General features: G+C 45.2%; 1 protein-coding gene across 1 annotated transcript; it reads left to right on the top strand.

The window, feature by feature from the left end:
- The first annotated feature begins 16129 nt into the window (after positions 1-16129).
- LOC309553219 (vitelline membrane outer layer protein 1-like) lies at positions 16130-57175 on the top strand. Its single transcript, XM_082254173.1, has 3 exons — positions 16130-16351; positions 52829-52941; positions 56872-57175. Exons 1-3 carry the CDS (start codon positions 16187-16189, stop codon positions 57158-57160), a joined length of 567 nt encoding a protein of 188 aa, XP_082110299.1. The 5' UTR covers positions 16130-16186; the 3' UTR covers positions 57161-57175.
- The last annotated feature ends 14914 nt before the right edge of the window (positions 57176-72089 follow it).

Here is a 72089-nt window from a genome sequence, read left to right as displayed (position 1 = left end):
GAAAACAAATAACCACAGGGATAACAACATGTATCCCAAACAGCCAAGGAGCCCATACAAGAGGCTCTAAGGAACTTCCGCACTAAGAACCTTGCGGCCAAAGGAAGCATCTGCCGATGCCTGAACATCCACTCTGTAGAATTTTGTGAAGGTGTGAACGGATGACGCCTTACACACCTGGGCCACAGAAGCCCCATGACGACAGGCCCAAGACGTACTCAGAGATCTTGTAGAGTGCGCCTTCACAGGCATAGGGGGAACTTTCCCCTTCAAAGCATAGGCCTGTTCTACAGTCTGTCTGATCCATTTGGCAATGGTAGAGGCCGACGCAGCCAAGCCCTTCCGAGGTCCCTCAGGAAGGACAAACAAGGAATCCGACTTGCGGAAAGATTCAGTCGATTTCAGGTAAACCCTAATCGCCCGAACAACATCAAAGGAATGCAGCTCCACCTCCTTCGGATGTTTCGGCTTCGCGCAGAGCGAAGGCAGGACAATATCCTCATTGATGTGAAAATCCGAAACTCTCTTCGGAAGAAAAGAAGGGTTAGGTCGCAAGACCACCTTATCTAAATGAAGGACCAGATACGGAGACTTGCAGGACAAAGCTGCCAGCTCCGAAACACTGCGAGCCGAAGTGATCGCCACCAAAAAAGCGACTTTTTTGGACAACATGGACAACGAGATTTTCCTGATCTGTTCAAAGGGAGCATGTTGCAGCACGGACAGAACAAGATTCAAGTCCCAAGGAGGTAAAGGTTCCCTCCTAGGAGGGACCAGATGTCGCACCCCTTGAACAAAGGTACTAACCAAAGAGTTAGACGCCACAGGATGTTGAAAAAGAACGGCCAGCGCAAACACCTGACCCTTGACCGTAGCCAGCGCCAAACGCTGGTCGACACCCGTCTGAAGGAAGGACAACACCCTAGACACCGAGTAAGTGCGAGGTGAAAACCCCCTGGACTCACACCAGGCAAAATAGGCCTTCCAAGTACGGTGATAGACCTTCCCCGAGGAAGACTTCCTCGCGTTAATCAAAGTGTGAATGACCTCCGGAGAGAGACCCCTATCCTTCAGGACCTCGGTTTCAACAGCCAGGCCGTCAAAGCCAGCGACTGTAAAGCAGGATGGAATATCGGCCCTTGAGACAGGAGATCTTCTCGAAGAGGTAGACGCCAAGGAGCGTCGACCGCCAGATTCACGAGGTCCGCGTACCAGGACCGGCGAGGCCAGTCCGGTGCCACAAGAATCACCATGTGTGGTTCCGAGATCAACCTGCGAAGGAACCTGGACAGCAATTGGATCGGCGGAAACGCATACAGCAGCCGACACTGATGCCACGGGGCTACCAACGCGTCTGATGCGTCTGCCCGAGGATCGCGCGTCCTTGCCACGAACCTTGTTACCTTGTTGTTCAGACGAGACGCGAACAGGTCCACCTCCGGAAGACCCCACTTCGCGCACAACATCTGGAAGACATCCGGATGGAGAGACCATTCCCCCTGTTCCAGGGTCTGGCAGCTCAGATAATCCGCCTGCCAGTTCTCCACGCCCGGAATGTGTACCGCCGATATCGCCGGGACATGAGTCTCGGCCCAGGAAAGAATGTCGGCCACTTCCCGAGCCGCGCGGGCACTCCTGGTGCCCCCTTGGTGATTGACGTAAGCCACCGCCGTGGCATTGTCCGTCTGAACCCGAACCGGACAGCCGCGCAGTCTGTCCGTCCAAACTTGAAGGCAGAGATTTATCGCACGCAACTCCAGAATATTGATCGGAAGGGAGGATTCCTCCTCCGACCAAGTTCCCTGGGCGGACAGAACGCCCAGAACACCACCCCAGCCCGACAGGCTGGCATCCGTGGTGATCACCGTCCATGAAAGAGGACGAAAAGACTTTCCCCCTGACACCGCCGGGGACTGGAGCCACCACAGAAGGTCCCTTCTGGTGCGATGGCTCAACGAAATCTGGATATCCAGAGATTGCGGACGCCCGTCCCACCTGGACAGGATCTCCGCCTGGAGACCCCTCGTGTGAAACTAGGCAAAGGGAATCGCCTCGAAGGCCGAGACCATCAGACCCAGACACCGCATGCACTTCCGCAGGGATGAGCACGGAACGTCCCTGAGGGACTGGACTTCTCCCTGAAGAGTCCTGAGTTTGTCGTCCGGTAGGAAGACCTTCGCCTGGACCGAGTCCAGGATCATCCCCAAATAGGGAAGACGAACCGACGGACACAGCGTCGACTTTGGATAATTTATCGTCCAACCAAACTCCCATAGAGTCTGCACCGTGACGGACAGATCCGACTCCAGACCCTGGCTAGTCGCAGACCGAACCAGAATATTGTCCAGGTACCCCAGGACAGAGATGCCCTGGGCCCTCAACAAGGCCAGCAGCGGTGCAAGCACCTTGGTGAAAACCCACGGAGCCGAAGCGAGGCCAAAAGGTAACGCCACGAATTGGTAGTGATCCTCCGCAATGGCGAATCGAAGGTACCTCTGGTGACCCTCGAAAATGGGGATGTGTAGGTACGCATCCTTCAAGTCGATGGAGGCCATGAATTCCCCCGGAACCAGGGCAGCCACCACCGACCGCAGAGATTCCATGCGGAACTTGCGGACCCGCACAAAGCGGTTCAGAGCTTTTAAGTCCAGAATCGGACGTACCTTGCCCTCCTTCCTGGGCACGGTGAACAGATTGGAATAGAACCCCCGAAATCTGTCCCGATGAGGCACCGGAACCACCACTCCCTGAGCCCTCAGGTCCCGCACCGCTAGGTGCAGATCCCGCAAACGCTCCGGAGACAGTTGAAGATTTGAGGGGAAAAATCTGCTCTCCGGCCGAGAGAGAAACTCGATCTTGTAACCAGATCGAACGATTTCCTGAACCCACCTGTCCCGAACCCGGGACAGCCATGGTTGTGGAAAACCGAGCAAGTGTCCCCCCACCCCAGAACCGGGTGAGGGCGCCCCTTCAGGCCGCACTGTTGATCCGGACTGGCCGGACTTCTGCTTACCTGTCCACGGCTTCTTCTGGGAGCCCTGACCTTTGAACGGCTTGCCCTTGTAGTGCGACCGAAAGGCACGAAAGGACCCCTGAGAGGGCCGAAAGGAAGCATGCTTCTTACCGGGAGTCGCCTTAGCCTTGTGGGATTGGGGCAAGAGCGTGCTCTTACCCCCCGTGATCCCCTTTATCAGTGTATCCAAGGATTCGCCAAAAAGGCGAGAACCGTCATAGGGCAGATTGGCTAAGGTCTTGCGCGAAGATTGGTCCACCGACCAACACTTCAACCAAACCAAGCGGCGGGACAACACCGCCACACCGTGTACACGTGCGGCCAACGGGACCATATCCAAGTCCGCATGGCACAAATACATGACACCCTGATGGATTTGATCCACCATATCCAATGTCGCCGATGGGGCAGAATCAGCCACCAAAACGCACCTAAGCACCTGCGTCCAGCTCGCGACTGCCTGGGCCGCCATAAGGGAGGCAAACAGAGCTTTCAGCATAGAACCCATAATAGAATAGGTATGACGGGCAAGAGACTCCAGCCTCTTGTCCGTGGCATCCCGGAACACCGGGGTATCCTCAGCAGGAATCGCAGTAGACTTATTCAAAACCGCTATCGCGTGATACACCGGAGGCGGCACGCACCAACGCTCATCAGTAGCGGGCGTGAAAGGATAACGCAGTTTGAACCTACTGGGTACCGCAAAAGGCTTGCGGATATTACGCCATTGTTCCTTAACAGTGCTCTGGAAATCATCCGTGCAGGGAAAAACCTGCGATGTTTTGCGTCTTCTCTTTGTCCCATAAGCCGCCAAGGCAGTAGGAGGACATGGCTCATCCTGCAAGCGCAGCGTCTGCTTAATAGAAGCAACCAATTCATCCATGAGTGCAAGCTCTTCAGATGAGCCAGGGGGAGAATTATCCACCCCTTCAACCTCAGCCTCCACCTCGGACCCCACAAGATCCAGGGAGGAACGGGACCCCGATAGGGAGACCCCAGCCACAGCAGCCCCGTCACCATCACCCTCTGAATCAGAGGAAATTGAAACTCTGGGTCTTTTTGAGGATTGAGCAGCCACCAGCATTTGCACCTGAGCCGCAAGGCTAGCCACAATCGCAGCCAAATCCCCCCCTGGGGGGGGAAACAGCAGTCCCCTGGCTTCCCACCAATGTGGCAGGAAATTTGCTTTCCTGAGAATCCATGCCCCAAAGTATGTGGAAGAATAAAGGGTTAACTGTCCCTTTAAAAAGCGCAGCGAGCGCAGCCCACCGCACACACACACAAGTACAATGAGACCCCCACAGGGAGAAAGTACAACTTGGGCAAGGATACAGGGATAGGGAGGTAAAAACCTGGAGAGACCGCTGCTGCTTCTGCCTCGATCGGTGGCTCAGGAGAAAAGGAAATGCTGACATGCAGGGTGCTCTATGAAAGCCTATGGAAGGCTACAAGAAAATGGCCGCCATCAGTGTAAACATGCGGCCGGAGCGAGTGCAGCCAAAATGGCGCCGAAACCGCCGCTCCTCCACCTCAGTGAGGTGATTAAAAAAACACCATAATGTTGTAAAAACATGGCGGACCGCCGCAGCGGTCGCTGTAATGTGCCCCAAACACGATATGATCATGCCCCACAGCACACAACCAGTCACACATACACAGGCTGACACAGGCAGTGCAGCACAGCCCCCCCTCCTTGCAGCCCACAGCATGCAGTCAGAGAGATAGGGAATTTAACAGTGTGAACACAGGCAGGGTTACACAGTCCCAGACTGACACCCCCCAAACAGACAGGTCCCCACATAAATACACTTACCTCCTAGATGGCGTGGGGAACCCGCACAGGTGAACAAGCCGCTGCACATGAGGCAGGGAGAGTCGCATCCAGGACGCACAAAGTCGGGGTTAAGAAACCGCACAGCGTCCAGTGAGGTAGCCACCTCACCAATCATCCCTGCACCGAACAGGGATGGGTCGTTCACTGTGCCAGGAGCGTTACCTGGCTGAACGCTCGATGGCAGGCCGGGAAGCCACTGACCCACAACCTGCGACCAGGGGGATCAGCTCGAGACCCGGCCCGCACAAATCCTTTTCATCAGAAGAACTAACTAACGCTGACAAAAACAACAGCTAAGTAAAGAGAGAGAAAAAAACTCAAACAAAAATCCAAGAAGAGAAAGGCTGAGACAAAATGCCCCAGCATAGAAACATCCAGCTACTCCTGACAAGCTAGACATTGAAACTGAGGTATGGATACAGGAAGTAGGAGGGTATTGACTGAGGGGACCACCCCCTGGGGGTGGGATGTGTTAAAGCTTTTATATTAACATATTCTGTTGCCTAGCTACTCCTTCGGAGCAAAGTCTAATACCCCATTGTGACGAATATGGAGATGGCGGCGACTGTCGGAGGACGTAAGAGAAATATAATTTATTGAACACAGCTAAAAATATACATAGAACAGTGGTACATCTAACAAAGTCTTGTTAAAAAACACATAGCATAATGATGCGCTATGAATGGTTGTGCTCAGGTCTGGCACATATTGTCAGTGTCATGGAGGAATGACTGATTAATACCGGATATCCGGTTGAGCGATGCATAAGAGGTGGCGCCAGCACGCCGTCCGCACCTTTGAAAACGTCTTCTAGGACGAAACGTCGTTAGGTCACGGCGTGCTGACGTCATCCCTGGAAGCGTTCTGAGTGAGCGGATGTGCCTTGCCGTCCGGCCGGCGGCTTTTACATTCTCTACATGCTTTGTTCTTCTTTTTTGAATGTAAGTGCATTTCTTTTAAATATTAAACCAGTCGTTACGATTTTACACTATTGGCGTTTTTCCTTTTGTTGGGATTGGCCTGTTTGATCTGCTGGGAATATCCTTTACCTTATTATGGTTCCTGAGACTGCCTGCTATTGGTGCCATATGCTGGAGGAGCGTATTGGGCGAGATTTCATCCTGAGCAATATATTATCTTGGTCTGGTAAGGGGCTCAGTGTTTCACTGTTGGCGTTCTGGTGTACTTAGGATCCTTCCTATTTCTGCCATTTTTATTCCTAAATTTGGTAAGAGGCTATTTAATCGGTGGTGGTTCTCCTTCCTTCTCCAACACTGGGATTGTCATTCATGTCCTTTATAAATATTTTTTCTGGTAAGCAGTTTCACAACTGGTGACGGATACTCACACCTCTATGTGGTGTAATTTTTTAGGGTTATCATATAACACTCATTGTTACGGTATTATGCTATGGAGTTTTTCTTTCTTCCATGTTTATGACACTTTAATTTGAGTGTCCAACACACGATTTCTCACAATCAAGTCAGCCCTGCATGTGATTTCTGCAATTTTTGATTGCCTGTCTGGTAAGCACATTACCTAAGAGACTCTGGATTGCTAGTGCGCTGATCAAGATTCATATCATTTTTCAACATATTCACGTTTAAACATTGGGATTTTACGTTCTTTGGACATTTTACTTGTTCTATATCATTTAGCGCGACTTATTTTTTACATATTGATTTGAGGGTGTGGTCACACTTGAAGTTGCTGCTTCACATATTTCATTTCACCTTTAGCGCAGTTATTTTTCCTTTTTCACATATTTCAGAATCTATAAGTGATTCCTTCCTCAGGGAAAATTCAGAGCATAGACCAGTTAGACAGCTCGTAGGCTGGTTTAGTTGCACAGACCTATCTGCTCCTTACATATGTGTATGTGTGTGTGGGTGTATATATGTATATATATATATATATATATACACACATCAACACACACACAGTATCTCACAAACGTGAGTACACCCCTCACATTTTTTTTAAAAATGTTAAATATACCTTTTCATGTGACAACACTGAAGAAATGACACTTTGGGCCTAATTCATAGTACCGCTATTTGGCTAACGCCAGGATTTTTGCGAACCGGCGAAAGTTTAGGTCTGAAATCGGTATTCAAAGTACGGTGGGCGGCCAATAACGCCTAGTGTTAGATTCATGAAGATGCTACAAGGTCAGAGCGCGACTTAAAAACAGGTCAGCTAGAAGCTCGACTAATGTTTAGCCAAATTTTTCCCTGTACCCCCAAAAATCCCAAATCACTCTGGAAGGTGTGGAGATGAATTTGGAGATGACTAGCTTTTAAAAAATGTCAAAAACTGACCTAGAAAGAGAGATATCTGCAAAAGTGTAGAAAGTAAAAACATCTCCTCAAGTCCTGAGCTGCTAGAGCGCGAATGTGCGCATGCGCAACGCCAACTAGGCTCCAAAAGTTCCACTAGCGCGAATTTGGGCAATCTCTTTTTTGAATGCAAACTAAAAATTCGCTGTCTCGCCCATATAAAATGGAAAAAACCAGCGGATTAGAAAAACATGCACACTTCTAACAAGGGATCCCTTAGTAAACACCATCACGTTCCATACACCTTTCCTGCTAACTCTGAAATAATAACAGTGAAATCTACAGTGTTTATATAGAACCTCCACATTATCTAAGTTATCCCACAAAATATTATATTGGGGAACGGGTACTCAGATAGAAGAAAAATAGATGTAAAACATATTTCAAATAAAGATTATTAACATTTCACAAATATATAGGAAATGTCACAATTTTGCCAATATTCTATTTTCAAAAGAATGTTTCTCTAAATATATTGCAAATACAGTTTCTTCTATATAGGTATGGCCAAGTGTTAGCATTTGACTACACATTTAACTGCAGGTATATATATATATATCCCCATACTTGGCTAATTAGCAAAGTATGCCAAACAAACAAATATAGCTTTAGCTCTCAATATTGCTACATATTGACTTTATGTGGCATCTTTTGTATTTAGTTAATGTCTTTATATTAAAAGTTTGGTGATACACATGCCTTTTTTAAACATGAGCAAAATTATTGATATTAACATTTGGAGGGTTGGAGACCTCCAATTGTTGCCCATACAGAGGGCTCTTTCTGGATTCAAACTTACAAACATATAGCAGGAAGGCAGACTCCCTAATTATTGTGCTATTTCTCAGTCCTTACTGGCATTAAAGAAGCTCATGTCCTCTTGTGAGCGTTGGGCGTTTTCCTCATGCCGTCAAAATGCTCACATGTGAACAAGGGCCATTGAACTGAATAGGATTTGACTTTTTGGCTGTTTTGTGAGTTGATCCTCGAGCTGTACAAATCCCCCCAAATGCCCCCAAACGGGCTACGTTCACATGTAGGTGTTGTGGTCTGTTTTTGGGGCTTTTTTAGGTCATTTCATATAAAAATGCCTGCACAAAAAACGCATGTCAAAACGCCTGGGAAAACGCCAGCAAAAACGCCCATAAGAACGCTTGATATAATTGCCAGGCCAAGATTATGGATGTTCATGAGTGATGAGTCAGATTGTTGGCTTACATATCTGTTCAATCTTCACAATCTCAACTCCCAATTTCAAAAAGGTGTGTTTCAATTGTTTCCCTAAATATATATTTCTCTCTCTCTCGCTCTCTCATGTAATTGTATATATATGTATGTATTCCTGTATCTAAACATTATAAATAATGACTAGCAAACTTGAAGAGAAAAATTTCTCAATTCACATATATACACACATACATACATACATACATACATACATACATACATGTATTTGGGTTGTTTAGGTCTCTCTCGCTCTCTCTCCTCTCTCTATATTTCTATTTCCCTTTTTTTTGGAACTGAGCATGCTCAAAAACACACAGGACACACACAGTTAAATTTTTGCCTGGGAGTTACCATTACTGGGTGTGTGTTTTCCTTGATTATATATAGACCACTCAGACAGGAGCAAAGATTTGGCCTGGCAAGAGGTCCAATATATTGTGTGTCACATGCTTTATGGTTAACATTTGGGGGCCTTTGTTATTTATGGAGGTGGGATTTGGCTGTGTTGTCTGTTATGTCCAAAGACACATAACCCACTTGACTCTCTGTAAGTATTTATTGGTGTTAACATAATTGTGTATTGTTCTGTCAATCTGCACATGTATCCGAAGATTATTGGCTTTTTGTCGATGTATATGGTATAAATGTTGTACAAAGTTTGTTTTGGTTTAAAAAAAAAATTTTCTGTGGCTTCAGTGGGATACTGTGGAGACTGTGCCAAAAATATGTCATGTGAAATGTTTGAGCTGTGTATCCTGTTTGTAATAAACAGCATGTTTCAAATGTCTTCTCAAAATGTCTTCATGTGTATAAATAAAGTTTTCTGGTGTCCACAAATGTATGTAATGTTTTTTTTTTTTATGTAATGTAATTTTTGTTATGTTCGATATGCTGAATGGTTGTGTAAGGTGACTATTTTTTGCGAATTCGCTAACATAAAAAACAGCGTTCTCACATTTGTAAATGCAACCGGAAACGAAACTATTTGTGGGTGCACACGTTTCCGGAAACTGTACAGGTCCTCCCGCAATTCCGAGCAGTATGGCGCCAGCTCTTTTTACAGCCGAAATTGTGGCATTTATCTGCAAGGTGAGGAGGGGGGTTGAATGTGCGAGATGTTAGTTAGCCAGTGGGGTGGTGGGGTTGTCGCTTATCTAGCGGGTGTGCAAGTAACTTTTTGTCTACTGATATGCGCATGCACTTTCTGCCTATTAGACTTGAGATAGAAGCTTCCTGTTATAGAAACTTCCTAGATGTGAACCTGTTCCCTACTCTATATATAGATATATAGATATAGATATATATATAGAGATATATATAGAGAGATATATAGAGATATATATATATATAGATAGATATAGATATATATATAGATAGATATATAGATATAGATATATATATAGATATATATAGAGATATATATATAGATATATATATATATAGAGAGATATATATATAGAGATATATATAGAGATATATATATAGAGATATATATATATATATATATATATATATATATATATATATATATATATATATATATATATATATAGATCTAGATCTATATATATATATAGATCTAGATATATATATAGATCTAGATATAGATAGATATATACATATACATATAGATATAGATATATAGGCATACCCCGCTTTAAGTACACTCACTTTACATACACTCGTGAGTAAGGACACAGCTTGTTCAGCTTGGCATGACACTACTCCCGGTTTTAACATTGGCGTCTATAGGAAATCTTGGTCAGCTTCACATGGCGCTGCTCCCAAACCATAAGTGACAGGGATAACAAACTTAGGGAGCACCGAGAGGGGACCCAGGACTACAACATATCCTTTTTGTGGCCGGCAAGCTTGCCTAGGTAATCTACCATGTCATAGTCCTGGATCCCCTTAACATGCTCCCCAAGCTTGGTGTCCTTATTACATGGTTTGGGAGCAATGCCATGTCAAGCTGACCAAGATTTCCTATGGAGCTGGTGTATTTGCATGCATTGAGAACTGAAAAAAGGTATTGCTTCACTTTAAATACATTTTCGTTTTACATACATGCCCTGGTCCCATTGTGTACTTAAAAGTGGGGTATGCCTGTATATAGATATAGATAGATTTTATTAGTTTCTACTTTTGGACAAAATGAAACACAATTATCTGTGACAGATTGCCATGACGCTTTGGAATCTGTCTAGATAAAGACAAATGTATTGCCCCTTTTCATATATGCAAGATTAGAAACATTATATTCCCTAAATACATTGAGAAAATAATTATTGGCTTAAATACATACATACACACTGCAAGCTCTGCAACGTTTGTCTGAGAGTCACCATCATCAGCTGGATCTGCAGACAGCAGCTAATTTGTTCACCTGAGATGGAATGAGTGATCACAAAAATCTGGACTGGTCATGTCTTTAAAGGATTGCATTGGACAAATCACCTCTAAAGGCAACACATGAGTGTATAATCACTTGATACAGAGACTGATGTCATAACACTGTGATTTGCCAGCGTCTTAATGCATCGCATTCCTAGCACACGCATCTCACACTGCCATATGTGAATCAATGGGGGTGTCCATTGCAAGTTAAATACACCCCCAGATCCCATTGCTTTGTTAATTTACAGATCTAACTGGAATATGATGGCACTGCTGTGAACCACTATGTTAATTCTACAAATTCTGCTGGGGACCTTTAAAAAGGATTATGTGTGATTGGACTGTGATTGTGTGGATAATTCTGCCACATTAAATTCTCATCTCCCCGATCCCATGTCCTTCTCCTCCTCCTCCAGTCCCATCTCCTCCATCCCATGTCATTTTCCTCCTCCTCCACCCCATGTGCTCTATCCCATGTCCTTCTCCTCCAGTCACTCCTCCAGTCACATGTCCTCCTCCTCCAGTCCCATCCCCCCATCCCATGTCCTCCTCTTGCAGGAATTCAGAATCCAGGATAATTCAGCACAGCACAATGAACAGACACATTCTGCAGTGTTTGAGCACAGCGTCATATCCCCGGATCACACTATGGGGTTTTAACTCCTCCATAATTTTGCCACTTTGGAAACAAAGTGCTTACTTTACGTATACTTTTTAGACGGAACTAGAATTTCTAATAGGGTTATATCATTGCATGAGATTTCCCCTCACTTCCTGTCTTAGTGTCACCAGAACAGGAAGTGGGGGAATATCACTGTGGGGAAATAGCTTGCAATTGTTGCCGTATAATGTCCATATTATATATATAAAAGGAAACAATTGCTGGCTATATCCCCACCGGGAGATTCCCTCACTTCCTGTCCTGGTGACACCAAGACAGGAAGTGAGGGGAAATCTCCTGCAATGATATAACCCTGTTAGATGTTCTAGTTATGTATAAAACTTAAGAATATACAAAGCAAACATCTTTTTTTCCCATTTTGGCTAAATTATGGAATAATTAAACATTATTTGTTTGTCCCATGGCTTGCAGGAAAAACATTTTTGCTTGATTCCCCCATCAACAAAGACAGAGGAAACCCTCCTGCAGAGCCATTGTGTTCTCCGGGTGCTGCCCCTGCCAGGAAAACACAGTGATTATTGCTAGCGGCTACAAGAGCTGCTAGCGATAAGCGTGTGTAAAATCTGACAGACAGATTGTACGTTGTACTCAAGTTGATCGATCAATCAACTTGGGTACCTTCAGCCTGCCCATACATAGTTTAAATCTGCATTTCAAATGAAGCAATCCCATTTACATCTAACACTCCATAAAGGAGAATGGAGGGTCTGATCAGGTCTGCATGAAAAATTAACAGCCAGACCCAATCAGACGGCTCATGTTAAAAGGGACCTGAAAAGCAATCTGCATGGCTTGCTTTTCCGAGCATTGGCTAGTTTAGTGAACCTGGACTAATAACAGTCACTGTAATGCTACCCATACTGCTGTCCTTTTAACATGGTGACAAAAGCTGATACCTATGCTACACGTGTGTAAAGTTACTTTCACCCTGCTAAATGGACAGCAATAAGGTTGTAAATACAGTGACTGTAATTAACAGGGCAAGGGCTATGAACTGTACATGTCTTCTAGCTAAATCTAGCAGCTTCAGTAGGAAACATTTCTTTTTAATCTCTCTTACCTCGATCTCTGCAACAGGTTTTTTTTGCAGAAGAATTCAATCCCATCAGCAGAGGAAGCACCAGGCTGTGCAGTGATGGACAGTGCACCCTGTGTACCCATTGGCTAAGGAGGCAGCAGGGAGCGGATCAGCCTGCCTCCTGTTACCTCCTCAGCCAATGAGTAGCTGAAAGGCTCTTAAGTTCCTCCCTCATAACATCTCCCGAGTCCCAGCCCTGCCAGCTAGTTTACTGTGCTTACTATGCATTTATCCTTTGGCGCTTCTCCTGCCTTATGTGTCCCCTGGCTACTGTCTCCTGCACACTTCATGGATGCCGGGTCCGGGGCCCCTACAGGCACTCGGGCCCCCTACATGTGTATCGGCTGCCCCCCCCCTGATGGCGGCCCTGCACATATCTATACATTTTAAAAGTGGGATATGCCTGTACACTACACTGACTGCACTAAACTAACTCAACACACTATCCGCTAACTACCTGCCTAATCTCTATTATCACCAGTGTTGCTCATCTTACTTTAAAAAAGTAATTAGTTACAGTTACAAATTACTTCTCCCAAAAAGTAATTGAGTTACTGACTCAGTTACCACATATAAAAAGTAATTAGTTACTCAGAAAAGTAACTGCAACTTTTTTTTACTATTCTATAATGCAATTACGTTCTATTGCGTTCTATTACGTTCTATAATGCAATTACTGGGACACTAGAGCAGGGTCCCCATGGATCCCACTTTATAGCAGGCCAGGGTCATCATAAATCCCCCTTTAGAGCAGGGTCCCCATAGATCCCCCTTTAGAGCAGGGTCCCCATACATCCCACTTTAGAGCAGGGTCCCCATAGATCCCACTTTATAGCAGGCCAGGGTCATCATCAATCCCCCTTTAGAACAGGCCAGGGTCCCCATAGATCCCCCTTTAGAGCAGGGTCCCCATAAATCCCCCTTTAGAGCAGGGTCCCCCAAAGATCCCCTTTACAGCAGGCCATGCTCCCCATAGATCCCCCTTTAGGGAGGGGTCCCCATAGATCCCCTTTAGAGCAGGGTCCCCATAGATCTATGGGGACCCTGCTCTAAAGGGGGATTTATGAGGACTCTTTTCTAAGGGTGGATCTATGGGGACCCTTCTCTAAAGGGGGATCTATGGGGACCTTGCTCTAAAGGGGGATTTATGAGGACCCTGCTCTCAAGGGGGATCTATGAGGAACCCTTTCTAAGGGGGATCTATGGGAACCCTTCTCTAAAGGGGATCTATGGGGACCCTGCTCTAAAGGGGGATTTATGAGGACCCTGCTCTAAAGGGGGATCTTTGGGGATCCTGCTCTAAAGGGGGATTCATGAGGACCCTGCTCTCAAGGGGGATCTATGGGAACCCTTCTCTAAAGGGGATCTATGGGGACCCTGCTCTAAAGGGGGATTTATGAGGACCCTGCTCTAAAGGGGGATCTATGGGGATCCTGCTCTAAAGGGGGATTTATAAGGACCCTGCTCTAAAGGGGGATCTATAAGGACCCTGCTCCAAAGGGGGATCTATAAGGACCCTGCTCCAAAGGGGGATTTATAGGGCCCCAGGGCCTGTTCTAAAAGGGATCTAGGGGGACCGAGTTCTAAAGGGGATCTATAAGGGACCCTGCTCTAAAGGGGGATCTATGGCACAGATCCCTCTTTAGAACAGGGTCGCCATAGATCCATCTTTAGAGCAGGCCAGCGTCCCCAAAGCTCCCCCATAGATTCCCCTTTAGAACAGGCCAGGCAGGGTCCCCCATATATCCCACTTTAGAGCAGTCTCTGACTGCAGTGCAGAACATACATGACATGGGGGGAGGGCACTGTCTCTGACTGCAGTGCAGAACATACATGGCATGGGGGGAGGGCACTGTCTCTAAATGCAGCACATACATGATGTATGTGCTGCAGCCAGAGACAGAGCCCTCCCCCCCCCAAGCACACACCTGTTGTAAAGCACGTGTTGCACGTCCTCCTCCTCCATTGTGGTAAGTAGATACCCAAAGGGGGACACCCCAAAGCAGTACGGAACGAGCACCAAGTATCTGTTTTCCACTGAAGGACTGTTATATGGACTTTTTGAGTATGCACTGAGTTTGCACTTTATTACATGATTTTTATATTGTATTATTTGCACATTTCCATTGCTTTTTTGCACAGATATTGCACAGTATAATTTTCACAGTATTGATTATTTATATTAGTAGCAACTAAACAGATGAGCTTATATGGATATTTTGAATTCAGATAATTTTTAGCAGCGCTGCAAACACTGACCTAAATGTCCTCCTCCTGTCTGGACTGCTGAACTGTCTGGAACACTTCAAAATGCAGCTGCCTCCTCTACTCTGACGCTGTAGCTGGTAAGCTGAGCTGATCCTTGTCTGAGTCTCCTCCTCTTCTCTTTTCTGTACCGCAGACAGCGGTCATAGAGGAGAGGGGGAATTACAATTACAACTACTGCCATCTAGTGGCGGTAGATGTAATTGCGGTAACGCAGCCAAAGTAATTTGAACGGCATTACCTTGAGGGGACGAGTAGTCAGTTAGATTACTCGTTACCCTCAAAAGTAACTGCGTTAAGTAACGCCGTTTACTTAAACGCAGTTACTTCCATCACTGATTATCACACACTATACACGGCAGCAGCCTTATATAGTGTGGGGCATGGACTTAGCCCTTAAACCATAATTGGCTAAAGGCACCCTGCCTTTAGACAATCATGGCTCTGACAGGACATTGTGCTGTGATTGGCAAAAGCATACAGATCAGGTGCATGCTTTGGCCAATCATAAGCACTTAATGCACTGCAATCACACAGTGCATTATGGGGCGCTCATCAGTGGGTGAACGTGCTGCCCAGCGCCCCGGGTGTTTGTGTGTTCGGCGAACACACAAACACCCAATGTTTGAGTCGAACTTACGTTCGGCTCCATCATCCAGCCCATCTCTACTGAACACTGCACTCTGTATGCTGGTTTTCCCATTACATACTCCTTAGCACTGCACTCTGTATGCTGGACTGCTCAATACATATTCCTGACCACTGCACTCTGTATGCTGGACTGCACAATACATACTCCTTACCACTGCACTCTGTATGCTGGTTTTCACATTACATACTCCTTACCACTGCACTCTGTATGCTGGACTGCACATTACATATTCCTGACCACTGCACTCTGTATGCTGGACTGCACATTACATATTCCTGACCACTGCACTCTGTATGCTGGACTTCACATTACATCACACTCCTGACCATTGCACTGTGTATGCTGCACAAACTACAAAAAAAAAAAAAAAAGTTTTACCTGTACCTATACTTTAAATGGATAAGACTTGGGGAAAGGTGCAGGTTTAACCAAGATGTGCTGCAATTTGTTTTTTAATTTTTTAAGTACATATACTTTAAATTCCAGACAGTTAATCTTCTGCTGTCAGTCCCTATAGAACTTGTGTCACAGGAAACGCCAATATCCGTGTTTACATTTGCTCTTGGGAAATTTTTAGTAAGCCTTTAATAAATTCAAGGGATGTCCCAACCAATGACCTTTTGCTGACATTGGATCGGTGCTATAAATATGGTAAGTCCATAGATTAGTCCCAGAATATCTGGTCTACTCTGAAGAACCATGGTGATGAAGATACTGCTGAGCTGGATTGTCACCTTGACCCTCCTCCAAACCACACTGACCCACTGCAAAGACATTTCTGTAAACAACGGTGGTCCTTGGGGCGTGTGGGGAAACTTAGAAAGCTGCCCACTTGGAACAGTAGCAACAGGCTTTGATTTGAAGGTAAGTGATCCCAAAATTTTAGATTTGACTGAAAGAGAACCCAGTGCCAGAATCTGAAGGCCCAGTCTTAAAGTAGAACTGAAGATTAAACCCTTTTTTATGTTTCATTTTGGATAGAGTAAGGGAGGGTTTTTGTCATCTGTGGGGAGATTTACCTTCACTTCCTGTCCTAAATTCAAAACTGGAAGTGAGAGGAAATTTCTTCAAAGTGAATAGTCACCAGAATTAGTTTCCCCATGGTCTATTCCTCTTCTGGTGACAACCTATCATTTGGAATTTTTTTCACTTTCACTTAAGGTAAAAAAGACAAATGGAGGAAAAATTTCACTGACAGCAATAAAAACCTAACAGCATGGCCGAATCTAGGGGGGTGCTGGGGTGGTCTGAGCCTCCCCCCCCCCCCAGGTTTGGTAGTGGTGGTGGGGAGAAGGAGGATTTAGCCTAGGTTCACACATATGAGGTGCAGGAAATGCCGCAATCCATAAGTGTTTCCCATAGCGCATTGCAATCGCACTGCCTGAAAAACGCTGTGGGTGTCAGTAAAAAGTTACTGACACTCCAAACAGATCACAAATGCAGTGCAGTTTACCTGTGCTAGATTGGGTGGTACAAAATTACCATGCGATCCGGTTGTAGTGCGCCTCCAAAAAAGCCTCCACCGCTTGTAAAAGCAATTTAACGTTTTTTATCCACAAGGATTGCATTGACAAAAAAGTGCTCCACCGGCTCTAAAAAACAATACTGGGAGGATGCATATAACTCCAGGCATCATCCCGGTATATATGAAAACAAGGGGAAAAATTTGGGACTTTAATTGAGGCAAGATGACATTTGAAAAAATAGGTCATGGTTAAAAACCATATGTTTAATGAATAATAACAGGTACCTATTTTTTCAAACGCCATCTTGCCTCAATTAAAGTCCCAATTTTTTCCCCTTGTTTTCATATTGACCCAGGGATGGAGACTTCCTACTATATGTCTCATATAAAGTCCCAAATTTGTTTTTATTTTTCATCATCCCGGTATAGCCACTGAAAGTCCAGTGATATACCGGTAATTCGCAGTGCGGGAAGTGGTTAAGCTGACAAGCTGATTTTGGATGGTTTTACGTAAAAGCTTTTCTGATGAATCTTCAGCCTTACATAAAGTGCAATGATAAAATGTATTCTTTCATAACTCTATCATACATTTATGGTTTCCTTATCCTTTCCTCTCTTCAGTTTCTCTTAGATAGAGAGAAAGATAGAGAATAGAGAAAGATTTCCTCTCTTATTTAATTTAGAGATTAGTAGAGTCATTTGGCAGAAGTGGTGCACTGGCCTTTAAAGTGTGAGGATTCCATGCAAAGGGCATTTTCTGGATAACAAAGCATTTATTGTTTGCTGATGCAATCATTACATGGCTCTTTGGAGTAGCACATCTTTGAACCACATACATACAAATCCTAAATAAAAAATATATCATGAGTATTATAGACATGAGTAAACTTAACCTTTCAGTGCCTTATAAAAGTATTCATACTCCTTGAAATTTTTCACACTTTATCATGTTACAACCAAAACCGTAAATGTATTTTATTGAAATTTTATGTGATAGACCAACACAAAGTGGTGAATAATTGTGAAGTGGAAGGAAAATTATGAACGGTTTTAAAATTTTCTAACAAATAAATATCTGAAAAGTGTAGCGTGCATTTGTATTCAGCCCCCTTTACTCTGATACACCTAACTAAAATCTAGGGGAACCAATTGCCTTCAGAAGTCACCTAATTAGTAAATAGAGTCCATCTGTTTGTAATTAAATCTCAGTATTAATACAGCTGTTCTGTGAAGCCCTCAGAGGTTTGTAAGAGTACCTTGGTGAACAAACACCATCACGAAAGCCAAGGAACACGAGACAGGTCAAGGATAAAGTTGTGGAGAAGTGTAAAGCAGGGTTAGGTTATAAAAAATACCCCAGGCTTTGAACATCTCATGGAGCACTGTCAAATCCATTATCTGAAAATGCAAAGAGTATGGCACAACTGCAAACCTACCAAGACATGGCCGTCCACCTAAACTGACAGGCAAGGCAAGGAGAGCATTAATCAGAGAAGCAGCCAAGAGGCCCATGGTAACTCTGGAGGATCTGCAGAGGTTTGTAAGAGAACCTTGGTGAACAAACACCATCATGAAAGCCAAGGAACACGAGACAGGTCAGGGATAAAATTGTGGAGAAGTGTAAAGCAGGGTTAGGTTATAAAAAATATCCAAAGCTTTGAACGTCTCACGAAGCACTGTTCAATCCATTATCCGAAAATGCAAAGAGTATGGCACACCTGCAAACCTATCAAGACATGGCCGTCCACCTAAACTGACCAGCTGAGCAAGGAGATCATTAAACAGAGAAGCACCCAAGAGGCCCATGGGAACTCTGGAGGAGCTGCAGAGATCCAACGCTCAGGTGGGAGAATCTGTCCACAAGACGACTATTAGTCATGCACTCCACAAATCTGACCTTTATGGAAGAGTGGCAAGAAGAAAGCCGTTGTTAAAAGAAAGCCATAAGAAGTCCTGTTTGCAGTTTGTGAGAAGCCATGTGGGGAACACAGCAAACATGTGGAAGAAGGTGCTCTGGTCAGATGAGACCAAAATTAAACTTTTTGGCCTAAAAGCAAAATACTAGGGGTGGCAGAAAACTAACACTGCACATCACCTTGAACACACCATCCCCACTGTGAAACATGGTGGTGGCAGCATCATGTTGTGGGGATGCTTTTCCTCAGGGGACAGGGAAGCTGGACAGAGTTGTTGGGATTGGAAGATGGTCGGAGCAAAATACAGGGCAATCTTAGAAGAAAACCTGTTAGAGTCTGCAAAAGTCTTGAGACTGGGGCAGAGGTTTACCTTCCAGCAGGACAACGACCCTAAACATACAGCAAGAGCTTTAATGGAATGGTTTAGATCAAAGCATATTCATGTGTTAGAATGGCCCAGTCAAAGTACAGACCTAAATCCAATTGAGAATCTGTGGCAAGACTTGAAAATTGCTGTTCACAGATGCTCTCCATCGAATCTGACAGAACTTGAGCTATTTTGCAAATGGGCAAAAATGTTCCTCTCTAGATGTGCAAAGCTGGTAGAGAAATACTGTTAAGTGGGTCTTTCAATGAAGGACTTCAACACCAATCAGCTTTCGTTATCTATATATGATTTATTCGGAATATACAATGATCAATGGTCCACCAGCTAGCCATAAGCCAAGTGGTAGTGTACAGATTCACAACTAGTACTTTTATACACATTTTGTTGGCATGCTAAGCCATGATCTCATAACATAGATAAATTAGACTTTTTTATTAAAGCTTTCACAATTGTCTTGACTATATCAAATGCCAGCCTGCTCTCATCGTTAAGTACTCTTTATTTAAACACCAGGATTATATAATTTCATCAATAATGACATGTGGGACTTTCCAAAGTACGCCAATACTTTAATAAATAATGACATTTGGAATCCCCCAATTACATATTCCTTACCCAACTAACAACAGGTTTTAGAACATCTCTGTTTATGGTCAGACTATGGCTCATCTTAGAACATAGGCTTTTTAAGGTCTGTACTTGCCAGTGCAACCTCATACAGGACACGACTTATTAAGGTCTGTTCTTTTTAACACACCATATACTAGCAAAACAGTTTACTGTTAGTTCATTTTAGAAGCTCCACTAGATGCTTGCTAAAAGCTGAAATATCATATAATGCATATATGTTAGATAAAAACGACAATATTATACAGTGCTATAACATTACATGTGTGGCTTGGTTGGAGCCCTCAGCCCCCTCAGGAAGGCCAATGAAACACAGATTATTCCTCTGAGCACGATTTTCGAGATCGTTCGGCTTGTAGAAGAGCTGCATAATGTCTCTGGATGACTGCTCCACCGCATTCCTAACCGGGGGAAGATCGTCCTCCATGCGTCCCAAACGGTCCTCTGCCTCTGAGACCCAGCCCTGGAGCTTTTGGAGGTCCTGGCGTATGAGGGAGATGTCCACTTTTACCTCTTCCAGCTTAGAGGTGAGTGTGGCCTGGCATTGTGAGATGGCTTCCACTATCCTGAATTGGTCAGCTGCGTGCCAGTGCAGGGGTAGAGGACAGGGAGCCCCCATCTTTGGCCTGAGGGCCTCCGACCTGTCGGTGGAACTTATCAAGTTTTGCAGCAGCCTTGGAGATTTTGCACGGCGATGACATGCTGCCAGGTCGTTGCACATAAGCTTGATTACTGGGGATCAATAGGAAATGTAATCACCAGGAGACAGCCGCTCACACACATCTGCTCACATGAAGCTTCAGGCCACGGCCTCCGTGTCTTCATGTTTAAGTCAACTTGTTAATACCAAAAAAAAAAAAAAAAAGACTTGCAGCTGTAATTGCAGCGAAAGGTGTTCTTCAAAATATTAACTCAGGGGGGTGAATACAAATGCACACCACACTTTTCACATATTTATTTGTAAAAAAAAAATTTGAAAACGATGTATCATTTTCCTTCCACTTCACAATTATGTGCCACTTTGTGTCGGTCTATCACATAAAATCCCAACAAAAATACATGTGACGAGACCAATCTCGCCACTGGGCATTGGAGAAGCCGGGTTGCTCGCCTCCTGCAATGTGACTATGGACCCTCTCATCAGCCCATGCTAAACGTAAACCCCATGGCGATTTGACTGTGTTTGTGGCATCTGAGTGCTGTATGGATATGTTGAGCGCTCAGATCCAGGCTATCTGGGGATGGGTTGAATGTGGGGGTTCTGTTCAGTAGACTGGGAGTTATGCATTTTTGTGTCTTTCTGTGTTTCTTTAACCATGTGGCTAATGGAGTCTTGCCTCTATCCTGGAAGCTAAACCTAATTATATTTTCCATTGTCTCCAGGATAGAGGTCTCTGTGAAAACTAGTTTTAGGCAGAGGAGACGGACTGTCTGAGGTGGCTCTCCATTCACCTACCATCGGGTGTGCTAATGAACTTGGCTGCTGTCTGCTAAGAGATGTATTGACACTCAGAGTAATGTGTATTGAGGGCTCGTTAGGGAACCATTGTTCTGTGTCTGGCTATTGTGTACATTGATTGCCCCTGGGGGCTTCTGTCTCCTTGCACATGGCAGTCCTTCTGGTCAAGCTATCTGACCAATCACTGCTGACTCATTTTCAAGCCCTCATTTGCATGGCCGGAGAGGACCTTATGGGGAACTGCAGGTACTGTGCAATTGACCAATGGGAAAGCGGTTGTTGGGGGAAGGATGTTCCAAATTCTGTATAAAATGTGTGCTGTGTTCTTCCAATAAATGGTGTTCCTCTTTTACCCTCAACGCGGAGCCTTGTCTTGTTATTAGGGGGATTTATTGTATGCTGTTCCAGTTTGACTGCTTTTGACTGCTAGGAGTGTAAACCCTTCATATGGTTTTTCCTATTCAGCTGTATGCAGCATTCATAAGGTTCCAGCTACACTGTTTGCATCATTCCTTGGTTTCCAGTTCGGGAGTTTGTCGTCCTGCAAGTAGCTGTGCCTGTAGCTCTGGAAGGGGAAGATCCCCTAAACGGTTTTAACCCTTATGTGTCCGGGGTGCCGTTACAATACATATATACATTTTTGGTTGCAACATGACAAAATGTGGAAAATATCAAGGGGTGTGACTTTTTCAAGGCACTTTACCTTTTGTAACCACAAACCGATTGAACAAATACATTTCACAAAGTCTCCTAAATCTCTGAAAGGATTCCAAGCGTTCATGGCTGCATTCCTACCTTTGTGTTGCAATTCAGCTACTTTCTGTACATGTACTTCTATTAGATCTTCTTGATCTGAAAACCCATGTGCGGCATTCTTTACCTATAAATAGAGAAAAACCATCCTCAAAGGCTAGAAGGTACCCTAATGTATGTTTCTTTAGTAAATCCAATTTATGTAATTCTATCACTTCTAGTGTTGAGCGAACACGGACTGTATTATTCGTGTTCGTACCGAATAATTGGATTTTTGTTACCCGAACACGAACACGGACACTTTACTGTATATTCGGGTAAAAATCCGTGTTCGGTCGTTTTATTTCCGGGTTTTGCATGCTTTGGCGCTCTTTTCATGGCGGGCTTTCAACAGCCAATCAACAATCGTTTAACTGGTGTGCCTTAAGCCATCCCAGCCATGCCTGCAAATGTCTCAGTAGCTGTGATTGGCCGTCTGAAGCATGTGACCAAGTCTTTATAAGTTCGAGGCAGCCGCAGCGGCGTCATTATGCTGCTTAGATCAGGGACAGAGCACACATCAACGTGCTGGCTGGTGATTAGGGAAAGATAGGCAGGAAAAAACCATTTGTGTCCGGAAAGAATTGAGGGACAGGTCGGAGTGTTTAGGCAGGGCGAGTTGTAGGCATTTTAGGGATAGAGTCTGCTGAATTATAGGGTCAGTGTCTTCTGCAAACTACAATCGATATTGCTGTGTGGGGGGTGGGGTCTGCACTCAATCCTGATCTACGATCTCTTCTCAATCCTGTTAGGGAGAGGCTGCTGCTGAATTTTAGGGTCAGAGTGTTCTACAAACTACAATCGATATTGCTGTGTGGGGTGGGGTCTGCACTTAGTTCTCCTGATCTACGATCTCTTCTCAATCCTGTTAGGGACAGAGTCTGCTGAATTTTAGGGAAACTGTGTTCTACAAACTACAATCGATATTGCTGTGTGGTGTGGGATAGGAGATAGGCAGGTGTCAGTGATCCACATCCATTTTTCTGTGTGTGGGCTGCAGTGAACACAATCTTTTTGGGGTGCAGTGAACACAATCCTTTTGGAGTGCAGTGAACAAAATCTTTGTGGGGTGCAGTGAACAAAACCTTTGTGGGGGTACAGTGAACACAATCTTTGTGGGGTGCAGTGAAGACAATCCTTGTGGGGTGCAGTGAAGACAATCCTTGTGGGGTGCAGTGAACAAAATCTTTGGGGGGTACAGTGAACACAATTTTTGTGGGGTGCAGTGAACAAAACCTTTGTGGGGTACAGTGAACACAATCTTTGTGGGGTGCAGTGAACACAATCTTTGTGGGGTGCAGTGAACAAAACCTTTGTGGGGTACAGTGAACACAATCTTTGTGGGGTGCAGTGAACAAAACCTTTGTGGGGTACAGTGAACACAATCTTTGTGGGGTACAGTGAACACAATATTTGTGGGGTGCAGTGAACAAAACCTTTGTGGGGTACAGTGAACACAATCTTTGTGGGGTGCAGTGAACACAATCTTTGTGGGGTGCAGTGAACAAAACCTTTGTGGGGTACAGTGAACACAATCTTTGTGGGGTGCAGTGAACAAAACCTTTGTGGGGTACAGTGAACACAATCTTTGTGGGGTACAGTGAACACAATCTTTGTGGGGTGCAGTGAACAAAACCTTTGTGGGGTACAGTGAACACAATCTTTGTGGGGTGCAGTGAACAAAACCTTTGTGGGGTACAGTGAACACAATCTTTGTGGGGTGCAATGAAGACAATCCTTTTGGAGTGCAGTGAAAAAAATCTTTGTGGGGTACAGTGAACACAATCTTTGTGGGGTGCAGTGAACAAAATCTTTGTGGGGTACAGTGAACACAATCTTTGTGGGGTGCAGTGAAGACAATCCTTGTGGGGTGCAGTGAAGACAATCCTTGTGGGGTGCAGTGAACAAAACCTTTGTGGGGTACAGTGAACACAATCTTTGTGGGGTACAGTGAACACAATCTTTGTGGGGTGCAGTGAACAAAACCTTTGTGGGGTACAGTGAACACAATCTTTGTGGGGTGCAGTGAACAAAACCTTTATGGGGTACAGTGAAGACAATCTTTGTGGGGTGCAGTGAAGACAATCCTTTTGGAGTGCAGTGAACAAAATCTTTGTGGGGTACAGTGAACACAATCTTTGTGGGGTGCAGTGAACAAAATCTTTGTGGGGTACAGTGAACACAATCTTTGTGGGGTGCAGTGAAGACAATCCTTGTGGGGTGCAGTGAAGACAATCCTTGTGGGGTGCAGTGAACAAAATCTTTGGGGGGTACAGTGAACACAATCTTTGTGGGGTGCAGTGAACAAAACCTTTGTGGGGTACAGTGAACACAATCTTTGTGGGGTGCAGTGAACAAAACCTTTGTGGGGTGCAGTGAACAAAACCTTTGTGGGGTGCAGTGAACACAACCTTTGTGGGGTACAGTGAACACAATCTTTGTGGGGTGCAGTGAACAAAACCTTTGTGGGGTACAGTGAACACAATCTTTGTGGGGTACAGTGAACACAATCTTTGTGGGGTGCAGTGAACAAAACCTTTGTGGGGTACAGTGAACACAATCTTTGTGGGGTGCAGTGAACAAAACATTTGTGGGGTACAGTGAACACAATCTTTGTGGGGTGCAGTGAAGACAATCCTTTTGGAGTGCAGTGAACAAAATCTTTGTGGGGTACAGTGAACACAATCTTTGTGGGTTGCAGTGAACAAAATCTTTGTGGGGTACAGTGAACACAATCTTTGTGGGGTGCAGTGAAGACAATCCTTTTGGAGTGCAGTGAACACAATCTTTGTGGGGTACAGTGAACACAATCTTTGTGGGGTGCAGTGAACAAAACCTTTGTGGGGTACAGTGAACACAATCTTTGTGGGGTGCAGTGAACACAATCTTTGTGGGGTGCAGTGAACAAAACCTTTGTGGGGTGCAGTGAACACAACCTTTGTGGGGTACAGTGAACACAATCTTTGTGGGGTGCAGTGAACAAAACCTTTGTGGGGTACAGTGAACACAATCTTTGTGGGGTACAGTGAACACAATCTTTGTGGGGTGCAGTGAACAAAACCTTTGTGGGGTGCAGTGAACACAATCTTTGTGGGATGCAGTGAACAAAACCTTTGTGGGGTGCAGTGAACACAACCTTTGTGGGGTACAGTGAACACAATCTTTGTGAGGTGCAGTGAAGACAATCCTTGTGGGGTGCAGTGAAGACAATCCTTGTGGGGTGCAGTGAAGACAATCCTTGTGGGGTGCAGTGAACAAAATCTTTGGGGGGTACAGTGAACACAATTTTTGTGGGGTGCAGTGAACAAAACCTTTGTGGGGTACAGTGAACACAATTTTTGTGGGGTGCAGTGAACAAAACCTTTGTGGGGTACAGTGAACACAATCTTTGTGGGGTGCAGTGAAGACAATCCTTTTGGAGTGCAGTGAACAAAATCTTTGTGGGGTACAGTGAACACAATCTTTGTGGGGTGCAGTGAAGACAATCCTTGTGGGGTGCAGTGAAGACAATCTTTGTGGGGTGCAGTGAAGACAATCCTTGTGGGGTGCAGTGAACAAAATCTTTGGGGGGTACAGTGAACACAATCTTTGTGGGGTGCAGTGAACAAAACCTTTGTGGGGTACAGTGAACACAATCTTTGTGGGGTGCAGTGAACAAAACCTTTGTGGGGTACAGTGAACACAATCTTTGTGGGGTGCAGTGAAGACAATCCTTTTGGAGTGCAGTGAACACAATCTTTGTGGGGTGCAGTGAACAAAACCTTTGTGGGGTACAGTGAACACAATCTTTGTGGGGTACAGTGAACACAATCTTTGTGGGGTACAGTGAATACAATCTCATACTTCTGAAGCTTTGAGGGTGCTGCCTGTTCTATACTCCTCCTCCTCCTCCTCCTCCTCCTCCTCATCCATCCTTTTAGGTGTACAAACAATAGTAATTGGGGCCTAGTGTGCTTCTGTACGTGTGAAAAACATACACTTTTTTTTGATCATATTTCCTATTCCGCTATTCTATAAAAACCTTTGGGGCTCAATTAAATTGCGGAATAGTCTGTGTCGGTACGTGTGAGATCCACTGTCAGAGAAACCTTCAGCTGCAGACTGGTCATCACATGACAAGCACCACATGACTTCCACATGACTTCCTGGCTGCCTATAAAAGCTGAGCAAGTGCTCAGAGGAATTGCTGGTTTGTCTTTCAGCTTCCTGTACCTGAGTTCCTGTTTCCTGTGTGATCGTTTACCTGCTGTGACCCGGATTGACCCTGACCTGCTCTGCTCTTCTCCTGGACCCGACCTTGGCTTGTTTTACGGACTTTGCTTTTGCTTACCTGTGTTTGACCCTCTGCCTGCGACCCGGATTTACCTTCAGTCTCCTGTGCCTTGACCCTCTGCTTGTGACCAAGTCTTGTCTCCTATCTCCAGTGCCTTGACCCTCAGCCTGTGACCTGGATTGTCTGCTTACCTGTGTTTGACCCTCAGCCTGCTCCGGACTTTTACTGCTGGATCCTGATCAGTCTCTGCTCCAGCTCTACAGGACCTCCACGCAAGCTCTACCCTGCCTGCTGGTAGCTTGTGCCTCTTTGTGCCATCCACCCTCTGTATCACCTCCAGAGGGGCGGAGTGCGCTTAGTCGCAACAGCGAACCGCTCTCGGCATCTCGGCCTCGGTGAGTACCTCTATTCTGATAGTACAAACCAGCCATGTCAGAGGCCGACAGAGCGCGTTCTCCTCTTGAGATCCTGTGCCAGCAGGTCACAACCCTCACTGATGCAGTCCAGAAACTGCAGGAAGGCTATGCCCAGATTGACGGTCGTCTCCAGCAACTTTCAGGGTCATCTGCATCAACAGCCGCAGCCCCTGCGCCCACCAGCGGAGCCTCCTCTTCTCAAGTTGCATCAAGCCCCACAGTGATCATGGCTACCCCTGAGCCCAGGGTTCCCACACCGGAGCGTTTTTCAGGCGATCGCAAAAAGTTCCGGGCCTTCAAAAATGCATGCTCCTTGTACTTAGCCCTTCAGCCCAGGACTTTTTCATCCGAAGTAGTTAAGGTGGGATTTGTCATCTCCCTGTTGACCGAAGAGCCACAGGCCTGGGCCCACAGCCTGATGGAACAGAGGAGCTCTCTTCTGAACTCTTTGGACCTTTTCTTTGAAAGTATGTCTCAACTATATGATGACCCCCAACGCACCGCTACTGCAGAAGCCGTGCTACACTCCCTGTCCCAAGGAAAGAGACCAGTGGAGGACTACACTGCTGAATTTCGAAAATGGTCAGCTGACACAGGGTGGAACGAACCCGCTCTTAAATACCAGTACCGCCAGGGGCTGTCAGAAGCTTTGAAAGACGAGTTGGCCAGGATTGAAACCCCTGCCACTTTGGAGGATTTAATCCAATCCGCTACCAAGCTAGACAGGCGCATGCGCGAGCGGCGCTCTGAGCGCTCTCAGGGTCCCCGACCTAGTTGGATGCTCCCTAAACCTTCTCCCGTTCACCCATCCTTTCCAGTGACTCCTGTCACCTCTGCTCCAGAGGCTGAGCCCATGCAGCTTGGATTGGTCCGTGCTCCTCTTACCCCTGAAGAGAAACAACGACGGCGACAGGCCAATCTCTGTCTGTACTGTGGGGGAACTGGACATTTTCTGCGTACTTGCCCCGTGAGACCCAGTAAGTCACGCTCGCAGTTTTTTATGAACTTTCAGAACCCTGGTTTATCCCAGACTTATGTCACCCTCTCTGTCTCCTTACAGCTAATGGAAAAGGAAGTTCATCTACCAGCAATTATTGATTCCGGAGCCTGTAGTTGTTTTCTAGACACTTCACTGGCCCAAAAACTGCACATTCCCCTGCAAACCAAAGAACAAGGCCTCCAAGTCTACCTGGCTGATGGGTCTCTCCCTCGCTCTGGATTTGTCACACAACAGACAAGGCCCATCCTTGTCACCACGGACTCCGGCCACCAGGAGCTTCTAAGCTTTGACATCATCTTCTCCCCCATGTTCCCCATCATTTTGGGGCTCCCCTGGCTACAGGCACATGAACCTGACATCAATTGGAACAAGAAGAAAGTCTCCTTTTCCTCTCCCTACTGTTCCCAGCATTGCCTTCCTCCAGCTCCAGCCGCCTGTTTAACTGTAGCACCTACACCTGACAATCTCCAGCACGTCCCTCCGGTATATCTTGAATTTAGAGATGTCTTCGATAAACAAAAAGCTGATTGCCTACCACCTCATCGGTCTTACGACTGCCCCATTGATTTGCTACCTGGTTCTGAAATACCCTTTGGCCGTATCTTTCCACTATCGGAGACTGAACTAGCGGCTCTTAAAACGTATATTGATGAGAACTTGGATAAGGGTTTCATTCGTCCATCATCTTCACCGGCCGGAGCCGGCATCTTCTTTGTGGAAAAGAAAGATGGTTCCCTAAGACCATGCATAGACTATAGAGAACTGAACAAAATAACGATAAAAAATCGCTATCCTCTTCCACTTATCCCAGAGTTGTTTCAGCGTTTCCGTTCTGCCCGAATCTTCTCCAAGTTGGATCTGCGAGGTGCCTATAACCTCATCCGAATCAGGCCTGGAGACGAATGGAAGACTGCCTTCAGGTCCAGGTTTGGACATTATGAATATTTGGTAATGCCCTTTGGGTTGTGTAACGCCCCGGCCACATTTCAGCACCTGGTAAACGACATCTTTCGAGAATATCTGGACAATTTCCTAGTTGTTTACCTGGACGACATTCTTATTTTTTCTGCCACCATTGAGCTACACCGGGTTCATGTAAAGACAGTCCTTGCAATTCTCAGGAGACACAAATTGTACCTTAAAGCAGAGAAATGCGAATTCGAAAAATCTGTTGTGCAATTCCTAGGCTTTATCATTTCTACCAACGGGGTCGCAATGGATCCACAGAAGGTCAAGGCAATTCAGGAGTGGCCGGCTCCAGTAGACAAAAAGGGGGTACAGCGGTTTATCGGATTCGCTAATTTTTACCGGAGGTTTATCGTTGGCTTCTCATCCATTGTTGCACCCATCACCCAACTAACCCGCCAACATAGTCGTTTTCAGTGGTCCCAAGAGGCCCAGGAAGCTTTTACCAAGCTCAAAGCCCTGTTCACCTCTGCACCAATCCTACGGCATCCGGATCCAGCCCTGCCATTTGTGTTGGAGGTAGACGCCTCGGAAACCGCCACTGGAGCCATCCTCTCCCAGAGACAGGGCCCCAAGGCTCTCCTCCATCCTGTAGCTTTTGCATCTCGGAAACTAAGTTCCCCGGAAAGGAATTATGATGTGGGAGACCGGGAGCTGTTGGCCATCAAGTTCGCTCTGGAGGAGTGGAGATATCTGTTGGAGGGTGCTTCCCATTCCATCATGATCTTCACCGATCATAAAAACCTAGAATACCTCAGGACAGCCAAACGCTTAAGACCCAGGCAAGCCCGGTGGGCCCTCTTCTTTTCTAGGTTCAACTTTCATATCTCTTATAGACCTGGCCTCAAGAATGGGAAAGCAGACGCACTCTCCCGGATGTTCCCTGAATCTCCCCAGTCAACGGAACCTAGCACCATCTTATCTCCACAAAACTTCCTTCTGCTCACAGACACTGATCTTATGACCACCATCAAGTTGGCATCCAGCCATTGTACTGACCCAGAAATATCCTCCTTGGAGAAACGAGATGACTTGTTCTGGTCCCAAGGAAGAATTTTTGTCCCACCGGAGGCTAGACCCATTACGTTAAAGTTGCTTCACGACCATAAACTGGCTGGTCACTTTGGGACTCAAAAGACTTTGGAATTGGTTGCCCGTTCTTTTTGGTGGCCTGGTTGGAGGCAGGACTGTAAAGAGTATGTCCTCTCTTGTATTTCTTGCCAGCGCAGTAAAGTGGCTAACACCAAATCTTGGGGATTACTTAGACCTTTACCCATTCCAGAACGCCCATGGGCTGAAGTTTCTATGGACTTCATTGTTGATCTTCCTCCCTCGGAAGGTTTCACCTCCATTCTGGTTGTGGTCGACCGCCTTTCCAAAATGGCACACTTCTTGCCCATGGTGGGCACCCCCTCTGCTTTGGAGACAGCTAACATTTTTATCAAAGAAATAATAAGGCTACATGGAGTACCCGACAGTGTTGTTTCTGACAGAGGGGTTCAGTTCACCTCCAAATTTTGGAAAGAACTTTGTAAAGCACTACAAATAAAGGTCTGTCTCTCCTCTGCGTATCATCCTCAAAGCAATGGCCAGACAGAGAGAACGAACCAAACTCTGGAGCAGTATCTCCGCTGTTTCTCTTCTGGCTCTCAGGATGACTGGTCCTCTCTGCTACCCTACGCGGAGTTTGCGTATAATAATTCAGTTCATTCAGCCACCAACCAAACGCCCTTCTGGTCTAACTTTGGGTTTCACCCTTCTTTCCTTCCAAACGCTACCCCTGAATTATCTGTTCCTGCTGTCCAAGATCGCATAGCCTCCATCCAACAGAACTTTCAAAGGATTCAGGAAACCATGCAAAAGGCCCAGGATGACTATAAGAAGTACTACAACAGGGGAAGGAAGGAGAACCCGGTTTTCAAGGTCGGTGAGGAAGTTTGGTTATCTTCAGCTAACCTCAAATTACCTTTTCCCTCACGGAAGTTGGGCCCAAAGTTCATAGGGCCGTTCAAAATCAAGAGGATGGTTAACCCTGTGGCCTTTGAATTGGCCTTACCCAGCTCTTACAGGATTCATTCTGTCTTTCATGCATCCTTACTAAAACCAGTGATTCCTAGCCCCTTCCCGGGAAGAGAGGAGCCGCCTCCTCCACCGGTCCAGGTGGATGGAGAAAATGAATTTGAGGTTGAAGCCATACTGAACTGCAGGAAGAGGGGTAGACTTCTCCAATACCTAATCAAGTGGAAGGGGTACCCACCTGAAAACAACTCTTGGGAACCCTCAAGGAACATACACGCCCCTCGCTTGATCCGAGCTTTTCATGTGAATCACCCGGAGTTGATGTCCAGTTTGGGCGTCCAGAGGCCGCCCCTCGGGGGGGGGCACTGTCAGAGAAACCTTCAGCTGCAGACTGGTCATCACATGACAAGCACCACATGACTTCCACATGACTTCCTGGCTGCCTATAAAAGCTGAGCAAGTGCTCAGAGGAATTGCTGGTTTGTCTTTCAGCTTCCTGTACCTGAGTTCCTGTTTCCTGTGTGATCGTTTACCTGCTGTGACCCGGATTGACCCTGACCTGCTCTGCTCTTCTCCTGGACCCGACCTTGGCTTGTTTTACGGACTTTGCTTTTGCTTACCTGTGTTTGACCCTCTGCCTGCGACCCGGATTTACCTTCAGTCTCCTGTGCCTTGACCCTCTGCTTGTGACCAAGTCTTGTCTCCTATCTCCAGTGCCTTGACCCTCAGCCTGTGACCTGGATTGTCTGCTTACCTGTGTTTGACCCTCAGCCTGCTCCGGACTTTTACTGCTGGATCCTGATCAGTCTCTGCTCCAGCTCTACAGGACCTCCACGCAAGCTCTACCCTGCCTGCTGGTAGCTTGTGCCTCTTTGTGCCATCCACCCTCTGTATCACCTCCAGAGGGGCGGAGTGCGCTTAGTCGCAACAGCGAACCGCTCTCGGCATCTCGGCCTCGGTGAGTACCTCTATTCTGATATCCACCTTTCCAAGTTTTTGGGGTTCATCTCATACTTCTGAAGCTTTGAGGGTGCTGCCTGTTCTATACTCCTCCTCCTCCTCCTCCTCATCCATCCTTTTAGGTGTACAAACAATAGTAATTGGGGCCTAGTGTGCTTCTGTACGTGTGAAAAACATACACTTTTTTTTGATCATATTTCCTATTCCGCTATTCAATAAAAACCTTTGGGGCTCAATTAAATTGCGGAATAGTCTGTGTCGGTACGTGTGAGATCCACCTTTCCAAGTTTTTGGGGTTCATCTCATACTTCTGAAGCTTTGAGGGTGCTGCCTGTTCTATACTCCTCCTCCTCCTCTTCCTCATCCATCCTTTTAGGTGTAGAAACAATAGTAATTGGGGCCTAGTGTGCTTCTGTACGTGTGAAAAACATACACTTTTTTTTGATCATATTTCCTATTCCGCTATTCAATAAAAACCTTTGGGGCTCAATTAAATTGCGGAATAGTCTGTGTCGGTACGTGTGAGATCCACCTTTCCAAGTTTTTGGGGTTCATCTCATACTTCTGAAGATTTGAGGGTGCTGCCTGTTCCATACTCCTCTTCCTCATCCTCCCTTTAGGGTAGGAAAAAATTTAATCGGGCCTAGTCTGTGTTTGTACGTGTGAGATACACAGTTTTTTATCCTATTCCGCTATTCAATACACACCCTTTTGGTGTAAAAAACATTAAATTGCGGCATAGTTTGCATATTTGACTGTGAGATACACCCGTGCGATACTGTTGTTCTTTTGTTCCGCTATTCAATAAAGACCTTTCTAGGGCAAGATCTTAAATTTCAGAAATATGAGGAGAGCGTCAAATAGGGGCCGTGGCCTGGGTTGTGGTGGTGCTGCTGCTAGAGCTCCTGTTGCAAGGAGAGGACGTGGTCGATCTGTGCCAGCTACACGCACAAGTGAAACACCTTCCTCAAGTGTGAGTAGGCGACAGAACCTGCATCAGTATTTGGTAGGGCATCATACGCCCCTAGAAGTGATGAGGCCAGAACAAGTGGAGGCGATAGTAGATTGGTTTGCTGCTGACAGTGCCTCCAGTTCCTTCACATTGTCTCCCACCCAGTCTACTGCAGAAAGGTCACAGTTGGCACCTGCAGCCGATGTCCAACCGTCTTTCACCTCACCCCCTTGCAAATCAGGCAAGCAGTCTGAGCCCCAAGCCATACAGCAGTCTCTTCTTCTTTTTGATGACTCTGTCAGCAGGGTTTCCCAGGGCCATCCACCTAGCCCTGCCCCAGAAGTGGAAGAGATTGAGTGCAGTGATGCCCAACCACTTATTTCTCAAGATGAGTACATGCAAGGATCATCGCAGCACGTCTCCGATGATGACGAAACGTGGTGTTCAGCATTGTGGAGACCGACAAGGAGGGCAGGGGTGAAGACTGGGTGGAAGATGATGTGGAGGACGATGAGGTCCTCGACCCCACATGGAATGAACGTCATGCAGGTGACCTGAGTAGTTTGGAGGAAGAGGCGGTGGTCGCACAGAGCCACCAGCACAGCAGAAGAGGGAGCAGGGTGCAGAAGCGGAGCGGCCGTGCCCTAGACACTACGCCCGCTACTGCCCAACGCAGCAAGGGAACGAGCGCACCAAAGTCAGCTCAAAGGAGTTCTCTAGCGTGGAAGTTCTTTAGAAAATGTGCTGATGACAGGACACGAGTGGTTTGCACCCTGTGCAATCAGAGCTTGAAGCGAGGCATAAACCTTCTCAACCTGAGCACAACCTGCATGATCAGGCATCTAAGTGCAAAGCACGAGCTGCAGTGGAGTACACACCTTCAAAACCAAGAAACGTCTCTGGCTCATCCTGCTTCCTCTTCTGCTGCAGTCTCGGCCGCTCCAGCCACATCTGTAGTGATACCGGCACCTGCCACCCCGCAAACAGACGATCTGTCAGCAACACCACCACCTGGGTCACCAACAACCATCTCCACAATGTCCCGTGGAAGCGTTCAGATTTCCATCTCCCAAACACTTGAGAGGAAGAGGAAGTACCCCCCTACCCACCCGCGATCCCTGGCCCTGAATGCCAGCATTTCAAAATTATTGGCCTTTGAAATGCTGTCATTCCGTCTGGTGGAGACGCACAGTTTTAAAAACCTTATGTCGGTGGCTGTCCCACAGTACGTCGTGCCCAGCCGCCACTACTTTTCCAGGCAAGCCATCCCTTCCCTACACAACCAAGTGGGGGAAAAAATCAGATGTGCACTACGCAACGCCATCTGTGCCAAGGTCCACCTAACTACCGATACGTGGACCAGTAAGCACGGTCAGGGGCGTTATATCTCCCTAACGGCACACTGGGTAAATGCAGTGGCGGATGGGCCTGAGGCGGATAGCAATTTGGCGCATGTCCTTCCACCACCGAGGATTGCAGGGCGCTTCAGTTTGCCTCCTGTTCCTAACTCCTCCTACTCCGCCTTCTCATCCTCTACCGCCTCCTCATCCGGACAGCATAACACCTTCACCACCAACTTCAGCACGGCCAGGGGTAAACGACAGCAGGCAGTTTTACAACTTGCCTGTTTGGGGGACAAACCACACACCGCGCAGGAGTTGTGGAGGAGCATGGAACAGCAAACAAATGAGTGGTTGCTGCCAGCGAGCCTCAAGCCCGGCCTGGTGGTGTGCGATAACGGGAGAAATCTCATAGCAGCTCTGGGCCTAGCCGGTTTGACGCACATCCCTTGCCTGGCGCATGTGCTGAATTTGGTGGTGCAGAGGTTCCTTAAAAACTACCCCGATATGTCAGAGCTGCTGCAGGCCGTTTGTGCGCACTTTCGGCGTTCTCACCCTGCTGCTGCTCGCCTGGCAGAGCTGCAGCGTAACTTCGGCCTTCCCGCTCACCGCCTCATATGTGACGTGCCCACAAGGTGGAACTCCACCTTGCACATGCTGGAAAGACTGTGCGAGCAGCAGCAGGCCATAGTGGAGTTTCAGCTGCAGCACGCACGCGTGAGTCGCTCTGCGGAACAGCACCACTTCACCACCAATAACTGGGCCTCCATGCGAGACCTGTGTGCCTTGTTGTGCTGTTTTGAGTACTCCACCAACATGGCCAGTGGCAATGACGCCATTCTCAGCTTAACTATCCCACTTCTATGCCTCCTTGAAAAAACAATTCGGGCGATGATGGAAGAGGATGTGGCACAGGATGAGGAGGAGGAGGAGGAGGAGGATGAAGAGGTAACATTTCAAAGGCTTTCAGGGCAGTCATTCGCAAGGGGCTCCGAGGGTGGGTTCCTGCACACACAAACGCCAGGGACACAATTGTCCAGCAGGAGCACAGTTCTGGAGGATGAGGAGGATGAGGAGGAGGAGGAGCTGGAGGAGGAGATGGAACCATGTTCACAGCAGGGTGGCACCCAGGCCAGCTCATGGCCATCACTGGTGCGTGGCTGGGGGGATACAGAGGACACGGACGATACACCTCCCACAGAGGACAGCCTTTCATCGCCTCTGGGCAGCCTGGCACACATGAGCGATTACATGCTGCAGTGTCTCCACAACGACCGCCGAGTTGCCCACATTCTAACTTGTGCTGATTACTGGGTGGCCACGCTGCTGGATCCCCGTTACAAGGACAACGTACCGTCCTTAATTCACTCACTGGAGCGCGATCGCAAGATGCGCGAGTACAAGCGCACGCTGGTAGACGCGATGCTGCTGGCATTCCCATCTGACAGCGGGGCCACAGTGGAAGCACAAGGCAGAGGAGGAGGAGGAGGAGGTCGCCAACTCAACCAGGGCACCGCCAGCACCTCAGAAGGCAGGGTTAGCATGGCCGAAATGTGGAAAAGCTTTGTCAGCACGCCACAACAAACAGCAGCACCAGCAGCTCAGATGGAACGTCTTAGCAGGAGGCAGCATTTTACCAACATGGTGGAGCAGTATGTGTGCACACGCCTACATGTAGTGAATGAGGGGTCTGCCCCCTTCAACTTCTGGGTCTCCAAATTGGGCACATGGCCTGAGCTTGCCCTTTACGCCTTGGAGGTGCTGGCGTGCCCTGCAGCCAGTGTATTATCTGAACGGGTATTTAGCACGGCTGGGGGTGTTATAACAGACAAGCGCAGCCGCCTGTCCAGAGACAATGTGGACAAGCTCACGTTCATTAAAATGAACCAGGCATGGATCCCACGGGACTTTTCCGTACCTTGTGCAGAATAGCAATGGATACCGACCTTACCCAGCCATTGTTCCATTTTTGCTCTTTCTCACTCTTTTGGGGTGTACCCTCATTTAAAATTTGTGAAAAGAAGCAGTGTTGGCTACCTCGTCCTCCTCCTCAGGGCCAGATTAACGTAGGGGCTATTGGAGCTGCAGCTCCATGCAGGCCCCTACCTTTTATATAGGCCCCGGGTTGGCCATATTCACTGTGACCGCTCTTCTGTCACTTGTAAACACAGAAGTCTGGCTTCTATGCTCGCTTCCCCAGGCAGCACCCTCAGAACCTCCCCACACAGCGCGAAGGCCGGACAAGGAGGAACAGTTGCCGATGCATGGATGTGTTTATGGGCTTCAGAGACAGCATCCCATGTTGAATTAGGCATGCATGGCTGCACCCTTCCTCCTCTGGGTGCATGCCAAGGCACGGCCCTTAAGGCCCTTCAAAATCCTCAGCACCAAGACCATGATGCTCTTAATCCGGCCCTGGTCCTCCTCCACCGCCGCTTCCACCTACACCGCCCATAGGTGTGCGCAGCCTATTGCATTAGGGTGTGCACCCCAAAGTTGAAATACACATGCATGTGTTTGCCTACATGTACATGGCCCCGATACATTACTCTCCCTGCTGGCAAAGAGAAATAGAGCAGAGCAGGTGCGAGGGAGATCTTTCCCATCTCCTCACTGGCAAACAGAGCGATAATGCTATGTGCCCTAGGTGATTAGGGTGTGCCCAGGTACACCAGGCACACCCTGTGCGCACGCCTATGACACCGCCACATCCACCACCACCTCAACCTCCCTCCTACTCCTTATGGGCCTCGTCCTTCAGAGATGAAGAACATTGTTTTATTTTTCTGTTTTTTTTTTTGTTGTTTTAAGTTATTTCCCTATCCACATTTGTTTGCAGAGCACTTGCCATGCTCTTAACTACGTTTTGCTGCCATTTGCAGCACTCTAGCCCTTTCCATTGGTGTTTTAGAGCCATTTTAGTGCCTTAAAGTTCGGGTCCCCATTGACTTCAATGGGGTTCGTTGTCTGGGATAAGTTCGGTAAAAGTCCGGGACACGGACCCGGACTTTTTTTTAAAGTTCGGCCGAACCCGTCGAACACGGACATCTAGGTGTCCGCTCAACCCTAATCACTTCTTCAGTCAAAATGTGAGCAGCTTCCATTGTTTAATTTATAATGTCATCTAGTGCATTGAATAAATTATTTAATTTGGACATTATCATTGCTCCTTGAAAATTGAGTTCTTGAAAAAATGACCATTCCATGTTGCCGATTTTAAACAGCTCCCTTTCACATTAATTGAGGCTTATATACACACGATTAGTGTTGAGCGAACACGGACTGTATTATTCGTGTTCGTACCGAATAATTGGATTTTTTTTACCCGAACACGGACACGGACACTTTACTGTATGTTCGGGTAAAAATCCGTGTTCGGTCGTTTTATTTCCGGGTTTTGCATGCTTTGGCGCTCTTTTCATGGCGGGCTTTCAACAGCCAATCAACAATCGTTTAACTGGTGTGCCTTAAGCCATCCCAGCCATGCCTGCAAATGTCTTAGTAGCTGTGATTGGCCGTCTGAAGCATGTGACCAAGTCTTTATAAGTTCGAGGCAGCCGCCGCAGCAGCGTCATTCTGCTGCTTAGCTAAGGGACAGAGCACACATCAATGTGCTGGCTGCTGATTAGGGAAAGATAGGCAGGAAAAAACCATTTGTGTCCGGATAGAATTGAGGGACAGGTCGGAGTGTTTAGGCAGGGCGAGTTGTAGGCATTTTAGGGATAGAGTCTGCTGAATTATAGGGTCAGTGTCTTCTACAAACTACAATCGATATTGCTGTGTGGGGGGTGGGGTGAATCTGCACTCAATCCTGATCTACGATCTCTTCTCAATCCTGTTAGGGACAGAGTCTGCTGAATTTTAGGGAAACTGTGTTCTACAAACTACAATCGATATTGCTGTGTGGTGTGGGATTGGAGATAGGCAGGTGTCAGAGATCCACATCCATTTTTCTGTGTGTGAGCTGCAGTGAACACAATCTTTTTGGGCTGCAGTGAACACAATCTTTTTGGGCTGCAGTGAACACAATCTTTTTGGGCTGCAGTGAACACAATCTTTTTGGGCTGCAGTGAACACAATCTTTTTGGGGTGCAGTGAACAAAATCTTTTTGGGGTGCAGTGAACACAATCCTTTTTGGTGTGCAGTGAACACAATCTTTGTGGGGTGCAGTGAACAAAATCCTTTGTGGGGTGCAGTGAACACAATCCTTTTTGGGGTGCAGTGAACAACATCCTTTTTGGGGTGCAGTGAACACAATCTTTTTGGGGTGCAGTGAACAAAATCCTTTGTGGGGTGCAGTGAACACAATCTTTTTGGGGTGCAGTGAACACAATCTTTTTGGGGTGGAGTGAACAACATCCTTTTTGGGGTGCAGTGAACAAAATCCTTTTTGGGGTGCAGTGAACAAAATCATTTTTGGGGTGCAGTGAACACAATCTTTTTGGGGTGCAGTGAACACAATCTTTGTGGGGTGCAGTGAACACAATCTTTTTGGGGTGGAGTGAACAACATCCTTTTTGGGGTGCAGTGAACAACATCCTTTTTGGGGTGCAGTGAACACAATCTTTTTGGGGTGCAGTGAACACAATCTTTGTGGGGTACAGTGAACAGAATCTTTGTGGGGTGCAGTGAACACAATCTTTGGGGGGTACAGTGAACACAATCTTTTTGGGGTGCAGTGAACACAATCTTTGTGGGGTGCAGTGAACACAATCTTTTTGGGGTGGAGTGAACAAAATCATTTTTGGGGTGCAGTGAACAACATCCTTTTTGGGGTGCAGTGATCAAAATCCTTTTTGGGGTGCAGTGAACACAATCTTTTTGGGGTGCAGTGAACAAAATCCTTTGTGGGGTGCAGTGAACAGAATCTTTGTGGGGTGCAGTGAACACAATCTTTGGGGGGGTACAGTGAACACAATCTTTTTGGGGTGCAGTGAACACAATCTTTGTGGGGTACAGTGAACAGAATCTTTGTGGGGTGCAGTGAACACAATCTTTGGGGGGTACAGTGAACACAATCTTTTTGGGGTGCAGTGAACACAATCTTTGGGGGGTACAGTGAACACAATCTTTTTGGGGTGCAGTGAACACAATCTTTGTGGGGTGCAGTGAACACAATCTTTGGGGGGGTACAGTGAACACAATCTTTTTGGGGTGCAGTGAACAACATCCTTTTAGGGTGCAGTGAACACAATCTTTGTGGGGTGCAGTGAACAACATCCTTTTAGGGTGCAGTGAACACAATCTTTGTGGGGTACAGTGAACAGAATCTTTGTGGGGTGCAGTGAACACAATCTTTGGGGGGTACAGTGAACACAATCTTTGTGAGGTGCAGTGAACACAATCTTTGTGGGGTGCAGTGAACACAATCATTGTGGGGTGCAGTGAACTCAATCTTTGTGGGGTACAGTGAACACAATCTCATACTTCTGAAGATTTGAGGGTGCTGCCTGTTCCATACTCCCCCTACTCCTCATCTAGCCTTTTAGGGGTACAAACAATAGTAATTGGGGCCTAGTGTGGTTGTGTACGTGTGATATACATACACTTTTTTTGGATCATATTTTCTATTCCGCTATTTAATCAAAAACCTTTGGGGATCAGTTAAATTGGGGGATAGTCTGTGTTGGTACGTGTGAGAGAGATCCACCTTTCCAAGTTGTTGGGGTTCATCTCATACTTCTGAAGGTTTGAGGGTGCTGCCTGTTCCATACCCCCCCTACTCCTCATCTAGCCTTTTAGGGGTACAAACAATAGTAATTGGGGCCTAGTGTGGTTGTGTACGTGTGATATACATACACTTTTTTTGGATCATATTTTCTATTCCGCTATTTAATCAAAAACCTTTGGGGATCAGTTAAATTGGGGGATAGTCTGTGTTGGTACGTGTGAGAGAGATCCACCTTTCCAAGTTGTTGGGGTTCATCTCATACTTCTGAAGGTTTGAGGGTGCTGCCTGTTCCATACCCCCCCTACTCCTCATCTAGCCTTTTAGGGGTACAAACAATAGTAATTGGGGCCTAGTGTGGTTGTGTACGTGTGATATACATACACTTTTTTTGGATCATATTTTCTATTCCGCTATTTAATCAAAAACCTTTGGGGATCAGTTAAATTGGGGGATAGTCTGTGTTGGTACGTGTGAGAGAGATCCACCTTTCCAAGTTGTTGGGGTTCATCTCATACTTCTGAAGGTTTGAGGGTGCTGCCTGTTCCATACTCCCCCTACTCCTCATCTAGCCTTTTAGGGGTACAAACAATAGTAATTGGGGCCCAGTGTGGTTGTGTACGTGTGATATACATACACTTTTTTTGGATCATATTTTCTATTCCGCTATTTAATCAAAAACCTTTGGGGATCAGTTAAATTGGGGGATAGTCTGTGTTGGTACGTGTGAGAGAGATCCACCTTTCCAAGTTGTTGGGGTTCATCTCATACTTCTGAAGGTTTGAGGGTGCTGCCTGTTCCATACTCCCCCTACTCCTAGCCTTTTAGGGGTACAAACAATAGTAATTGGGGCCTAGTGTGGTTGTGTACGTGTGATATACATACACTTTTTTTGGATCATATTTTCTATTCCGCTATTTAATCAAAAACCTTTGGGGATCAGTTAAATTGGGGGATAGTCTGTGTTGGTACGTGTGAGAGAGATCCACCTTTCCAAGTTGTTGGGGTTCATCTCATACTTCTGAAGGTTTGAGGGTGCTGCCTGTTCCATACCCCCCCTACTCCTCATCTAGCCTTTTAGGGGTACAAACAATAGTAATTGGGGCCTAGTGTGGTTGTGTACGTGTGATATACATACACTTTTTTTGGATCATATTTTCTATTCCGCTATTTAATCAAAAACCTTTGGGGATCAGTTAAATTGGGGGATAGTCTGTGTTGGTACGTGTGAGAGAGATCCACCTTTCCAAGTTGTTGGGGTTCATCTCATACTTCTGAAGGTTTGAGGGTGCTGCCTGTTCCATACTCCCCCTACTCCTCATCTAGCCTTTTAGGGGTACAAACAATAGTAATTGGGGCCCAGTGTGGTTGTGTACGTGTGATATACATACACTTTTTTTGGATCATATTTTCTATTCCGCTATTTAATCAAAAACCTTTGGGGATCAGTTAAATTGGGGGATAGTCTGTGTTGGTACGTGTGAGAGAGATCCACCTTTCCAAGTTGTTGGGGTTCATCTCATACTTCTGAAGGTTTGAGGGTGCTGCCTGTTCCATACCCCCCCTACTCCTCATCTAGCCTTTTAGGGGTACAAACAATAGTAATTGGGGCCTAGTGTGGTTGTGTACGTGTGATATACATACACTTTTTTTGGATCATATTTTCTATTCCGCTATTTAATCAAAAACCTTTGGGGATCAGTTAAATTGGGGGATAGTCTGTGTTGGTACGTGTGAGAGAGATCCACCTTTCCAAGTTGTTGGGGTTCATCTCATACTTCTGAAGGTTTGAGGGTGCTGCCTGTTCCATACTCCCCCTACTCCTCATCTAGCCTTTTAGGGGTACAAACAATAGTAATTGGGGCCCAGTGTGGTTGTGTACGTGTGATATACATACACTTTTTTTGGATCATATTTTCTTTTCCGCTATTTAATCAAAAACCTTTGGGGATCAGTTAAATTGGGGGATAGTCTGTGTTGGTACGTGTGAGAGAGATCCACCTTTCCAAGTTGTTGGGGTTCATCTCATACTTCTGAAGGTTTGAGGGTGCTGCCTGTTCCATACTCCCCCTACTCCTCATCTAGCCTTTTAGGGGTACAAACAATAGTAATTGGGGCCCAGTGTGGTTGTGTACGTGTGATATACATACACTTTTTTTGGATCATATTTTCTATTCCGCTATTTAATCAAAAACCTTTGGGGATCAGTTAAATTGGGGGATAGTCTGTGTTGGTACGTGTGAGAGAGATCCACCTTTCCAAGTTGTTGGGGTTCATCTCATACTTCTGAAGGTTTGAGGGTGCTGCCTGTTCCATACCCCCCCTACTCCTCATCTAGCCTTTTAGGGGTACAAACAATAGTAATTGGGGCCTAGTGTGGTTGTGTACGTGTGATATACATACACTTTTTTTGGATCATATTTTCTATTCCGCTATTTAATCAAAAACCTTTGGGGATCAGTTAAATTGGGGGATAGTCTGTGTTGGTACGTGTGAGAGAGATCCACCTTTCCAAGTTGTTGGGGTTCATCTCATACTTCTGAAGGTTTGAGGGTGCTGCCTGTTCCATACCCCCCCTACTCCTCATCTAGCCTTTTAGGGGTACAAACAATAGTAATTGGGGCCTAGTGTGGTTGTGTACGTGTGATATACATACACTTTTTTTGGATCATATTTTCTATTCCGCTATTTAATCAAAAACCTTTGGGGATCAGTTAAATTGGGGGATAGTCTGTGTTGGTACGTGTGAGAGAGATCCACCTTTCCAAGTTGTTGGGGTTCATCTCATACTTCTGAAGGTTTGAGGGTGCTGCCTGTTCCATACCCCCCCTACTCCTCATCTAGCCTTTTAGGGGTACAAACAATAGTAATTGGGGCCTAGTGTGGTTGTGTACGTGTGATATACATACACTTTTTTTGGATCATATTTTCTATTCCGCTATTTAATCAAAAACCTTTGGGGATCAGTTAAATTGGGGGATAGTCTGTGTTGGTACGTGTGAGAGAGATCCACCTTTCCAAGTTGTTGGGGTTCATCTCATACTTCTGAAGGTTTGAGGGTGCTGCCTGTTCCATACCCCCCCTACTCCTCATCTAGCCTTTTAGGGGTACAAACAATAGTAATTGGGGCCTAGTGTGGTTGTGTACGTGTGATATACATACACTTTTTTTGGATCATATTTTCTATTCCGCTATTTAATCAAAAACCTTTGGGGATCAGTTAAATTGGGGGATAGTCTGTGTTGGTACGTGTGAGAGAGATCCACCTTTCCAAGTTGTTGGGGTTCATCTCATACTTCTGAAGGTTTGAGGGTGCTGCCTGTTCCATACTCCCCCTACTCCTCATCTAGCCTTTTAGGGGTACAAACAATAGTAATTGGGGCCCAGTGTGGTTGTGTACGTGTGATATACATACACTTTTTTTGGATCATATTTTCTATTCCGCTATTTAATCAAAAACCTTTGGGGATCAGTTAAATTGGGGGATAGTCTGTGTTGGTACGTGTGAGAGAGATCCACCTTTCCAAGTTGTTGGGGTTCATCTCATACTTCTGAAGGTTTGAGGGTGCTGCCTGTTCCATACTCCCCCTACTCCTAGCCTTTTAGGGGTACAAACAATAGTAATTGGGGCCTAGTGTGGTTGTGTACGTGTGATATACATACACTTTTTTTGGATCATATTTTCTATTCCGCTATTTAATCAAAAACCTTTGGGGATCAGTTAAATTGGGGGATAGTCTGTGTTGGTACGTGTGAGAGAGATCCACCTTTCCAAGTTGTTGGGGTTCATCTCATACTTCTGAAGGTTTGAGGGTGCTGCCTGTTCCATACCCCCCCTACTCCTCATCTAGCCTTTTAGGGGTACAAACAATAGTAATTGGGGCCTAGTGTGGTTGTGTACGTGTGATATACATACACTTTTTTTGGATCATATTTTCTATTCCGCTATTTAATCAAAAACCTTTGGGGATCAGTTAAATTGGGGGATAGTCTGTGTTGGTACGTGTGAGAGAGATCCACCTTTCCAAGTTGTTGGGGTTCATCTCATACTTCTGAAGGTTTGAGGGTGCTGCCTGTTCCATACTCCCCCTACTCCTCATCTAGCCTTTTAGGGGTACAAACAATAGTAATTGGGGCCCAGTGTGGTTGTGTACGTGTGATATACATACACTTTTTTTGGATCATATTTTCTATTCCGCTATTTAATTTAACTGGGCCTCCATGCGAGACCTGTGTGCCTTGTTGCGCTGTTTTGAGTACTCCACCAACATGGCCAGTGGCAATGACGCCGTTCTCAGCTTAACTATCCCACTTCTATGCCTCCTTGAAAAAACAATTCGGGCGATGATGGAAGAGGATGTGGCACAGGATGAGGAGGAGGAGGAGGATGAAGAGGTAACATTTCCAAGGCTTTCAGGGCAGTCATTCGCAAGGGGCTCCGAGGGTGGGTTCCTGCACACGCAAACGCCAGGGACGCAATTGTCCAGCAGGGGCACAGTTCTGGAGGATGAGGAGGATGAGGAGGAGGAGGAGCTGGAGGAGGAGATGGAACCATGTTCACAGCAGGGTGGCACCCAGGCCAGCTCATGGCCATCACTGGTGCGTGGCTGGGGGGATACAGAGGACACGGACGATACACCTCCCACAGAGGACAGCCTTTCGTTGCCTCTGGGCAGCCTGGCACACATGAGCGATTACATGCTGCAGTGTCTCCACAACGACCGCCGAGTTGCCCACATTCTAACTTGTGCTGATTACTGGGTGGCCACGCTGCTGGATCCCCGTTACAAGGACAACGTACCGTCCTTAATTCACTCACTGGAGCGCGATCGCAAGATGCGCGAGTACAAGCGCACGCTGGTAGACGCCATGCTGCTGGCATTCCCATCTGACAGCGGGGCCACAGTGGAAGCACAAGGCAGAGGAGGAGGAGGAGGAGGTCGCCAACGCAACCAGGGCACCGCCAGCACCTCAGAAGGCAGGGTTAGCATGGCCGAAATGTGGAAAAGCTTTGTCAGCACGCCACAACAAACAGCAGCACCAGCAGCTCAGATGGAACGTCTTAGCAGGAGGCAGCATTTTACCAACATGGTGGAGCAGTATGTGTGCACACGCCTACATGTAGTGAATGACGGGTCTGCCCCCTTCAACTTCTGGGTCTCCAAATTGGGCACATGGCCTGAGCTTGCCCTTTACGCCTTGGAGGTGCTGGTGTGCCCTGCAGCCAGTGTATTATCTGAACGGGTATTTAGCACGGCTGGGGGCGTTATAACAGACAAGCGCAGCCGCCTGTCCAGAGACAATGTGGACAAGCTCACGTTCATTAAAATGAACCAGGCATGGATCCCACGGGACTTTTCCGTACCTTATGCAGAATAGCAATGGATACCGACCTTACCCACCCATTGTTCCATTTTTGCTCTTTCTCACTCTTTTGGGGTGTACCCTCATTTAAAATTTTTGAAAAGAAGCAGTGTTGGCTACCTCGTCCTCCTCCTCAGGGCCAGATTAATGTAGGGGCTATTGGAGCTGCAGCTCCAGGCCCCTACCTTTTATATAGGCCCCGGGTTGGCCATATTCACTGTTACCGCTCTTCTGTCACTTGTAAACACAGAAGTCTGGCTTCTATGCTCGCTTCCCCAGGCAGCACCCTCAGAACCTCCCCACACAGCGTGAAGGCCGGACAAGGAGGGACAGTTGGCGATGCATGGATGTGTTTATGGGCTTCAGAGACAGCATCCCATGTTGAATTAGGCATGCATGGCTGCACCCTTCCTCCTCTGGGTGCATGGCAAGGCACGGCCCTTAAGGCCCTTCAAAATCCTCAGCACCAAGCCCATGATGCTGTTAATCCGGCCCTGGTCCTCCTCCACCGCCGCTTCCACCTACACCGCCCATAGGTGTGCGCAGCCTATTGCATTAAGGTGTGCACCCCAAAGTTGAAATACACATGCATGTGTTTGCCAGCAGGGAGAGTAATGTATCGGGGCCATGTACCTGTAGGCAAGGAGAAATAGAGCAGAGCAGGTCCCAGGGAGATCTTTCCCATCTCCTCACTGGCAATGCTATGTGCCCTAGGTGATTAGGGTGTGCCCAGGCACACCCAGCACACCCTGTGCGCACGCCTATGTCACCGCCACATCCACCACCACCTCAACCTCCCTCCTACTCCATATGGGCCTCGTCCTTCAGAGATGAAGAAGAACATTGTTTTATTTTTCTGTTTTTTTTTGTTGTTTTAAGTTATTTCCCTATCCACATTTGTTTGCAGAGCACTTGCCATGCTCTTAATTACGTTTTGCTGCCATTTGCAGCACTCTAGCCCTTTCCTTTGGTGTTTTAGAGCCATTTTAGTGCCTTAAAGTTCGGGTCCCCATTGACTTCAATGGGGTTCGGTGTCCGGGAAAAGTTCGGTAAAAGTCCGGGACACGGACCCGGACTTTTTTTTAAAGTTCGGCCGAACCCGTCGAACACGGACATCTAGGTGTCCGCTCAACCCTACACACGATCTCTTTCCTCCTAGGAAGCATAAGCAACGGGTACTAGGTTACAAGTTTACATGAGTCTGAGCCATTTTTAGGAAGTAGTTTAAAGGCTGTTGAACTACATAGGAAATAAAAAGGATGCATTTAAAAATGAAACACTTTGTCTGCAAATCTGGACTACAATTACTTCCTGCTCTATTAATGTAAACACTATGGAGTCTGCATTCAAAACCGTTGCCAGATGGCACATGGTCCCATCATGCGTAGCCCATTTTCAGCCTTCTCATACTAGCCAGTGCTTTCTTTGCTTCCAAAGCCCAGGCAACATTTTACATACAGTACCTGGTGGACATATTCAATGCTCACACAGGTCATACTTTCCTTGTTCAACCATCCTTTCCCCAGAGGTCCCTGGTATGTCTTATTACACCTTAAACCCTATGACTTTACTAAACTTAAAATCAAACTGGTGATTAGAGATGGGCCGAACACCCCCCTATTCAGTTCACAGCAGAACTCCTGAACACGGGAAAAGTTTGGCCCCGAACCGCAAACTCCATTGAAGTCTTTAGTAGCCGAATAGTCCAAAAAGTCCCAATTTTGAAGGCTTAAATGCAAGTAATTGGCCAAAAAAGGGGTATGGGGTCCGAGTACTGCCCTGGGGGACATGCATTAATGCAAAAAAGTGTTTTAAAAAACGATCGTTTGTAAAGGAGCAGTGATTTTAATGATGCTTAAAGCGGAGCTTCACCCAAAAGGAGAAATTCCGCTTTAAGGCCTCCTCCGCGGCTCCTGTTTGTGAAATGGAGCTTTTGGGATGGAGAGGGGGGGCGGGTACCTGATTTTGACAGGTACCCGCTCCCACCTCCGTTCCGGTTGCCTTAGATGATCGGAAGCGGAGGTTCTGTTTTCCTCCTCCCTCCCAAAGTCTTCTGGGACACATGACAGGTCTCAGAAGACTTCGAGAATAGTCAAAGAGCGCAGCGCCGCTCGCGCATGCGCAGTGGACACCCGGCTGTGAAGCCGCAAGCTTTCACACCTAGGTGCCCATAGTAAAAATTCCAGTGCCATCGAGGGTGGACACAGGGTGGAAATGGCTGGGGAGAGAACCCTGCTGGATCGGGGGACAGGTGAGTGGCTGCTTTTTAAAGTCAGCAACTACACTTTTTGTAGTTGCTGACTTTTAATAAAGACAAAAATGACTGGAACTCCACTTTAAAGTGAGACAATAAAAATAAAAAATAAATTACTTTAAATATAGTGCCTGGGGGATCCCCTTAGTCTGCCTGTAAAGTGACACATCTGTAGCATGTATAGAACATGCTGCAGCAAAAAATGACATTTCTAAAGAAAAAATAAAGAGAAAAATGGTGTGGGGTCCTCCTAGTCCATACCAGGCCCTTCAGTTTTGGTATATATTTTAGGGGAACCCCACGTCAAAATGTTTTCAAAAAATGGCATGCTCCTCCCCCCAAAGCCATATCAGACCCTATATCCAAGCACGCAGCTTAGCAGGCCAGGAAAGGGGGGAGGAGCAAGGACCCCTCCTCCTCCTGAACCATACCAGGCTACATGCCCTCAAAATGGGGGCTGGGTACTTTGGGGCAAGGTGGGCATCATAATGATGGGGACAAGAGCCTCTTCCCCACAACCCTGGGCTGTGGTTGAGGGGGTCTGCGAGTGGGGGGCTTATAGGAATCTAGAGGTCCCTTTTAACAAGGGGTCCCCAGATCCCGGCTCCCCCTATGTGAATGAATATGGGGTACATTGTATCCCTACCTATTCACCAAATAAATAAAAACAGTAGACAGGTTTTTGACATCTACATTGGATCTAAATTATTTTTTTTTTATAAAAGGAATTGTCAAAAACCTGTCTGCTGTTTTTATTTTTGACACTTTTTTTGGTAAATGGGTACTCATTTACATGGGTGGGGCTGGAATCTGGGGGTCAGCTTTTTAATGGGGGCTTCCAGATTCCGAAAAGCCCCCTACTCACAGACCCCTATCAACATGGGGACAAAGCGCTTTAGGGTGGGGGGTAGAGCCGCCGCTGCCCCCCAAAGCACCCACCCTCCATGTTGCGGGCATGTAGCTTGGTATGGTTCAGGAGAGGGGGCACTCGCTCACCCCCCCCCCCTTCCTGCCAGGCTGCATGCTTGGAAAAGAGTCTGGTATAGATTTCTGGGGAGACATCATGCCGTTTTTCTTATTTTTTTTTTTTTGGCGTGGGTTTTCTCTTAAAATCCATACCAGACCTGAGGGGTCTTTTGCGGGCTGATGCAAAATTACCTGGCTCATTGTTACCTGCTTTTCTTGTTTTGCTTATTAACCCCCTCAGCCGCCCCCTGACCCTTTAACAGGCTCTAAATGGCAGAAGGCAGAGGCAGACATTTTTATTATGTGACTGCTGTGATTGGCTATGTCACATGATCAGAAAGGTCCTGATCTCAAGTATCGGGAGGATTCCAGTACCCGCCAGTAATTGTACTTGTGACAGACCGCCTGGCATCCCACCTGGGTGCCTCATCCAATCAGTGCCTCCTGTCCTCCAAACCTTTCCAGAAGATCTATACTAGCTGGCAATACCAGTACTTTACTCCAAGCATCATATACAGACAAGATGTTGAGGTAAAAACCAAGGGATTATCTTTACTGAACAGAAATACAGGTTTTTGCATGCTTCACAAATAGAACAGATATTGCACATTGGGGTAAAAGCAAAAATATTGCACATTGGGGTAAAAGCAAATATTGCACATTGGGGTAAACATTGCACAATGATTAGATAATGAGGTAAAGTTGACACAAGACTAATCCCATTTAGCAAACAGACAGAAACAATAGGTTACGCAACAATGGGAATTTACACCTAGGTGGCACACAATAAGGAAATTACGCAATGGGATAAAAACACTGAACAGTAAACACATAACACCTTAATAAACAGATTACATATAACAGCAGGAGACCCCAGCATCAGGTTGTTTTCAGCCAGTTAGTCACGGAGGGAGTTGAAGCAGTCAGTGCTGGTTTGGGCTGTTGATTCTATACCCCAACAAAACACAGAAGCCCCAAATCTGTATCCGGGTCCTCCATTTTTCAGAGTCTGTGTGTTTCACGAAGACATGGACTTGAATCTGAAGTAAAACTACTTCAAAAGTCCCCCAGGCACACACCTCCCAAAAAATAGAGCCCTCTCAAATGCCAGGGCCCATAGTCAGTAGGCAATAGACATGTGCATGATGAAAAAACTTGTTTTGCTTCATTTCGTTTAGTTTAGAACCATTACTCTATTTATTTAGTTTTGTTAAATTCGGTTAATAAGTTAAATCTGTATTCAGGATTCATATTTGAAATTCATATTCGGAGTTCGTTTTATTCAAATTTAACCATTTTTTCGATTTGAGAAATTTCAAATCGGTTGAATCAAAATTTTTAATGCGGCAAAGTGAACAAACAAAAGAAAAAAATCTTCAGAAAATTATTACAATGACTCTTTAAATCATCTTTGGCTTAACAAAAACAGCATTATTTCGAAATGGTATACTAAAAACACTCAGAGTCTTTGATTTCAGGAATATGTTTACAGTTTGAATTTGATGTAAAATTCTATTTGAATGTCAATTCGAATTTCGAAAATTTGGATGAATTTTGTTTCCTTATTCGGAGCATTTGATGAACTTCGTTCATACTGTAATTTGGGTATTTGGATATATCTGCATCTCCGAATAATGAAAAATTATGAAAAATTTGTCTAAATATTTATTCGGAACAAAACAAACCGCACAGTAGGCAAGAAGCTAGCCTGAAGTCCCCTCCAAAAGCTCCTGTCCCGGTTGGGTCTGTCACAGAAGAAGTAAGGGGGAAAGTAGTGGGGGTATGTTTTAGGCCCCCCGACCAAAGCGAATAGGTAGAGCTTGAATTTCTTTCACAGTTGGGAATAGCGGCAAAGCAGGGACAAGTCATTGTAATGGGGGAGTTCAATTATCCCGATATTGACTGGGATGCGGTGACAGCTCACTCATTAAAGGCCTGTCATTTCATGAATGTCTTACAGGACAACTACATGTCTCAGACGGTAGATTCTCCTACTATAAAAAAAGCATTGCTAGATCTATTAATTACGAATGATTCGGGTCTAATCTCACATGTAGAAGTACGGGACAACTTGGGTTCTTGCGATCACAGGATGATCATATTTATAGTAAATCATAGGACAACAAGGCATGAGGGGAACATAAGGACCTTAAACTTCAGAAGGGCAAACTTTCCTAAAATATGCTCAATAATAGAGACCATAGATTGGGACCTAACCCTAGGAACATTGAACGGAGGAAAAATGGGAATGCTTTAGGAACATATTAAACAAAAGTATCTCACAGTGCATTCCAATGGGAATTCCATTTAGAAGAGCCAAGGTCAAACCAGGATGGCTAAACCGTAATGTCAAAATGCGTTTTAGAGCGAAAAAAATGGCCTTTAAGAAATATAAATCGGAGGGGACATTATCGGCTTTCCACCAATACAAGGAATCTAACAAGCAATTTAAAATCAGAATCAGGACGGCCAAAAATGACTTTGAGAGACACATAGCAGTGGAGAATAAAAAAACCTTAAGAAATTCTTTAAATATATTAATAGCAAAAAAGTGAGTTCAGAGCACGTTCCACACATAATTAACAATGATGGGAAGATGGTTACAGAGGACACAGAGAAGGCAACTGTGCTAAATACTTTCTTCTCCTCGTTTTTACACAGGAAAAGGAGGGGTATACTGACCAGGACTGTTTGGTTAGCACATCATCACAAGACTTGCTGCAGTGGCTAACAGAGGGCGAAATCAAGGAAAGACTTGATATCATTAATACTACTAAATCACCAGGACCAGATGGCTTGCACCTCAGTAGGGTTATATCTAGACCGTTGTTCCTAATTTTCGCAGACAGTGTATTGACAGACAGGAACTGTACCAGGTGACTGGAGGAAAGCTAATGTGATACCAATATTCAAAAAAGGGAGGAGGGATAATCCGGGAAACTAAAGGCCGGTCAGCCTGACATCAATTGTATGTAAATTACTGGAAGGGAGAATAAGGGACTATATGCAAGAATTTGCTAAGGTCAACAGTATCATCAGCAGTAATCAGCACGGGTTCACAAAAGGACATTCTTGTCAAACAAATCTGTTAACATTTTATGAGGAGGTGAGCTGTGAGCTAGATAGAGGGAGACCTGTGGATGTGATGTATCTGGATTTTGCTAAGGCATTCGACACAGTTCCCCACAAATGCTTAATCTACAAACTAAGGTCTGCAGGCATAGACGTCAAAGTTTGTTCTTGGATAGAAAACTGGTTGCGTGTCCAAAGGGTGGCATACTCAGACTGGCCTGGAGTGGTAAGGGGGGTCCCCCAAGGCTCAGTCCTGGGAGCAATTTCGTTCAATTTATTCATCAATAACATAGAGCAGTGGTTCTCAATTCCGGTCCTCGGGACCCACTAACAGGCCAGATTTTAAGTATTACCTTGGGGGATGCAGACTAGAATACTGCAATCACTGAGCAGCAAATGAGATCACCTGTGATGTAATTTAGTTATCTTGCAAACCTGGCCTGTTGGTGGGTCCCGAGGACCGGAATTGAGAACCACTGACATAGAGGACGGAATCAGTAGCTCAATCTCAGTTTTTGCGGACGACACAAAAATATGCAGGGCAATAACTTCTCATCAAGATATAGAAATCTTACAGAATGACCTGAACAAAATAACAGAGTGGGCAACTACGTGGCAAATGAGATTTAACGTAGAGAAGTGTAAGGTATTGCACTTGGGGGCAAAAAACATAAATGCAAATTATGCTCTAGGGGGAACCTCTGGGGGAATCCAGAATGGAGAAGCATTTGAGGCTTCTAGTGGAAGATAGACTAAGCAAAAGCATGCAATGTCAAGCTCAACGTCTTTTGTCAAGTGTTGTTGTGTTGGTTGAAATGTGCTCTAGACTGCACACAAATTTTATCGGCCAACAAAAAACAATTTCAGAAGTGATGTCATGTTCTGGTTTACTTTCCGTGTGTTTTTTCTTCTCTGAGCATGCCCAGTCTTGCTCATCAGATTTTTGTCTGCCGAAATCTGTACTGACTGACGAACAATCGGCCATTCTGTTGACGGGCAACAAAAATTTTATAGCATGCACACCAGATTTTGTTCTGCCGAAAAGTCGCAGTCGGTTGTCGGAAGCATCATACTAACAAGCCGAAAATCGGCCGATCGGACGTTGGCCGAAAATTCACGGCCAACTATCGATGCGTGTGTACGAGGCATTAGTATGATATCACTCTGCCAGGTATGGAGGCCAGAACTTTCATTTTATTATCGTCAGGCCCTGAGTGGGTGGAGACACTGCCAACTTTATTACCAAACAAACTCGTCTACTTAGTGAAGGATCTTGTTCTAATATTTACCTACAGGTTTAGCGCACTATCCTGTTTGGGGAAGGTCATTTATCATACCCCCCTCAAATAAGTGCTACAAAAGCAATCTCTATATCGTTTAAAAATAATTCTTCCCTATACTAAACAAAAATATATTTTCATAAAACATTTGTTTCTTTTTAAGAACGAGGAATTTCAAGGAAGAGGCGATGACACAGCGCTAAATTCGATCAAACTGTTATGTACAAAACCTGGTGAAAGAATAATTCAACAAGAAATAACGTCATTGGCTGGAAGGTATGTCCATACACTTATTTACCTTATGCAAAACCCAACAATATAGCAACTCCATCGAAATTTAAAAATGTCTCTGGGGACAATCTAAGAATCACATACTTCCCGCAGTTCTTTTGCCTTTTTCACTGTTGAAGATACATATACTCAAAAAAAAAAAAACAATACAACATATTCTAATAGTTGGTGCACATACATGTGTGATTTTCGGAGATAGTAAAGCTGGTAACACTTGTGTTAGCAGGTGCCCCCAAAGGCTACTGGGGAACTACAGGTCATTAGAAATGTTTGGTTTTACACTAGTTCTATGAGGCTTAACCTCGTACACACGCAACGATTGTTGGCCGTGAAATTTTGGCCAACGTCTGATCGGCCGATTGTCGGCTTGTTAGTATGATGCTTCTGACAACCGACTGCGACTTTTCAGCCAAACAAAATCTGGTGTGCATGCTATAAAATTTTTGTTGGCCGTAAACAGAACAGCCGATTGTTCTTCAGTCAGTACAGATTTCGTCAGACAAAAATGTGATGAGCAAGACTGGGCATGCTCAGAGTAGAAAAAACACACGAAAAGTAGACCAGAACATGACATCACTTCTGAAGTTGGTTTTTGTTGGCCGATAAAATTCGTGTGCAGTCTAGAGCACATTTCAACCAACACAACAACACTGGACAAAAGACGGCCGATCGGTCGGCCAACAATCGTTGCGTGTGTACGAGGCATTAGCGATACTCTGAGGCTGGAGGTCATACCATACTCCAGAGCCCCACAACCAGAAGGACCATGTCCTCTGTCCGACTGGTGACTGGCTACAAAGTTATTTTGAGAAAAGAAGTGCAGAACACAGATTTGTTTCCACCAGTACACTGTACTACTAACCTTGTTCAGTCTGAAGGTAAAGAGGGAAGCCACTGTACTTCTACTTGCAAGGCCATGCAGACCGTGGCCCCAGGCTCAGTCCCTAGGGTTGTTCTGTTCCACAGCGGGCTCTATAATAGAGACCCTGTCACTCAATGAGGTAGATGAATTACCAAGCATCCCCTCACTTCCAGAACCTCCATCATTAGCCACTACCGCTTCCACTCCTAAGCTGGCTGCTACTTCTTCCTACTGTTCTCCTTTCCATAACTACAAGGGTTAACTTTGTTGCCCACTTTTTACTCTATAACCCAGAGGGTTAATCAAGGCAGAGGCTCTCTATTCCCCAGTCCTCAGATACACTACGAATACACTTGTTAATCATACACAGTTACATACATAATTACATAGTCAGTTTGAAAAAAGACACAAAAAAGTCCATCTGGCTCAACCAATAAAAAAAAAAAAAAAAAAACAGTAAAGAAAGCCCAACCATACAATCCCATATACACAATCCTATACCAACAGTTGATCCAGAGGAAGGCGAAAAAACCTCAGCAAAGCATGATCCAATTTGCTACAGCATGGGAAAAAATTCCTTCCTGATCCCCTAGAGGCAATCAGATATTCCCTGGATCAACTTTACCTATGATTATTACTACCCATTTATATTATGTACACCCAGGAAAGAATCCAGGCCTTTTGTAAAGCAATATAGTGAGCTGGGTTCAACGTTCCCATGTAACTGAGACCAAGCAACTCTTCTTTTAAAATAATGGTGTCCATCTTCCGGGAACATGCGACCGGGTCCCATTAAAGGGTAACTCCACTGCTCCGGCGGATTACATGGCACACAGCTGGTTCTCACTACAGTATCCATCCATGTATCCACTATCCATGCCCGGATTGACGTAGAGGTCCACCTCATATCACCTCATAAATGAGAAGTGAATCACACAGGGCACACAGCACAAAGTCTTACCCCCTGCATCACCAGACAAGAGTTTATTGAACAATGTTAAACAGTATATATATATATATATATATATATATATATATATATATATATATATATATATATATATATATATATATATATATATATATATATATATATATATATATATTTATATATATATATATATATTTATTTATTTATATAAATATATTTATATATATATTTATATATATATATATATATATATATATATATATATATATATATATATATATATATATATATATAAAACCATGTGAAGACACCTAGTACCAAATCCTAAAGGGTGTTCAAATCAACCTGCTGCCCCTTTAAATGTGACACAACACATAAAACAGGAAAAACGAATAAAAGTAGGCGCTGGTTGGTGATAAATGTGTACTTAAAGTGGAATGTCCAAATCCCTTAAGATTACCAAGTAATATGTGAAATTACATCTAGAATATATTTAAAAAAAAAAAAAATTACTAAAGTGCATTAATTCATAGCTATGGGAATGAAAAAATCCATGTAATAAAATCCCATATATTATAAAGTTCTGAGCAGTATGAGCAAGGATGCCAAACTGCGCCACCCTCTTCCCTTAGGGTTAGGGTCAAGGTGCCACCCCCTCCCCATCCCTGCAATAAACCATTAAACCCAGGGCAACCGACCCTCCTGCCCACCCCTTGCCCCTGCCCTGGTGCTGAGTGCTTCCATTCCATTAAAATATAATTGATATGTTATTGCACCAAATATCCTATTCAAAAGTGCTCCAGTGCAAAAATAAATTAGATCAATACATGGAATTATACAAACAAATTAATAAGTGATTCAAATGACCAGTGTGAAATAGAAAGTCCAAATTAATCCTTAAATCATGAAGATGACCCAGCAACGTGCTTGAAGAATAAACATAAAATCCACCTCGTGAGCTACTCCACACCTATATGCTCACCAAATCGCAGCAGGCCGATGGACCCATATAGCTTTTCAGGATCTCGAGATTTGAAATCATATGGGTGACGTCCTCTCCTCTCTATCATCAAGGTCACCAATAATAAGATAGTAATAAGATCCCACAATCACAGAGGATTTATGATGGAAAAAAAATTTTGTTGTTGTTATTATTATTATTGAAAAAAAAATCTTTTTTTGTATCTGTTTGGCTGATCACATGAGCTCAATTTATAAAATGTAATAAAAATGTAATAAAATGTAATACATTTAATAATTTAATAAAAAAAAATGTAATAAAAATGTAATAAAAAATAGAATATAGAAAAAATATATATATATTTTTTTCTCTATCTTTATTTGTATCTGTTTGGCTGATTAAATGAGCTTTACGCAATATTATTAATAATATTAAATAGAGCTTATGTGATCAGCAAAACAGGTTTACATAAAGATTCTAAAAATATATATTTAGTTCCATAATAGAAATAATAATAATTTTCTCATAATAATGTGGTAAGCCAATAAAAAAACAAATAAAGATCACAAAATAAATATGTGAGTAGCAGTAGCAGGTGAAGAGACAGGTTTCAACCCCCCCCCCCCCCCCATACCCTTGGTCCGTGAAGGGGTTGTGTTCTGCAAGGTTGGTCCCTGGTGCTGGGGAGGTTGGGGACTGCTGCTGCAGAGGACAACTGCCCCATAAAAATGAATAGGGGTGCAATGCTTATGCATAGTGTAAAAAAAAATAGCTGGCTAGAGGCTTTCTCTTTGAAGGCCGGGTGGCCCCAGACTGGGCCACACAGTGAACAACGCTGGATTGGTGCTCAATGTTTGTACATTATCGGGTGATGTGGGAGGATTAAATAAAGGATAACTTCACCAAAGGTCAGGTTGTCTTTTAAAGTGGACTTGTGATTTTCTCATACAATGCAGTTCTTAGATTGACAGGGTTCTCTGTTTCATAGTAGTAGAGCATCAAAAAGTAAGGTGTAGATAAAACAGTGGCTGAAAGGTCATGGTCAAAGTCCAAATATAACTTGAATGTAAAGCCAATTGCCTAGTATTCCAGCAGTGCAAAATAAGCAGATCTCCAGAGACCAGTAATGAGATGGTATACATTTTTGTTTTTTTACTACAGATGGGGAAGTTGGACTGGTATTCGGTGGTGTCCCTCTGGGTCTCTCATCAGTTTTGCTCTGCAAGTTGAGCAGCCCATTGGCAGAGGTGACGATACTGCAGCCAACAATATCATGTTCCAATGCTCTGATAAAAATATCCTGACCGGTAATGGTGGAACCTGGGGAACATATGGACTCTGGAGCGGCATCTGCCCAACTGGAATTTGTGGCATCAAAACCTTAGTGGAGCCTTCCCTAGGAGACGGAGATGACACAGCCCTGAATAATGTCCAGTTTAGATGCTGTTAAAATCATGATCACAAGTATGAAAAAGAAAAAAATAGAAGTAATATGAAGATTTGCTTGAAATAAAATGATTAATGCTATTTATTTAAATAAAGAATAAAAAAATCAGATGAAATGGTATCAAATAGCAAAAAGAGAACAAAATATTGCTTTTGTAATAAGATAATTAATGCTATTATATTTGTGCATTTGATTAGCTGTTTTAAATAAAAAGCTGTTTTAAATAAATAATACTTAAATAAAGAAATCAGATGAAATGGTCAATGTGTTGTGTTTAACATAGATAATAACAGAAAGCCTAAAACCTAAAAGAAACCTAAAGTACCGTATACACTCAAGTATAAGCCGAGTTTTTCAGCACATTTTTTGTGCTGAAAACGTCCCCCTCGGCTTATACTTGAGTCATAAAAAAAAAAACATGTCCTCGGCCAGCCCGACGTGCTCCTGAGGTGCCCTAGATTTAAAAATGGCGCCGCCCGGCACCAAAATGTCACTGCGCAGGCGCCGCCACTGCTCGGGAAAGGCCGTACATGTTCGGCTATTTTCGGGAATAGCCGAACGTATATGAGCTTTCCCGAGCGGCGCATGCGCGGTGACGTGTTGGCGCCGGACAGCGCCATTTTTAAATCTAAAGTGCCTCAGGAAAAGGTAAGTGAGACTCCTCCACAGCCGCACTACCTGCCATTATTTGGGGCTACGGGCATACTACAAGAGATGCCGTGCTGCCGGCATGGTACACCTGTACCATGCCGGCAGCACGGCATCTCCTGTAGTATGCCCGCAGCCCTGCATTCTCCTGTAGCATGCCCACAGCCCTGCATTCTCCTGTACCATGCCCACAGCCCTGCATTCTCCTGTACAATGCCCACAGCCCTGCATTCTCCTGTACCATGCCCGCAGCCCTGCATTCTCCTGTACCATGCCCACAGCACTGCATTCTCCTATACCATGCCCACAGCCCCGCATTCTCCTGTACCATGCCCGCAGCCCCTGTTTTGGGTCTCGTGGTGGTCCAGTTGGGTCCAGTAGCTGCTGCATTTCCCACCCTAGGCTTATACTCGAGTCAATCATTTTTCCCATTTTTCTGTGGTAAAATTAGGGGCATCGGCTTATATTCAGGTTGGCTTATACACGAGTATATACAGTTTATATTTTAAATTTAAAAAAATGTATTTAGTGGTTTAGGGTTTTCATTCACCTTTTTTATTTTTAAGTTTTTCTATTTATCTAAAACCTGCGTTACAATCCAACAAATATTACAGAATGCACCCATTACACCAGTGGCATTAATGTTTTCTTGTTTTCAATATTTTATTTGAGTTCTTATGAAAGAAGGAATAAGAGCCGGTTCACACTGGGGCGACTTGTCAGGCGATTTGGTCGCCTGACAAGTCGCCGTGGGTCGCCTGCCATAGATTAGCACAGGACCCGTTGTAATAGGAGCGACACAAGTCGCTCCGACTTAGAAAAAGGGTCCTGTACTACTTTGGGGCGACCTGGAGCGACCTGCATTGACTTCAATGATATGAAGTCTGTGCATGACGGTCCGAGGTCGCGGTGCGCGCTGTGCACCGCGACTTCACAGGTCGCCCCGGCAAGTCGGGTCGCCTGTATGTGAACCGGCTCTAATACATTATGATAAATAAGTATCACATTTTATAAAGAGAATTGCAAGGGTAAATGTAAATATTTAAACTAGGGCAACCATTCTCAACATGGGTTCCTCCAGAAGTTTCTTAGGCAATGAGCAATTTTTGCCTCTCAGATCAGTAAACACTGACCCCAATGATCATATTACGTATCTGTAAGCAGTGGATTCTTCCTTTGGACCATAAATACACATTGGTGAGATCCCACCCCCAGCACACCTATCGGTCACTTGCATATTGAGTGGAGTTAGGCATACACAATGGCCTTACCCCAGATCTAATTGAGATTCCACCCCCAGCACACAGATTTGTCTGTCCCCGGGGGAGATCTCACCCCTAGAACAAAGACTGGTCTTTCCCCAGTGGGAGTTGCCACCTTCTGCCAACATGTTGGTCTTCCACAGTAGGATACCACCCCAACACACACATTGGTCTTTTGTTAGTGAGAGCCCACCTGAACACAAACATTGGCTAATTGAATTTTGAATGGTTTTAAGCATACAACTCAGTGAGATCCCTACCCCAGCTCACACGCATGTAGGTTATATGGGTGACACTCCTTCCATGTTCTCCTACTTATTGGATGCCAAGTGTGGGTCACATGGAGGACCTACCCTGGAATAGGTTTTTCTGGGCTACGCTAGGTATCAGTAACAGAGTCACTCTCCTTTACATATGGGGTACCTTTACTCTGTGCTGTTTCCATCAATGCTATGGGACAAGGCTAAGGCCACCATGGGGGAATACTTGACCTAAAAGTGGAGCTCCAGGCTCCTTCAGAAAAAATTTAAAGTCAGCAGCTTCAAATACTGTAGCTGCTAACTTTTAATATTAGGACACTTACCTGTCCTGGAATAATTCGGCTAACAGGTGCTGACGCCACCATCTTGACTAAGGTGTGCACTGTGCTTAATGAATGACCGGGCTGCAGGGGAAGAAGGGTAGTGTGGCGAACTGAGCGGGAAGTGGGAGCGGGTACCTCTCAAAATCTGATACCTACTCCCCCCTCCCCCCAAAAGATGCCAAATGTAGTAGTGGAGGGGGGAGGAGGCAGACAAGCGGAGCTTCCCCTTTTTGGTGAAGCTACACTTAAGGGTGGGCCTCCACCCTGGGAAATGAACATACTCCATGAACACTTGCACTTGACTGTCCTCCAATTAACTCTCGAGTCAATGTCGATGCACACCTTCACTGTAATTTGCATTTAGGAAGGACACGCAGTGCCTATGTCCACATCCACCTGTCCAACTTTTGTCACTACCTCTCCCAGTAGTTGAACAGGGCCTCACCGTGCACCTAGCGTGGGCTCCATATGTGCATTTAACTTAACTCTTGAGCTTCCGTAACTCTGTACAGGCTGGGGTCCTTGGTGGTGCTGATCCACTCCCATTGCTCTGGGAGACAGACTGCTGCAGGAGAAGTGCTAAAAAAACATCTCCGTCGCTGCTAGAGGCTGTCCCACCTATAACAGGTACACACTGCCAACAGGCTTCATTAACTGACTGTAGACTTCCATTACCCATAGTAACCACGTGCTGTACTGCACCAGGATGACTCTTAAGTGCTGTCTTCATACCCCAATGTGCTAGTGACCCAACAGCTGAAGACTATGTTTAGTGCTGGTTACTTGCATGACATTCCTTTAATAACTTCAGACCAGGCAGAAGGCAAAGTTTGAAAGCTTTACAGAGTATAAATTCACAAGAAACAGTTTCTTCCCTATGGCCCTAATCCCTAATTTAGGCTTGTGTGCTTCCCCAGCATACATTAGCTGGTGTCTTCAGGAGGATTACAGGTCTCAGCAGCCCCCTACACATAGGCGTGCACAGGGGATGTGCCGAGCGTACCTGGGCACACCCTAATCACCTCTATGCGCCAGGACCACTGATAAGGCAGTACAGACGGCCCTTCTGTACCAGTCCCAGGTCCTACCAGTTCAAAAGGAGGACCTGAGCACTTGCTGAGCAAGAGGACCGGCTGTACTGCTTTACTGCAAACACTGATCCTCTTGTTCCTCTCCCTGCAGCACTGCCAGCTTCTCCTCATCTTCCTCCCTCCAGCTGTGCTGCAGGGGCACCAGAGTGAGGGGACTGGTAAATGTCATTTACTTGCCCCTTCCTTTTTTGAATGAACACAGCGATTGGTACTGATCACTTCTGTGTGTATTCATCGCTGAATCATAGTAAACTGTGTTTACTATGCTTTAGTTTGTTCATGTGAATGAATAGGATGAAGCGCTGTAAGCGCTTCCTATTCACTGTGGCTTCTCCTCATCTTCCTCCCTCCAGCTGTGCTGCAGGGATCAGGGAGGAAGGGACAGGTAAATATTAATTTACTGGCCCATATCTGTGCTGAATTAACACAGTGAGCGATTAGTACCGATCGCACCTGTGTCCATTCATCACTAAAGTGTAGTGAACTGTGTTTACTATGCTTCAGTTTGTGAATGAATAGGAAGCCTGCAAGTGGTTCCTATTCATTTATCTGTGCAGCTTAGGGTCAGTCTTAAATGTGAGACATTAGGGGTCTGTTTAGGTCCCTGATATTTCACCAAAGCCTCCCCCCCCCCAACAGGGCACTTAAAAATAAAAAATGTAAGAATGTAAAAAACAAAAAAAGTAAAATAAAGATCAAAATCATAAAAAATATTGCTTTGCTCTCTAAATCCTGCAATGGCATAGCATTACAGCCATGGCATGTGCATACCCTGAACCGCTGTCTCTGTTGCTCAGTGTCTGAGCTTTGGGGTGCACAGCCTAATGCAATAGGCTGTGCACACCTATGCCCCTACATGTTGGTTTCTATTGGCAGGCATTCTTTAGTGATGACAGACAGGATAGAAGGTAGATGAAGGAAGAGAAGAGCAGAGCCCCTCCGGGTGGGTGATTGCTGGAGGATCGATTACATTTCAGTTGTCAGCCTTTCTTTTTCCCACGTGGCCAGAACCCTCGGCAGAGCCTCCCTCCTGAATTTATCTACTCATGGAGGGGGAAGCCCAGCAGAAAGCCCGCCAAGGGCAATACCTGGAAAAGTCAGTTAACCCCTCTCTCCCTGCCAGGGCCACAGCTATCTAGCTTTTCAAACTGCTTACAAGCACATTAGTCTTTTTTCAATGAGATCCCACCACCAGCACACACATTTTTTTTAATTATTTTATTTAAAGTGTCTTAAGTTTAAAACAAATTCACATAACAAAAACCCTTTCCATAATATATCTGTGAAAGTAGCTCTTCAGTAATTTTTTTTATCTTTCCACCTATTAAATCTTCTGCCCTTGTTGCATTAACTTTGGATAGTAAAACATATAAGAATGTCTAATCTGTAATTTGATGCCTTTTGGAGATTTTTCCATATTTCCTTGCCTTCTTTATGCACATTAATACAAATTTTTACCTGGGGTGCCCAAACTTTTGATCACCACTGTATATGTGTGTGGAAAAACAAAAGGAAAACGTCCCATGGGGATTTATGTTGACAGGGCTGATCAAAAGGTAGGAGGAGTATGTAGGAATAGAAAAAATATCAGATAAAAAATATAATTTATTGAACACAGTTAAAAATATACATAGAACAGTGGTACATCTAACAAAGTCTTGTTAAAAAACACATAGCATAATGATGCGCTATGAATGGTTGTGCTCAGGTCTGGCACATATTGTCAGTGTCATGGTGGAACGATTGATTAATAATGCAACAATAGACATCCTGACATATTTCAGAATCTATAAGTGATTCCTTCCTCAGGGAAAATTCAGAGCATAGACCAGTTAGACAGCTCGTAGGCTGGTTTAGTTGCACACACCTATCTGCTCCTCACATATGTGTGTGTGTCTGTATATATATGTATGTCTTTATATATATATATATATATATATATATATATATATATATATATATATATATACACACACTATGGGCCGGATTTAAAGAAACTGCAGCTTCAGACATCTATGACGTGTTTCAGTTTCGCCGCTTTAAAATCAATTAACTTGCGCACTGGCGATTTGGACAGCGGGACAGCAACAATGAATTCCGCCGTCAGCGGTATTCAGTTACGATCGCGTCTTCGCAAATTCGCATACTTATGTCTTTACTTATGTCTTTGTGCTTACAGCAGTTTCACATAGCGATGTGGTCTAGTGGATTAGTGCACATATCTTGTCTGTAATTCTTCTCCCTCTGCTGTAGGCTCGAGGCTTACCATTTCCACCTAACTTTTTTTTTTTCTTTTTTTGTTTATATTTTAAAAATGTAACGGATTACATCATATATATTGCTAAATAATGTTACACCCAGAAGCGCTTGCAAACTTACAACATTTTAAGTGATTTTATGATCTCGTCTGTGTGTCGAATCGATCTTATGATTTCAAGTAGCAAAGGCAAGTCACCAAACCCCTACACCACTTCAGGTCAAGATGAAATCTCACAATTTTACCATGGTCTTCTTCCGAGATTCCATACAATGTTTAGCACTTTAGCTATATGTGCTTTTTAGCCTTAACACACTCCTTTATTTTCACCAAACAGCTCTACTCTGCACAATAGCTAAGTGCTTTGCAACTTCATTGCAGTTAACAACGTCATGGTTTCAAATCCCAACAATCACTACACTTGGGATCTCATTTATTTTAGAGATTTTTTAAACAATATCGAATTTTGGGGGGGTGGAGGGGGGGGGTGTTCTACCCAAATTTCAAGCACATTAATGGAACCAACACAATTTTGATTTTATGAGTGTGGTCCTAGTTTTCTCGAGATGCAATTCTTTACATATTTACCATGGTTCTTACAATTTCTGGACCAATAAACATAGGTGTCTGATATTGGACTCTTTCCATATTTGAACAACACAGACCCTCATAGTCCAACACTACATTTGCCTCACACCTCAACACAACACTGTCACATCCCTACCCTACATTCCAACCCCTCACATCACCAGTACAAGCAGCATGCAAAGTGCAAAGCTCCGGCCTTGGCAGCTTAATGGGCCATACACTAAGAATTTCTCAAGACTTTTTCCTGTAGACTTAACCAAACCATATAATATGAGGTCAAACTTCAACACTTTCAATTTGTATGCAATCAGGCAGGCCCTTGCACTATATAGAAAAGGTCATTCTGAAGGATAAAGTCTTCTCAAAATCTTAGAGTGTGTATGGCCCTTTTGTCTGTAGGCACCCACCCAAAACAAAAACACATGTTCTGTTCAAAAGTATTTATTGTTTATGGAATGACAGCATAAGGAGGGATGCAGCAAGCTAATATTGACAGTCTCCAGTCCGTGTGCCTTTACAGCGCCAGCCCACGATCTTTGCTCCATGGCTACGGGATTCTGATCTCTTCACCAACTTCATGCAGAGTCCAGAATCAATTCTGCACCTCTACCAGCTCATAGGGGACAGGCATGGCCAGGTTGCTGTTCAGCTTCCAAGCCACTTTGGAAGTTCCAGGGTGTTTGTGTTGGTCATCAATGCCGGTTCTGGCCATGTGCCTCACCAAATATCCACTGACCACAAAAGAAGACGAGTGGAGTCCATGAAGGTGGGTTTCTGTCAGCTACAACTGCAAGCAGTACCACTCCTGGAAAAATAAAACAAAGGATAAGACATTTCATTATGAAAATCACATCTTAATGCCCGTTTGCTTCATTCTGAACTTCATTTATTTTCTACATCACGAGTGAAATAACACATTTTCTGACAACTTACACAAACCAGAAATCATTAATGCAAACATTTGAATACACACCTGTGACGCCAGACAGCCCATCACCACAGGCTTCTCATGGTACATGCCATGATTCCAAGATGTCCAGATTCTGAAAAATTAGAACACTATAAGATACCAAGCAGCAGTTCATGTTATCAATAACTGCACAGGTGGCATAGACACAACTAAACACCTGCCAGCTCTTCTCAGCCCTTTCCACTATTCACAATACCAACATGTTTATGGTTAGAGGTGCATGTTCTTGCTCAAGTAACACAAGTTTACCAATGTTGACTACACTTTATCTACAATGGCAAGTGTCATTGGCAGATGAGAATTACCCTCTGTCTCCCTGTGAGTGGCACCTCTGCTAACTAGCAAATTAATACACATGCCCTATCTCGACCGGTTACAGTACTTACATGTAAAGTGGCTAGCAACCAGGGTATTCCGGGTGGCCATACCTGCAGCGGTGCTCCGCTGCCTGGGGGCCGCCGGCTGACGGACCTCTGGCTCCCTCTCCTCCGTCAGCTCCCAAGATTCATCCCGGGCAACGCACATGTTGTGCAACACGCAGCACGCCAGGATGATCTTGGAAGCCTTTGCAGGAGAGTACAGGAGTTCACCCCCAGGCCGGGCCAAGCAGAGAAACCGGGATTTGAGAAGACCTATGGTCAACTCGATGATACTCCAGATTCTCCGCAAGGCCCTGTTGTAGTTCTGTTCTGCTCGGCCCTGGGGGTACCTGATTGGAGCCATCAGCCACGTCAGCTGCGGGTAACCAGCATCCCCTGAAAACAAAAAAATATATACATTAGTTCTTCATATCATGTGACTTTAGATGACTCCTCAAAATGGGAGACAATGATGCATTTTTCTAAACAACCTGCTCACCTGTGTGCAAAAACTCATATGAAACATCTCAACTCTGTCTAACTGCCTAAATCACTAATACAAATGGGAAAAGGGACACACAAAGTGGTGTGTTTCTCTTGCAAGTTTCAACTTGTCCCGTATTTTGTTCCTATTACATTAGCATAGGCATTACTTCTGGAATATATCTTAAACTAGAGTGAGGAAACCAATATTGACTCACTTATGCAAAGTACTTTTGGGATATGGCAATACCATTGAAATCACTTTTATGTTTTGCATGGGTGGCTATAGGACACCATTTACACATTGGTTAACCACCTTCATTTGACTCAAAGACAACTTTGGAAATCTTTCTGTTGTGAGCTGCTAGGCTGATGACCTGGTTGTGTGCAAACAGCCTGCCAACTCATAACACATACATTTTATGTAGGCTTTGCTTAAATCAGGGTGTACACCGATGTAGCTTATTCCTATGTCTATGTAATCTTACAGTTTATGTTGTTGTGACAAAATAATACTTTACCAATAAGCCACCCTTCGGGCATTTGGCCCCTTTCAAACTCTTGGTACAGAGTACTGTTTCGTAACATCCTGGAATCATGGCACGACCCTGGGTGACCAGTGTTGGCACTCATTATGCGTTGTTTGGCATCACACACCAATTGGATGTTCAGGGAGTGGTACTGCTTGCGGTTCCGGTACTCCATTTCGTGGCTCCTTGGTGGCCTGATGGCTATGTGGGTGCCATCTATTGCCCCTAGGATTTGCGGCATGTGTGCCCGCAGGTAGAAGCCCAACTTTACTTCATTCCACTCATTTTCATTCTGTGGCCAGTGGATAAAATCTGGCACTATATCCACTATGGCATTAATGACCAACATGAACACCCTTGAAACTGTTGGCTGGCTAATGCCCATTATACTTCCAGAAGTGGCTTGGAAGCTGCCACGCCCTAAAATATACAAAGTGGCCAGCAATCTGGCCATGCCGGGCACCGCATGGCCGCGCTGTGTGTCCGCTTCAATTTTGTCTGCTATGAGCTGTTAGAGGTGTAGAATAGTTCCTCGCTCGAGCCGGAATTTCCTCCTGACATCAGAATCCTGCAGCTTGTCCAAATAGCTCCTTGGAGCAAAAATGCGTGGCTGGCAAGGTAAGGGCACACGGACTGGAGGTGCTGCTGGAGGTGCTGCTGGAGGTGCTGCTGCAGCTGCTTCCCCAGCACCTGCTTCCCCACCTTCTGCTGCCTCCTGTGCTAGGGCCTCCTCAAACAGGGCACCGATAAATGCCAACATTGCACCATCTAAAGCGTCTGGGATTTAGTTCTCCATGTTGAACGCGCAAATTCGCGCATGCGCAGATATATATAGAAACGGCCGCTAATTATCACACCTGTGACCCAGCTATAAAAGGAGCACATGGCCAATATGGCTGCTGGATGTTATAGATCAATGTTTCTTATGTGCTAGCAAGACCCTGTGACCCACAACGTACATTATCTTGAGGTAAGACAATTGTATCTCTCTCTCCCAAAAAAACAAAAACACAAATTCTCTCTCTCTATATATATATATATATATATATACTGTATATATATATATATATATATATATATATATATATATATATCGAGATATGTCTGTTTGTGTGTTCTTGCTCACCGTCATTGTTTACTGAAGGAGATAATTTGTACTTATCTTGGGTGTGCTTAAGTTGTCTATGGGGAATCCCCTCCAACCCACAATAGCTTGTAAACCCCTCAAGTGTCTTTTAATCATTGGCAGTTGGCCCCATGTGCATGTGGTTTTGACATGTGTTTTCTCATGTTTGTTAAAGGTGTGCAGTCTAGATTTGGCATCTAAACCTGCCCCCTTACCTTCCCAGCTTCCAAAGACACCATTTTAGCTTTCCTGATAACTGTAATTTATTATGTGCATGTATGTAGGTCATGCGATTTCTCATGTATGTTTAATGTTTGCAGCCTCCTTTTGCCTATAAAACATTACACCACCACCCCCACCAAGTCTGTTTGTGCCATTAGGTAAGTGTTTGGAGGGCCTCGTGTGATTTTTCCCCATATGCGTTTTCTATTGTGTTTTTTTAAATTTCTTTGCAGCCTCTTGGGCTCTTTTGCCACTACCACCACCACCACCACCACCACCACCAAGTCTGTTTGTGCCATTAGGTAAGTGTTTGAAAGGCCTCGTGTGATTTTTCCCCCATATGCGTTTTCTAATGTGTTTTTTTAAATTTCTTTGCAGGCTCTTGGGCTCTTTTGCCACTACCACCACCACCACCACCACCAAGTCTGTTTGTGCCATTAGGTAAGTGTTTGGAGGGCCTCGTGTGATTTTTCCACATATGCGTTTTCTAATGTGTTTTTTTTAATTTCTTTGCAGCCTCTTGGGCTCTTTTGCCACCACCACCACCACCACCACCAAGTCTGTTTGTGCCATTAGGTAAGTGTTTGGAGGGCCTCGTGTGATGTTTGACCATATGCGTTTTCTAATGTGTTTTTTTCAATTTCTTTGCAGCCTCCTTGGCTCTTTTGCCACCACCACCACCACCAGTGTGTATTTGTGCCATTAGGTAAGTGTTTGGAGGGCCTCGTGTGATGTTTGACCATATGCGTTTTCTAATGTGTTTTTTTATTTTCATTTCTTTGCAGCCTCTTGGGCTCTTTTGCCACCACCACCACCAACGCGTCTTTTTTCAAACAAGCAGTGGCTAGCTTTGGTAAGTGTGTTCTGTAACTGTTCACTAATTATACTGTATATGAAGAGCAATCTGCAAATCATGTTTTTTTCTGTTTTCTCTTTTGTCATTTCAGATTTAGGCGTTTGGGGCTATTTGCTGCTGCTGGACAGCCAGATTCTCTGCCCACCTCGTGCTCCCATGGCCCCACCCACTGGAAGACTGAGGAGAAATAGTAGGGTGGCCAGGGGGGGCAGGGTGGGCAGATCGTCTGGCTCTGGTGTGAGGGAGGCTCCAGCTGTATCCAGGAGGGAGTCCACCGTCCCCAGCCCAGAGGAGGAAGCCGGGGGAGGTGTTAACACACCAAGTGGACAAGCTGACTCTTCTGACAGTAGTCCTGGAGAGGGTCCGTCCACCAGAGGCAGCTTGTCCACATTACCCCGGCTTCCCCGTTTCACCCACAATCAGTGCTGTGTCCTGGTCCAGGCCTATATGGCCAAATATGAGGCAATACATGGGACCAGGACCGCGGCTCACTCTGTAACAGAGAAGCACAGATTGTGGGATGCAATCTGGGATGCTGTAAATGCACTGGGTGGTCGACCTCGCCACACTGACAGTGTGCGGAAGAAGGTCAATGACATCTGTGGGTCCGTTTGGAAGAAGCTAATTGCATGGGCTGCGGAGGGTCTTTATGACCGACAAGGTCGGCTGGATCTACGTGCACAACGTTCTCTCAGGAATTATCAAGTACCTTTTTTGCAGATCATAAGGCCCGATACCATCTTTTCCAGAGAGGACGTAGATTCGGATGCTTTGCACCAAGGTAGGATATTAACTTGGATGTCAATTGTGTGAGTTGTTTTGAAAAGATCAACTACTATCCTATGTGTGACATGAATAGAATTTAATACTTGGCCTTCCAATTGTCTTTTTTTATTTTTCCCCAACCTGCAATTTGTTCATCTGTAGCACGGATCTCAGCCCCTCCACAGCCCATGCAGCTTGGCGACCCAGACGGACTCACGGGTGTTGACATCAGTGCTGACCTTCCTCCTGGTAGGTCCCATATCGTACTGTGCCAAACAATGTAGATGTATATTTTATCCTTTCCAAGATAGCTCATATTGCTATGTCCTCTTTACAGAAGATCCGCAGCAGGGAACACCCCCAGTGCAGCAAGGCCTGGAGGAAGGTGTTGGTATGTATAGCAAATTTTTTTGGTTTTTTCTAATCTTATTAACCCAGTTAACACACATGTTTTTTCTTTAGAAAGAGTGTTGCCTTTTAGATGTTTACCCTGCAAAACACCATTGACAGCATTAATGGGTGCCATCATTAGTATTTCAGACCAAGCCTTCTTAACCTTTGGGAGGGTTTAGCAAGTGTCCTATGAGCCCAGGAAAGCACTTTTGAATGTTTGGCCTCAATGCTTAATTCCTGAAGCTAGGAGGGAAATCTGGCCATAATCATTACTGCCTAAGGTTATGTACTAAACCTGTTTTGTATTTTTTTTTTTTTCAAAGAACATCAGGCCCCTCTTGACGTAGCAGCTGGAGTAGGATCAGGAGCTGGCGACGATTCTGCATCCAATGCTGTGGTATGTGATATAAGGGAACAAGGTGCACATGTAACATTTCAATGGTAGTAATGTTTTTGGGCTAGATGTGGCTTACATTGTGTGTGTTAAATTAGTGCTATGACATTCTGACGATGCACCAGCACAACAAGAGTTAGATCTTGAACATCAGGGAATTATGTTATAATTTGGGGTGCCACTAATGTGCCAAAAACATCCAGGACCTTTAAAGTCCGGGCAGTCTTTGATTTTCCAGGTCCAAATTCATGTGTATCGGTTTGTTGGGTTGTCCTGTAGCCGATTGATGGGGAGATTTTAGACAACATACGTAGATGTACAAAGTTATTGGTGTAGTAACAGATTTACCAAAAGCAGAAACAACCTACCACACCAGGGTTAATTGGGACCACCTTAATGTCGAAACTTTTTTGCCTTTGTCATATTAGTCCTACCAACATAATATGTACCCATTATCAGAAGTGTTGCTAGCTTGGATAATATTACAATGAACAAGTACTTATTAGAAGCACATCAAACTTTTCTACGTTCTGCTTGGGGTGTTAAGTTGTCAAACTAATCAGAACTATTTAGTCATGATGTTTTATAACGATTTGGTCTATTTCTTCTGATTTCAGGCAGCCTTGGATGCAGCGGGATTGTCACCTACCCCACCTCGTGCATCCCTGCTGGATGTGGCCGAGAGGCTGCTTGCCGAGTATCAGATCCAAAATGAGTTAAGGAGGCCTACTCAGCAATCTAGTGAGGTAGTACGGCTGCTAGGGCTCATACAGGAATCTGTAGCAACGATGGTACGGGTTCAACAGGATATGCGTGACAGCTTGGTAAGTTTAGCAGACCAGCATCAACGGGATTGGCAAAGTGTTGACACTCAGGTGCTGGCCACACGCCAACGCCTGTTTGGATCTGAAGATGCCCCATTGGCAGAGCCCTCCCAAACATCTCACTCACCTGCCACTGCAGGTTGTGGGAGGGTATTGCCAGTGTTGGCCACTTGGCAGGCAGCTGGGGATGGGACAATTCCTCCTGTAGCCACTCCTAGCACTTCACACTCTATTCGGACTCCCACACCCCTCAATGAGCAATCCTCCTGCACAACCTCATTGCGCACTGGTTCCACAATACCCCTTCCATCTGACTACACTCCCTCCACACCTTTAGCACTTCACTCCTACCCAGGCCGTCCCCCTTTGTCACCAGCCCCACATGCCGTTTCCCCCCGCACCGTGGCCCACAACATCAACCAATAAACCACAACTCCCCACACATCTTCACAACCCTTGCACCACCAGCAGCATCAAATAGCCTCGGGGCAGCAGCCACAGCAGCAGCCACAGCCAGAGCCGCAGCAGCTACAAAATCTAATGGTAATGGCACACTATCCCCAAATTCTGAGGCTGAGCCCAGAGCAGATCGGACTATTGGCCCAAGATTTGATGTCCGGAACATTTCCAGTGTTCACCACACTGCATCAGTCACCACCACCTTAATTTGATCTTTGTTTTATTTATTTGTGATATTTTTGTTACTGATTTGTTACTGATTGATACATTGGCCAATTTGTGGGGCCATTTTTTGGTTTAATTTGAGGGTGGCACGATATGATGTCTTATAGTGATTTTTTTGGTGATGCAATAAAATTTTCGGGGAAATGATTACTTTGTGTTTGATCTTTGGTTTTTTGGGAGTGTTGGTGGCCAAGTAAGGGCCCTGGTGAATGTAGGCATTTCTACACACGTGCTTCTCTATCTCCAAACATATGGTTTCATTTACATTTTCAAAACCCAATGTTCACATAATGACCCAAGAAAAGGTCTCCCTTCAAATGTAGCTTCAAAACAAGTCTCATGGATAACATAAACCAAAGCCAACATGCTAACAATTACAGACCACACCACTCGACTAAACAAATACAACACAAAAGACATTCGATGTGTACACCAAAAAAAAGACTTTGGTAAGAAAAGATAAATTTTTTTTAATAACACATGTAGGTGTATAAGAAATTTAGCATAAAAAATATATTATTTAAATATATTATGTAAAAACTTAAAAAATGTAACACTTGTGTTGCAACGTGCAACATAAAAAATAAAAAACATAAAACATTATTTCATTGGGGTGCAGTTCCTTACAAATGGCTCCGAAGGGTCCGGATCCACCCCAGACAGCTGCTCCAAGAACACTATTCGTTCTCCGCACCACTGTAAATATTCCAGGTGGGGTGAGGTGGGTGTGCCCTGGGTAGAAAAAGACATGAAAATTAGTTTTATGCAAAATGATCCAAACAAGGATTGTAATTAATGTGCCTCAACAAATATGCTTAGGAGTCTATTGGTTGGCTTTTCTCCACAATCAGCAAATATGCTAAATTGCTGTTGTAAACCTTGAACTCAAACTTTCAC

The sequence above is a fragment of the Pelophylax lessonae genome (assembly GCF_965119305.1).
Source record: "Pelophylax lessonae genome assembly, chromosome: 4".
Classification (NCBI taxonomy): Eukaryota; Metazoa; Chordata; class Amphibia; order Anura; family Ranidae; genus Pelophylax; species Pelophylax lessonae.
This window is presented reverse-complemented; position numbering and strand designations above follow the sequence as displayed.

Bases quoted from the DNA above. Each gene is read 5' to 3' on its own strand.
- LOC309553219 (XM_082254173.1), top strand. From the start codon at position 16,187: ATGGTGATGAAGATACTGCTGAGCTGGATTGTCACCTTGACCCTCCTC. The intron at 16,352-52,828 runs GTAAGTGATCCC...TTTCTTTTTAAG, and splicing joins CAACAGGCTTTGATTTGAAG to AACGAGGAATTTCAAGGAAG. The intron at 52,942-56,871 runs GTATGTCCATAC...TTTTTACTACAG, and splicing joins ATAACGTCATTGGCTGGAAG to ATGGGGAAGTTGGACTGGTA.